General features: G+C 38.5%; 6 protein-coding genes across 7 annotated transcripts; 2 read left to right on the top strand and 4 right to left on the bottom strand.

Moving 5' to 3' along the window:
• Positions 1 to 2,235: 2,235 nt before the first annotated feature.
• Positions 2,236 to 7,348, bottom strand: psma6a (proteasome 20S subunit alpha 6a). Of its 2 annotated transcripts, XM_037695058.1 has the most exons (7): positions 7,175 to 7,348; positions 5,773 to 5,867; positions 5,584 to 5,665; positions 5,301 to 5,456; positions 4,964 to 5,142; positions 3,567 to 3,661; positions 2,236 to 3,410 (listed from the first exon to the last, which is right to left on the bottom strand). In XM_037695058.1, the coding sequence occupies exons 1-7, from the start codon at positions 7,248 to 7,250 to the stop codon at positions 3,353 to 3,355; spliced, it is 741 nt and encodes a 246-aa protein (XP_037550986.1). In that variant the 5' UTR covers positions 7,251 to 7,348; the 3' UTR covers positions 2,236 to 3,352. The 2 variants fall into 2 exon arrangements, with proteins under 2 accessions (XP_037550986.1, XP_037550987.1); XM_037695059.1 differs by lacking the exon at positions 5,773 to 5,867 and having other exon boundaries at positions 7,175 to 7,183.
• Positions 7,349 to 7,521: 173 nt separating this feature from the next.
• On the bottom strand, positions 7,522 to 21,501 carry LOC119427885 (protein only RNase P catalytic subunit). Its single transcript, XM_037695546.1, has 10 exons — positions 21,148 to 21,501; positions 20,797 to 20,935; positions 20,339 to 20,573; positions 19,972 to 20,261; positions 19,675 to 19,722; positions 19,457 to 19,589; positions 10,998 to 11,108; positions 8,629 to 8,777; positions 8,317 to 8,515; positions 7,522 to 7,650 (listed from the first exon to the last, which is right to left on the bottom strand). Exons 1-10 carry the CDS (start codon positions 21,485 to 21,487, stop codon positions 7,522 to 7,524), a joined length of 1,773 nt encoding a protein of 590 aa, XP_037551474.1. The 5' UTR covers positions 21,488 to 21,501.
• Positions 21,502 to 22,324: 823 nt separating this feature from the next.
• On the top strand, positions 22,325 to 25,656 carry ppp2r3c (protein phosphatase 2, regulatory subunit B'', gamma). The gene is made up of 13 exons (XM_037695569.1): positions 22,325 to 22,493; positions 22,632 to 22,756; positions 22,957 to 23,061; positions 23,149 to 23,261; positions 23,471 to 23,568; positions 23,704 to 23,774; positions 23,866 to 23,998; positions 24,363 to 24,418; positions 24,551 to 24,626; positions 24,708 to 24,844; positions 25,025 to 25,162; positions 25,267 to 25,326; positions 25,431 to 25,656. Exons 1-13 carry the CDS (start codon positions 22,427 to 22,429, stop codon positions 25,623 to 25,625), a joined length of 1,374 nt encoding a protein of 457 aa, XP_037551497.1. The 5' UTR covers positions 22,325 to 22,426; the 3' UTR covers positions 25,626 to 25,656.
• Positions 25,657 to 27,365: 1,709 nt separating this feature from the next.
• fam177a1 (family with sequence similarity 177 member A1) lies at positions 27,366 to 29,063 on the bottom strand. Its single transcript, XM_037694689.1, has 5 exons — positions 28,944 to 29,063; positions 28,542 to 28,727; positions 27,941 to 28,007; positions 27,771 to 27,868; positions 27,366 to 27,673 (listed from the first exon to the last, which is right to left on the bottom strand). Exons 1-5 carry the CDS (start codon positions 28,956 to 28,958, stop codon positions 27,467 to 27,469), a joined length of 573 nt encoding a protein of 190 aa, XP_037550617.1. The 5' UTR covers positions 28,959 to 29,063; the 3' UTR covers positions 27,366 to 27,466.
• Positions 29,064 to 31,033: 1,970 nt separating this feature from the next.
• Positions 31,034 to 51,882, top strand: ttc7b (tetratricopeptide repeat domain 7B). The gene is made up of 21 exons (XM_037695163.1): positions 31,034 to 31,228; positions 33,930 to 34,084; positions 34,178 to 34,253; positions 34,765 to 34,857; positions 35,205 to 35,368; positions 36,591 to 36,712; positions 37,317 to 37,395; positions 38,754 to 38,929; positions 39,075 to 39,138; positions 39,219 to 39,356; positions 39,433 to 39,621; positions 39,773 to 39,890; positions 41,018 to 41,075; positions 41,166 to 41,238; positions 41,358 to 41,518; positions 41,597 to 41,713; positions 42,059 to 42,156; positions 47,344 to 47,484; positions 50,314 to 50,516; positions 51,093 to 51,166; positions 51,635 to 51,882. The coding sequence occupies exons 1-21, from the start codon at positions 31,108 to 31,110 to the stop codon at positions 51,780 to 51,782; spliced, it is 2,568 nt and encodes an 855-aa protein (XP_037551091.1). The 5' UTR covers positions 31,034 to 31,107; the 3' UTR covers positions 51,783 to 51,882.
• Positions 51,883 to 54,710: 2,828 nt separating this feature from the next.
• On the bottom strand, positions 54,711 to 59,959 carry LOC119427283 (calmodulin-1). The gene is made up of 6 exons (XM_037694862.1): positions 59,866 to 59,959; positions 56,304 to 56,334; positions 56,074 to 56,217; positions 55,888 to 55,994; positions 55,489 to 55,624; positions 54,711 to 55,338 (listed from the first exon to the last, which is right to left on the bottom strand). The coding sequence occupies exons 1-6, from the start codon at positions 59,866 to 59,868 to the stop codon at positions 55,310 to 55,312; spliced, it is 450 nt and encodes a 149-aa protein (XP_037550790.1). The 5' UTR covers positions 59,869 to 59,959; the 3' UTR covers positions 54,711 to 55,309.
• Positions 59,960 to 69,992: the final 10,033 nt, after the last annotated feature.

Below are 69,992 nucleotides of genomic sequence, written 5' to 3'. Positions count from 1 at the left end.
AACCTCAGATCTGAAAGCAGCTGCAGTTGTCTACCAGACTGACCCACAAGCACCTTTCATATTCAGAATATTTCTCATAGCGCATTTATCTTTTCAGTTTGGTCGTTTTGATTAAAAGCATGTGAGTGGTAAGATTTGAACCCACAAACCTCAAGGTGCTGGCTGCTGTCTACCAGACTGAACCACCCAAGCAGAACACTTCAATCATAATCTAAGAAGTTTATAAATATCCTCATCACTCACACCATCAGCAAACTTCACTACTTCAATCATTGCAGCCATGTTGTTTGTTAATTTGTCAGAGGTTAGCTCACACTGGGTTACATTTCCTCTTGGGTGAAGTGATCATACTATTCATGTAAAATATTTGATAATGTTCTTACATAAATAATTCTTGAATGTTGTTCATACTGTGTTAATGCCACAGGTTTGTCTCTTGATCCTAGAACTAGGTAAGGTAACAGTAGACCTAGCCCATTACTGGAGCTTTAGGTAATTTAAGCTACTCACAAACACAATTGATGATGACCATATTGCTGTATGCTAGGCCATTGGTAAGAAGGAGTGATTATTGTTATCGTTTCATATTGGCTAGTGACCCCTCCCCCTAAAAAAACAAACAAACAAACAAAAAAAAAACTTAGGCTACACTATGTTTCTTAGACTATGAGTAGGATGCGTGAGAGAAGCAGAGCGTGTTCTGTTCACACAAGGAGAGCTGTTGGTCAGGCTACTTGTTGTTGTGCCATTAACTCTAAAATAGTTGCTGAATCAAGTGTTTACTTGTGTAGGTAAAACTAGACTTTTAACAACCCGTTAAAATATACCAGAATGCAGGAAATGGCATCTACTTTATTCAAAAATTTCTGGGGGAGGACCCCCAGACTCCACACCAGTGTCCCTCCCCACATTACAAACATGACAACAATGACCACCGTGTTGCTAACCATCTTCCAGAGCAGGACCCTCACCCAAGCCACAACTGGACCCTCATCCAGACCAAAGCAGGACTCTTATAAACAACATACTACACATCTCATGTGCAAAAATGTTGTATTTTTCATTTGAAGTTGTCCAAATCACTTATATTAAAAGTAAACTAATGGGAATTGCTGCTGTAATTGGATTCTTTTAATAAGTCATGTAACTTGCTATGATCCCAGATTTTGAACAGGTGTGATACTGGTGTGTAACCACAGCGTGCACATCTGATGTTGCTCACAGTGGTCCTCAGTGCGCTTAAGGAGCTTGTGTGTTTGTCCAGACACATGAAACTATAGAGGGAACATTGTTACCCACATTCCTTTTTTCCTGCCGTCGCGGAGTCTGATTAGACAAAATGAGCTCTTATCATTGCGTTTCATTTCTGACAAACGGATTTGTATTTTCATAAAAGTGGGGGAAAAGCCAATTTGACAGCTCACGTACGAGTGAAAAATGCTGACTAATTGAGCTTTGACTGTTTCTCCAGTGCCACATGCGTGTGTACAACTGAGATAAGACACTTCGGGATTTTTTAAATTTATTTGGAAGTGTCAAATTGGGTTAACTGTTCTGTCATCTTAATCAGGAAGTATTTTAGTTGTTGGCTAAGAAAAAGGATGGGAAATTCCCTGGAACTGAGCATGACCGTTTAACATTCCTGGTCGTCACTACACTCCCTTAAAGACAGGAGTTTCAGCTGAACACCCAACATGAAGCAGAAGATGAGAAAAGAGGAATTCTGCTTAAAATGATCATCCAGAGTCATTCGTTTATGCAAATCTCTGATCGGCACTGCAGAATCATATCTAAAGGCAGGGGAAAATGCCGGACAGACCCGGTAGACCCAAACGTGTAGTGTGGGTTTGCTGAGAACGTCTGACAGAAGAATCCATCAGAGAGATCTTCAACTCACACCTCCAGGAGAGCTTTAACCACATACCAGCTGAGGTGAAGGACCCTTACTCTCTGCTCTTTGAATTGAGAAAGCTCCTCGGATGAGGAGCGAAACGTCTTCTGTTACAAATAAAGTCCAGTTGTTTTTGTATTGAACGTTTTTTTGAATTCATCATAGTTTGTACACAAAAAAGACTAATGAAATGTTTCACCAAACTAAACCAATATATGGGATTTAGACAAATTCTGAATCATGTTATGTTTCCTTCCAACAGCTGACCTGATGTGATGTAATCTAATGTAATGATTTATCTTCTCATAGTGCTGAGAAGAAGCATCTGATCACAAGAACCTAGAAACATTTGGAGACATTTTAATGCCAATTTTAATCAGATCACCCAACATTACAGCTGGTTTCCTCCTTAGCTTTTTTTTGTTTCTTCATGGTATCTTTAAAGATTTTAACAGCTTTCATTGAGATACAAGCAAAAAATATAAAACATGTTGAGCAGAATGAGCTAAGGAAAGCCAACGTTCTCACCTATTTTCATATTTGCACGTCAGCTTTGGCTGCAAGAAGCTAAACAGTGAACTCAAGTGCTTTTTTTCTTTAACCAAAATTGGCAGTCAAATTGATTTTAAAAACACATGCTATCCAAAATAGCTACAATATAAACACACAATCACTGTTGCAGAGATGTATTTGATTTATAAGCCAGGTGTTTAAAGTTTTAAATGAGTGAAAAGCCCCTTTCATACAAGTGGCTCATTTTGTAAATATGATGGTGCTACAAATGAACGAGTCACTGCGGCAACACTCACTCAGATTTTTGAACGTTTCCACTAAGACAGACATAAATTAACGTCAAGTCTGAATATTAGGCAAAATATAAATTAAAAAACCATCAAGACTTCAGAGTAAAATTCAAACGCGTGTTTAATGGAGGTGTAAACAGCAGAGGGGCAGAAGGGAGTAATGAGTGACGTAGACCTGAGCAGAGTTCGACGGAGGTGTGACGCTGTGGAAAAACTTCCACAGCTGACCTGAGTAAAAACAGAAGACCACCGAGTTTAAATCTGAGAGGTTGGGAACTGCAGTGAGCTCTGCTCACTCATCAACTGGTTACACTGAAAGTCGGTAACTGTCTGACACGTCAGCCACAAACTAGTGAGCTGACGTGTCATCTGTACAGATCTGAATGTCCAGGTTCGTTTTAAAGGTCTGCGATGTTCTGCAGCTGGCTCCATTCATGTTGGATCAGTGTAAAAAAAAAAGCAAGTCTGGTTCAGATTACGACCTGGGAATATGGAGAGTGTTAAGTGGCCGTGCAGGCAGTAGACAGACTCCAACCTTCTGCAGTAAAATGTCCATGTCGTTTGGATCTTGTCCCAATCTTTATAATCCTGGTTGAAGTTCAGTGTGACACATGCTTCTGGTTTTACCTTTCATCCTTCTTCTCATCCAACAGTTTTCTCACTCTCTTTCAGACAAAACCACCAGGTGAGCGTCAATCTCAGACTCTGACAGAATCCTGAAACGTAAACACTTTTTTAGATTTCAGTGCAAATTTATTTATTTTTTTAAAGTACCAAACTTTTAACTTCTGAGTTAATCCTGCTTCCATGACAACATCTGGACTGTAAATTTGGAGCTGGAAATCTGTACTTTGTGTTAAAGGAAAACTCACTTAAATGTAGGTTCCTGTGTAGTAACAACTCCCACCTCCAGCTCAGAGGGCTTGAAGTCAATGGACAGAACAGTGGACAGACATGAAATGGCCATCTGGTTTGAGACAAAAGGGATTTATTAAAATGCAAGAAATGGAGCTCTTTAGAACAAATACAGTTTTAAACAATAAAGTTCTCACAGTCTTAAATGTTACAGACAGGTGTAACATATACATTTACAAGGAAAGCATTCTTATTCTGAAATTAAAATAGTTGCAGAATCTGACTTTGTGCTTAATAAGAGGATAATATTAAACTGCATAAACTTTTTTTAAGTACTGGTATACGTAAAGTTTTTCTAAACCTATGGAACTAAAATAACATCAAGATCAAAAGATATCTCACATAATTCATTCCTCAAGTCTAAAACAAGATTAATCTTGATGAATGAACTAGGGGTGCACAGATAAATCAGTCGGCCGATTTATCGGCCCCTATATCCTTAATTTTGGGAAATCGGCCAATACTTGCATGAGAAACTGAATTTACAGATTTTTTTTTTTTGTTTAAACAATTGTCTGAACTTTAATTTATATTTCAGAGCACTAACTCATGGCCAGTTAAAACACGTTTGTATTGTTTCTAGGAGGTTGTTCAAGGGTATGTTTTCAATAAAATAAGGTTGGAAAATTGAAGGTGCATTGTGACCTTATAACACCTGACAGTGTCGCTTATAAAACAAAATCGTTATCGGACAAAATCGGAATTGGCAGGTCAGACATTTTTAAAATCTGTGATCGGCCAGAAAACTGCAATCGGTGCACCCCTGGAATGAATCTTAACATTGTAACAAATAGACGTAAGGATGATAATTATTTTCCCTAACTTTATCACAATTATAGCTCTGAATAAAATAGGAGTACTAGGTTTATAGACCAATAAAAATGGAGTAAAACTTATAGTTCAGTCTATAGATGACCTAATTAATTCACCTTTTTAATAATCAGAGCTCAGCACTAAATTGGAATTTGTTCAATTACTTGGAACTCTTTATTATAACCAAGAAATATTTACCAAGTAAGACAAAGCCAAATTTTATTGAAAAATAATCTAAATCAAAAATAGAATCAACATAAAATTAATAAACATCAATGTAACACAAATAACTAAGAATTTAGAGAATTGCTTGATTAGGTAATTACTTAGTGATGGTTTATCAATCGGAGATAAAGCAAGAATTATTCCTTGGATGATCTGAGGTAAAGCAGTGAATGTACTTATCTAAAACCAAAAGGTTGTCGTTGAACCGGAGAATTTAATTTGGCTTAAACCAGCGCAGGGAATAATCAATTCAATATGAAGACATTTGACAATACACACACTCATACACACACAGTAGTATTTGTGCATGTCCTGCCTCTATTGTTTGCTCGAAGGTCCAGTCCAGTTTCTTCTTGATTTTCTTCTCAAGAAAACTAGTGGCCTCGGTCTGTTTGACTCCAGCTGCTGTGGCCTTAAAGCCGCAGTAGTAACCGGCTGGATCACATTTATACAGCTGTGGGCCCAGCTCCTCGTCCACTCCAACCACAATCATACCTGCACAAAACATACAATCTTTAATATTTTACATGTGCTTCTCAATCAAGTTTAGATGGTTAAAAAAAACATGTTTTTTCCCCCAAGCTCCGAGTGAAACAAAGACAGGCGTGAAATTTAAAAGGTAAAATCCCGTAGCATTTCTGGATGTGACTCACAGCAGCCGAGTGGCCTCATCTCGGCATTTTGTGTGTAGACTTGGGAGATGTCGGCCATGCGTTTGCACAGCATGTCTACAGGGATCTCGTAGCCGTACTTGTACATCCAGTTTGCTGCTTCGTAGCGAGCTCTCTGCACTTGAGACCTGCTGTCAGCTGGACGAATGAAGGACAAAAAAAGTCCCGTAAAATGTCAAAACACTTCCAAATGTTTGTGGCTTATTTTATTACTTTTTTGCCAGTTAAACTTTTCAGCTATCGACGAGGCTGAAACATTGTTCACCTGTCATGCCGGTCATAACGCAGCCGATGTTGTCTGTGATTCTGAACATATTTGTGACGGTCGTGGCATCCAACAGTTTGTCCTGACAAACACAAATGTAAACACGTTGCTTAGACAAACAAACAGCAATGCAAATAGCAGCTGAAAAACTCCATAGAGGAACAGAAACACATTTGTGTTGTTACTGACGGGAATTTTTTTCTGAGTGACCACCACGACACAGTCCTTCCCACGAATCGCTACAGAAGTCTGTCCTCCCTGGTTGATGGCTTTGAAGGCATACTCTGAATGTACACAATAAAAATAATCTCATGAGCAATTACTATTTACTTCATTTTAATAATGGGGATGAAAGTTTTTATTTAATGCCAGCTAAGTAGCTGTGTCTCGTGAAAATAAAAACAACGTACAAGATTCCTTATCTCTGCATGCTTTTCTTGCAGAAAGAAGCTGCCAATGTACAAGTTCCTTTCTCTCCAGCTTCTTTAGAAAGACGTCGTTTTAAGGTTTGTTAGGCTGTTTTTACGTTTTGCTTGGGAGTTTTCAAGATTTCTTAGGCAGTTTTTAGGTTAGGTTAATTAAAGCTAGTACACAGAGCTTAGGGCACGCGGCACAGTGGCTCAGTTGGTAGAGCTGTTGCCTCTCAACGAGAAGATCACCAGATCTAATTCCGGTCGGGGGCCATTCTGGGTGGAGTTTGCATGTTCTCTTCGTGCATGAGTGGGTTTTCTCCGGGTACTCTGGTTTTCTCTCACAGACTAAAAACATGCATGTTAGACTGATTGGTAACTCTAAATTGTCCCTAGGTGTGAGTGAGAGTGTGAATGATTATTTGTATTGTTTTTCTCAATGTATCACAGACTTGCAACCTGGTTGTATCCTGCCTCTCACACAGTTACTGCTGGATATGGGCACCAGTGACCCGAAAAGGAAAAAGCAGGTAAAGATAATGGATGAATGGAAATTGAGCTTAGGTGTCAATAGTTAAGTATTGGACCTGTGACCCATTCAATGTGCCCATCACCCACTGTGCCAGCTCCTGCATAGAAAATAGGTGGATGGATATTTGGATTGAAATCAATCTGATTATTTATGGTTTGTATAAAATGGGATATTTTTTAATCTGAATTACTGCTATAATTAAACTAAAATGGGTTAGCTAGACACTGAGCACTGGTTCATTCATAGCATTTAAGGTTTTTTTTATATGATAATTAAATAAATCATAGATCATTAAGTAACAACCTAAACAATTAATTTGTAAAATACAAAAACTGGGCTGAAAAATGAGCTAATGTAAAAAAAAAAAAAAAACACCTTAAATACCTTCTGAAAGCTTGGGGAGTTTGAAAAAATTAAGCTCTTAAGACATTGCCTCGTTTTTAAAGTTAAAAATTATGCAGATTAAAATTGTAGCAAATTATGATCACTTTAAGATGCGGTATAACTAACACCAAGCAGTGAAAACTAATATAACTTGAAGTTAATTACATTTTATGAAGAAATATTTTTCTTGGCATAAGCGTTGGCTGCTAGCAGCCTGTTAGCATAGCAGTGATGACAGAGCAAGTTTCTTTCTTTTATTTCTCACCGACTTGGTAGAGTCTTCCCTCCGGGGAGAAGATGGTGATGTGCCGGTCAAAGCCTGCACTAGACCCCCGAGACATGACCGCAAAGATAAAGAAGTTGGGAAAAAGAGGGGAAAATGAAACTAAACTGAAAAGAAAAAACAAAACATGGGCAGCATCGGCCACCGGAAGATTAAACTTCCACTTCCGGGTCAAATTTGCCGGGTTGTATTGTAGTTTTTCACTCGTGTTTTGAACTACAAGCGTCATTTATTGAAAAACACAGACACCACATGCGTTTTAAACAGTTTTATTTACAGGTCCACATTGATGTATATATGATTTGCATTGTTTAATTCACAAAAACTCTTTAGTGTTTTTTTGTGAGACACAACCACCGTTGTGGCACTTCATAGGAGCTCCTGTCCTCTGTGCCGTCGTAGGGAATGTGCCAAGAATCTCCTGTAGTCTGGATAATGGTGTCATAGCTGGGAATACGCTGTTTAAAACACACATTTATTTAGTTTGTTAGTTTGTGAGGAAGTTCTCATTTTGTAGAGACAAAGAAAATGAGTTATAACACCAAACTACTTCAATTAAAGGTTAAATATGATGGCTTTGATACCTTCTTCAAAATCAATTAAATGAAATTGTTGTAATTAAAGGGAAGTTCAGGCTTGTTAATAGTAAGGTTCTGTTGCATTGTAATGAGTGGTCAGTATCTAACCTGCAGTCAACAGCCATAATCTCAGGAGATTCAGGCATAAATTCGTATGAATGAGCTAACATCTAGAAAAATTGGGCCAACTCTAGGGCAGATTTAAGCCCCCTGAACCAACTCAAACCTGAAAAATGTCCCTGTAGCTTATGTAAACACAATTTTATAAACCTTTATACCACATAACATTTGCTTCACATAAAAATACAAAGAGAATGGTATTACTGTATTACATTCCTTCAAAGAATTTTTGTCTTAGGTTACTTTTCGATTTTAACTACCCTTTGGCTACTTTTAGCAATCATTTGGCGACTTTTAACTTTTTGCTAGCATTTAGCTTATTTTAGATTTTAGCTCGTGTTTTGCTTCAAGTATCTTTAACAAGCCAGTTTTAGCTTCTTTTTTTTTATTTTTTTTTACATTTGTTGTAACTGTCAATCTCCTCACCAGAAATCGGACCCTCCTGCCTTCAGAGATGATCCCATGTACAACCATCTGATGGCCTCTCTGCCACTTGAAGAAGAGGCGTTTGGAGGCCCTGTCTGGCAGGCAGGCCTTGTGGTCCCTCATCAGGTCCAAGCTCACAAATCGACTGTGGTTCCCGGAATGCAAAGTGGCATAAAGCAAGAAAGGGTCGTCCTCAGAGCTGGTAAGACAGGCAGGTGAGAGATTTGTTAAGACAAATCATCAATAAATGCATTTTTACATGAAAATAACTCAATCAACTCCATTTGGAAGAAAATATTTAGAGATTCTCACATGTTATCAGTAAAGAAGCAATGAGCTTTCTGCTGGATGAGGCTCATGTTGTGTTTTTTCCAGAACATGGAGGGCCTGAGCATGTGTTTCCTCCCCAGAACCAGAACATTCAGGCCCTGACACTCGAGCTCAGACACCACCGCCAATAACTGAAACACACAAAAATGTACGTCAGCACATTCATTTGTACATACTTCTGGAAACAGCATATATATATATATATATATATATATATATATATATATATATATACATACATACATATTTAATAAGCTGTTTAGGAAGCGTCACACACAATCAGAATATACGATGCAAAAAGTAGCTCTTATGTTAGTAAATCAAGCTTTAAGTCAACTTTTTACACACTTTGCATTTGCTAATGCTTCCCAGTTTAACACATAGAACAAGTAGGTTTAAACGAAGCTTGGTTCTTCAGACTTGTAACATTTTTCCAAATAAAGTAGAAAAATCCTGTACAACTTTACTAAAGTACTGAAACATTGTTCAGAAATGAGCTGTGATGAATTTTTTTTAGGTCACTCATACCCGAAAGTTTAACAGAGCAAGTAAGTGCATGTGTAAATAATTAAACATTTACAAGTGTGGTTGTAGTGATTCTTTAGGCTACTTTGAAGGCTGTAAATGTAATATTTTATTTGGAGCTGTGCAGGCACTGAGCCTATTGGATCTGATTAAAACCACTGTGCATTTTTATATAAACTGTAATGAGACTTTATATACACTTTTCCTTCATGATTTACCATAATGACTGGGAATTCCCTGATTTCTCCCATGTTGCCACAATAGGATTGAAACATGTGGTTTTAGGTGGAGAGAATGAATAAAAATTAAATGGTTTTCCAGTTTATTTGGTGCATAGATTCATGTTCTGAGAAAGAAAAAAAAAAAAAAGAAAATCTGGCAACTAGATGGGTCAAAATCTGAATTTGTTGTAAACTTTGATTGTAAAATGGTAAAAGAATTGGCCAAATTAATGCAAATGAAAACTGATAAGTGGAAAGGATCTGTTTTTTAATAGGTATGAAGTCTAAATTTTAAAAAGACAATGTCGTTAAGACAAAAAGGTTTGTTCTCAGACAGCGTCAGAACTTGTTGTTACGAGTTTCTGTTCTTGTTTGGAGGATTGTTGCCGGTTCTGTTCTGAGGGATTCTTGGTGCTGTCCTACACTCACTGTTAAATGTCTATGTGCATTTTTGAGAGTTATTCATAACACATACTCTTGAGTGTCAGATTGCATATAATTTTTGTTTTCAAGGTTTGATTAAAATGGATACAGCACTGTTGTTTCTCAACATAAGACACTGCTGAAGGAATGTGGGTGATAATCAATGCTTCAAAAAAAAAAACGCTAGGCCTTTAGTTTCATTCTGGCCTTGTCCTCAAAACCCATTCGGCTTGTTCGGAAGGTAAATTTGCTAACTTTAAATTCTGAATTTTGCAGCGCAAATGCAGGACGTAAACTACTCGTGACTCGTCCATAAAGGTTATATTTATGCAAGAGTGGCTGCATAATTAAAATGTGCAGAAGCTGCAAAAATCAATGCAAAGTCTAGCATATGGTGAGTTTGACTTGCTTTTATGACAATCCTTCGAGGAGTTCAGTGGGAAGGTCGCTGTCGATTGTTACGACAAGAAGCCAGAATCCATCTAAAGCTTAAAAAATCACCAATTGCAATTAAAAAAGTGGAACTAAAATCTGCTAACTACGGTTTAAGATGTTTGCATGGTGCTTAAACTTGTAGTAAAGAAATTAAAACACTTAATTTGCTTAAAAGGTTTCATCATCATCATCTGACCTTCTGTAGACGAGCTCAGAGATGCGCCGCTCTTTTTACTGAGGGTGCTGAAACGTCTGCCAGACATTCTGCAGAATTCACCTGATGTTTGCAGGTATCGGCAGCACGGCTCATCTGTGATTTAATTCATGCGGGCATTTGAATAAAAAGTCCTGGTGTTGATGTAAATTTCTACGCCTTTAATTCTCATGATCCCACACACACACACTAACCTGAGCAGATGAGGCGATAGAGAACTAGTCTGTACTTTCCTGCCTCGCTGCTGAATAATGTGAGAGAAAGACATGCAGGCAGACCGATGTGGGCAGGCAGACAAGTAGGTTAGGTGATGCTAAAATTAGGCGTTGACCAGTTATAAAAGCATCTCTTACACACATCTAACATTTAGACGGATACACACTCTGCAGGATTGTGCAAAGTGAAACTGGCAGAAAACCCCTAGCATTGATAGGAACAAACCACTAAAATCTCTCAAACTGAGTGCAGAAGCACATACTGAACAGATTGTGTAACGTTTTAACCAAGTGTGCATCTGTACGCGTTGTTCTCACCGTCTCCGACAGCATCCTTTTCTGCTTGTTGATATTTGCGACATTCAGACCGTCTACGACCACATCGAAAGCTGGCTTCTTGCTAACAAACACCTTGAAGCGCTCCAACTCCTGAATACAAACACAGAGAGAATGATGCAAAAAAGAAAAACATCTGCTAACAAAAGTTAAAAAAAAAAAAAAAAAAAAAGAGTAGACAAAAGGATAACAATGGGCTTGTTAGACAAAATGTTTGATAATGTGCCACAATGTTTTTATTTACATACTGCTGGATGGTGTTATTATTTTTTGACAACAAAATCAGTAAAATGAAGCGATATTAAAGATTTCCTGGAAATGTATGAGAATACACCAAATTTAACCAGTTGTACTACCAATTATTACTTTATGAAAGTAAGCTCAGCTACATTCACACCACATTTTAGCACAGGGCTATTCAACTGGCGGTCCGGGGGCCAAATCAGGCCCACGGGTGAGCTCAATTTGGTCCACCAATGGATTCATATAGATTTTAAATGGTAAAACAGCCTTACTTAATGATAATAACTGCTGGATGTACAGCCCCTGAGCTCTTGGCTTTCAGTAACTGTGGCCCCACTAGCAATTGTGTTGAATAGCCCTGTTTTAGTACAATATTTGTAAAATTAATTGAACTATTGACATTTCTGTGTTTTCTGAAGTTAGTTATGGTGGTCATATAGAATCAAGCCACTTTTGTATTGGAGAGCCCACCCACAGAGCGGGGAAGCAAGAAAGCCTCCACTGCAGTGGTAAATCACCTACACCTGAGAAGAACTGAGGAGAGCCGAGTGGAGTCACACTTACCAAATCATAGAACCCGGGTTATGACAGAAACCTAAAATTACCTAGCTGAGTTTTTTTGTAGTATTGTTTTCAAATAAAACCTTGAAAAAAACTTTCTAGTCAGTAAATTAACAACAAAAATTTCTCATTTTGGCTAATTGACAGAAAAATGTGAAAAAAAAAAAAAAAAGAGCGACAGCAACAACAAGGGGGATTTGTTACATCTTGCAGTCAAACGGATCTGAACTCCACCTATGAGCTTTTGATGCCTGATGGTGGGCTTGTTTTCTTACTGATTGATTACAAACCTGCATGTAAAAATTAAAATAAAATTTAAAAAAAAAATCAACCTGGACTTTCTTTTTGCTTAATGCTTGTAAATCAAATCAAAATGAGCCAAATTTCTCTTGAACCACTGAACAGATTAAAAATATATATTTAGTACACATCTGACTAATGTTTGGAGTCAATCCAATCCAAGATGGCTGTCACAGCTAATTAGCATTAGCCAAAATAAAAATAGCTAAAACTCAGTCTGTTCTCCAGTTACTGAGCTAAACATTGGTGTGGTAGTAGCTGAGTTATTAGACACAAGAGAGCATGAAATGACCTTAAATAAAACTCAATATGCATTGTTTCAAGTTTACCTGCACAACTCAAAACTATTGCTTCTTTGTACATTTTTGTCATTCATAGTATTTTTTGTGAGAAGTCATCATCAGCTATTGTTACAAAAAGACACGTGATTTGTTTAAACTTTTCTGCAGGAAATAAGGAAAGTTTCATCTGCGAGAGGGGAAAATACTTCAAACCCACTTGGGAGTAAAGTTCTTGTCGGTGTCTTCAGTCATGTGCCGCAGCTACGAACCATAACAGGAAAGTTTTTATGCTGCAGCTCAGAATAGACCTCCAGCTAGAGGACATTGTTGCTGCTTTCACTTTTAAATAGAGGCGATATGGAAATAGGCTGCTGTGAATTCCCCTGGACTTGAAACTTGAAACTGTTTGCACGACATCATTAACGCTCAATAGTAATGTGACCCTGAAAATGCAAAACGGACTGCAATATTCCACCTCTGACAGAAAAATATGAATAAATAAATAAATGCAAGACTGACTGCCTAAATACATCAATTTTAAATTATGCAACAGCGAGTTATTTACTTCTGGGTACTTCTGTTTTAAGATTAAAAAAGACAAATCAGATATGTGACTAAGAGCAAAGAAAGAAGACAGAACTGGAGACAAAGTCCAGAGTAATTATCCAGGGACTTTCCAGAGTTGATACTTGAAACCAGCTCATTGTGCTGCTGTGGATAAGAAGACCGTTTAAAAAAAAAAAAAAAAGCACACACCCACATCTGTACGTACCAACAGAAGCTTACAATACCACATAAATAATCACAAGCAATACTTTTCTGTAAAATATACGACAGCATTAAAACTAATAAAGCTGCAAATTTCATTAATTTCAATGTAAACATCTACCAGTATTTAACTCAGTTCTAGTCAATAATTTATTAGTGAAAAAAATGTCCTACTCTTGCATTTGATGAACAAAAATATAAATGTATATTTTTGAGAATAAGTTTGTGCAACAAGTTATGTTGGTGCCACCCTCACATGCAGACAGATGGTAAAATGTACGAAAATATAAAATAATATCAGAAAATACCTCACATTAAATTAATAAGTAGAGAAACTGAATTCTCTGCAAAAATATGAACGCTGACAAAAACGAAGCTATAAAACTGAAATATTAGGGTGAAAACAAGCAGAACAAAATTCAAAATGAGCAAAAAAAGCTAAAAGCTAAGTTACATTACAGTAAAGCTTAAATTAACAAAACAGATACTACAATGGGGTAAACAGGAGCTTAAAGTACCAAAAAAGATGCTAAAAGTAGCAAAATGGTGGCTCAAATCTAAATAACAAAATGATGAGTAAAAGCAGCAGAAAAAAAAAGTAAAAGTACTTGAACAGATAAAACCAGAACAGTAACTCAAAGCGTTAAGCTACAAGACTAGCTAAAGATAGCAAAACAGTAGCTACAGCTAAAATTTGCAAAACAGGTGTTAAAACCAAAACAGTGGCTAAAGATAGCAAAAGAGCAGCTAAAGACCAGAATGGCAACTAGCTAAATTGAGCAAAGCAATAGTTAAAAGTAGCAGGACCATAAGGAAGCTACTAGTAACAAAAGGCTAGCCAAATGCTCAAATATGCAGTACAGATGACAAAACAAGCAAAACAGTGGATAAATTGTCGCTAAAAGTTAAGAAGCAGTACATTAAAGAAGTAAAATTGTAACTAAAAGCAGCAGAATGAATAAAATGATTAAAACGTTTTAAACTAGTCAGATTTTTTTTTAGCAGCTGTGTTTTTTTTTAATACATTTTAAAATTATTATATATATAAAAAAAGCTTCAGCTCCTTGAATGTTCAGTTTTTGGCATTTCTCCTTCAGCAACTCTCAGCTTGTAAATGCTTTTCGTAGCCTGTTAGGAACTTTTCACATCTTTCTTTGGAGATTTTTGGCTCTCTGTGTGAGTAAAATAATCTAGTTTGACATTTTTATAAGCCTGGCTCATTTACAGTCAATGCACACACAAAAACTTCATCTTGTAGCAATAAAAGTAGTTCCTATTGGACTTTCAGGTGATGTGCAGGTATGATGAGAGAGAAATTGTTGTTTTTCTAAAACTTTAAATTTTAACATACAACTGGCCGTAACTCAAGCTCAAAACTTGTGTGTTTGCCTCGTGTGAATCAGGAAGGTGTTTGCTTTGCTCATTTATGTTAAAGGAAAACAAACCTTTTGTTTTCACTCTCTAGATCCACAATTTGCATTTAAAAATATCTGGTTGGTTCAGATGGTCATTTTCTAGGAAAGTTTATATTCACTTTTCCTATTAAGCATTTTTGTTAATCACTATATATCAAAAAATACATCATCCTTTCCAGATGTAATCTACAACTGCAGTTATCACTAAAAACAGACAGAGACGCTGCTCTTCTTCCAGTGCTATTCCTGCATCAGCTGCTTTGCTGTCACCCGTTTGCCTTTAAGACTACTGTATTTTTCGGCCTATAAGTTGCAGTTTTTTTGCATAATTTACATGACCTGCGACTTATAGGCCGAAGCAACATATTTATGGATTTTTGCCCGTATTTATAAACCAATTTTTGGCTGAGATATGACCCTCTTCATTCACTCTGACTGAAAAAAAAAGAATAGTACCATTTTCAGCCACTTGATGGCAGCAGAGTAGTAGTAGCTGTATGGCATGCCGTTGTATTATGTAATAGGTAAACTTGGCTATAATGACAATTTCAAAAACGTTCAAGACCAAAACAACTGGACTTTATTTATTATACTTTATTGTTTTTTTTCTTTAACTGTTTTGAATTTTCCATGTCCTGGATGACTGAGAATCTTCACCAGCTATTAATGATACAATCAGCTTGCCATGGTCTCCCCACCTTCGTTCTGCTCGCTGCTTGGAACTGTCAAACCAGCTGCACCACCCCCGGCAAAATGCAGCTAATCTGACCATTAGAGTGCATTTATTAAGCAAACGTTAGACTGAGACACACTTTTGCTATTCGCTGGTGAAGATTCTCAAATGGGGCCAGAGGGGCCTCATCTGTGAACTAAATTAACAAAGACCTTAATAAACCACTACTGTGAGGGGTGATAGGTCAATCTGCATATGTATGTGTGTATTTTATCTCAGCTTTATAACCTGAACCCCACACGATCTGCTCTTTAAAAGCTTCTCGGAAGAGAAGCGAAACGTCTTCTGTTACAAATAAAGTCCAGTTGTTTGTGTCTTGAACTTTTTTGAATTCACCTTTGCTATAATTTCAAGCAAACAAATAATCATTCAGGTGCTTTTCTTGTTAAATTTCGAATGAACGAGCAGCGTTCCTCCTTCCTGATTTCCTCCCTCTGCGCGTATCCGGAGCACCTCAGCAGCTAAACTATTTTTGAAATTCAGCTGATTTGACCATTAAAGTGCATTTTTTAAGGAATAGTTCAATTGAGACGCACCTTTGCTATAATTTCAAGCAAACAAATAATTGTTTTTAGGTGTTTTTCTTGTTAAATTTGCACAGCGACTCATCGCGTGCACGCATTTACTTCCGCGCATTGGCTTTTGAAATGCAGCTGATTTGACTGTCAAAGTGCATTTATTAAACAAACGTTAGATTGAGACACACATTTACTATAATTTCGAGCAAACAAATAATTGTTTTTAAGTGTTAATCTTGTTAAATTCTTGTTAAAGTCCGCCCGTGCATGCTCCCGTGGCCACCATTTGGCAGCCCATCAATTTTTGGCACAACACCGGCCCACGTTTCCGGGTTGTCAGCGGTGACGCGTAACAAACGCGACGCATCAGCAGTGACGCATAATAGATGCGACGTATACAGCGAAGTGACATATTTATGTTTTTTTCCACTTTATTAGACAAATATGGACTAATGCAACTTATAGGGCAGTGCTATGTATATGGCGGAAAATACGGTAAATGCCTTAAATGAAGAATTGACTCCTTCAAGTCGACCTGGTCCAGATTTACATTGCACCTCACATGCTGGAAATCCCCTTAATATATCAATCTAGCCATAAAACTATCTGGTGAGATAGTTTGAAAGATTTGAGGGGAAAAACATGCAAAAACTTGCTCTCTGGTCATGAATTAAACATGGCATATTTTTCACGTTGGCTCTTATGGCCAAGTTTCTGTAACTGCACTTACAGAAAATATAAATGATAAATTGAGATTAAGAACTATCCACACAGATTTAGAGGCTACTGAATGTAGCTCTATCTCTGTTACGTTTGTACTGAAACCCTGCCATGACGTGTAGCTGCCTCTCAAACAAGTAGCGTGAGTCTCAGCTGATTTTTTTTAGCAGAATGACTCACACTGATGCATACTGAGCTTTCACACACTATTTGCTATGACTGCATGTACCGGCTTCAGAGAAAAAAAAGAAATAATGTAAATTATCTAATTTTCATTTTGTGAAAAATGTATCTAAAGTTTGTGGTAAATATCTGTTTAAGCATTTCCACTGAATAAGAATGAAAAACAGAAATAATCACTTCCACTGTAGAGGTTTAGACAATATTAATGTCTTTCTCCTCATCGTCCCTGAAATTAAATTTGTCTCATTTACAACTACAAAAAAGAAAAAAAGCTGATACCTCTTCATGAAAAAATAAATATGACTATGGTACTTATGAAATTATGTGAATAAAACATACAAATACATAACCTTTTTATACTTGAGCTTTTAGGCAAATTAAGATAAAACTAGAAATGCACCGATTTGATACCAGTATCGGTATCGGTACCGATATTTAAAAAATAAAATAAAATAAACTTCTGGATCAGGTATCGGTGACAATGTGACCGATCCACGACTGGGCAGATGTATTCACTCTAATTCTATGCTGTGTGCTCTGAGTGACGTCATGTGCTAGCGTACTGACTGAGCAAATTAAAGTTGTGTTGTTTTTACGTTTGACCAAGCTTGTGAAGCGCTTGGTGTGTTTAAGTGTGCTGTTATGGTGCAGAAGTTTCAATAAATTTGAAATTCAGTACATTAATGTCTGCGTTTAACAAAACAAATGTTTTAAATTAATACAGCACAGGGTTTGTAAGCTCAATCATCCAGGTAGACAACAAAAATGTCTAAATCATGTCATCTGAACCTGTTTCAGAAACTGGTCCAATGACATGATTTAGCCATTTTTATTAATTCAGCACAGATTTTCTGTATCGGATCGGAAGTGAAAAAAGTGGATCGGTGCATCCCTAGAGAAAACATAAGGCAGGTTGCTAATTTAGTTGATGCTAAACTAATTGGCAATCGTAATGGTGCAAAACTCCCCAAAACACCAAAAAATGTTTGTAATCCAGCTGTATCCAGAATCTTCACCAGCATAATCCAGCTGTATATTATTTTCCCTAAGCATATATGATATGATTTAATGAATTTCTCAACTTTAAAATTAAAGTTGAAAACAAATTTGATTGCCTGAGCAAGTGTGATGGCTACACTTTCCAGGTACCGTATTTTTCGCTGTATAAGTTGCATCTTTTTGCATAAATTTACAAGTCCTAAGACTTATACACCAAAGCGACTTATATGTTGTTTTCCCCATATTTATAACCCAATTTTTGGCTGAGATCTGACGATTTCACTCATTCTGACATGGAAAATATTGAACACTATCATTTCCAGCTGCTAGAGGGCGCTCAAGCTCGACCTATATGGCAAGCCAAGTGTCTCATTAATAGGTAAAAGTGGCTATTATATATTTAGACTGATGCAAATTATATGGTGGTGCAACATGTACAGCGGCAAGTACGGTAATAGCCTAATCCCATTAAAAAACAGAATCTAACACCTTTGAAAATAAAGAGATTAGGATGAAACTTGTTGTGTTTCTGAGATTCGTTTGAAAATATCAGTCTCACTCCAGCCCAGCCCAGGATTAATCAGTTTAATCAGTTGGGATTATGAACCCAATCAATGGCTGAACTGTTTTAGGTGTTATTTTTCTCTAAAATCCCTCCCTCAAAAGCATGTCAGATCAGACAATAATTCTGTTAAATTAATCTAATAGGTGATAAGAGGTCAAAAAGCTCAAAGCCCGTTTGAGATGAACTCCAGTCTGGTGGATTGTGAAGTGAACCAACGATGCCACCTAGCAGGCACTAATAAAAAACAGCTAGAAAGCTAATGTTGCTAAAAGGAAATTGGCTTTTACTTTGCGTTAAGAAGAAAGTGTTTACATCATACCACATGGACAAATTAAATTAAAATGTTGGGGTTAATTACTTCCAATCAAAACAATTCTGGGACTAACGTAACTATTTTCTATTTGAAAACATTAGATTAAAATATTAAAAACTTGTGAAGTTTAGGAAAGTGTAATAATCATATCCAGTGTTCAAGTATCAGGCTAGCATAAATCAGATCAGATATCAGAAATTGATCAGTTTTAATAGTAAAATTATTTTGATAGCAGGACAGCAGTACAATAAAATGACTTAAAATGTTTAGGGTTTTTTATTTACCGGTGAACGTGGAAGAAAATCTATGAAGTCAAAAAACCTTTGGAGCTTGAGGTTTTTCCCTTCATTTAATGACTTATATTTCATTTAATGACTTATATTTCATTTAATGACTTATATTTCATTTAATGACTTATATTTCATTTAATGACTTATATTTGTAGTTTTTGCAAACAGTCACAGGGATTTGTGCTACCTGAGCCAAACTTTACCAACAAATATTTTTCTTTAAAAAAATACTTTCTTGATCAACAAATCTTTACTTTCGGCAGGCCTTCTCAAAAAATACTGAAACATATTTTTTTTTTTTTTTTTTTTTAACAAACTTTCAGTCCTTGTTGCTTATTTATGCATTTATGTAGAAAGACATATCTATTTTAATCTGGATTGATCAACATGGTAACAAATATTTAAAAATATATATGGGGACAGAGCATTTTAATAAATGTATTTTGTAAAAAGCCTTGCACAAAACAGATCAGGTTATTTTATCCTCATTAGTAATAAGTTTAATCTCAAAAACCTTTAAGGGGTTGTGTTTGTGTATATGTGTGTACATACCTCTGGTGTGGTCTTTTTGAAAACATCTCGCCCCTGAATGACGTCAGCCATTACTCTGTCTTTTAAATTTTTATATTCTTCAGCACTCAGCTGGATGGACTCCAGATCTGATCCACAATGCCTACACATTCCACTAAATACACATGCATACTTGTAAAACAAAAAATAAATATATAATGGAAAGTATTTATAAAAAAAAAACTTGCAAGTTTGATTACTTCAGGGTGACGGTGGTCCAGCCTCCTGTCCAGTTCTGTCCTGAGAGACTGAAAACAGGAAGGATGGAGCAAAAAAAAAGAAGTAGAGATAAAAACATAGTAGAACGTTAGTCAGACAATTGAGGCACAGTTGCTGGCAAAGTTTAAGACTATATCTTAGTTTTAACAGCAGCATTTTTTAGGTCTTACACAACTGCATATAAAAATAATTTGCTTGTATAAATAAATTCCAGTATGTTGCTTTATTTTAATATGACATGCATCCATCTGAATATTTGCATCTTTAAGATCTCTCGCCTTTCAAACCAGGTCTTGATTTTGCTGGCAACGTTGTGCTGGGGGTAGATCTGGTTGTCCCTCATGTACAGCAGAACACCCTGCAGCCGCTCTTGATGTTCAGTCTCATGCATGACGTTTTCCTCATTAGGTGTTTTTGTGCTTGCAAACAGAGCCTCCCAGGTGTCCTGATGTGGAGTCAGTCCCTTTTCAATTAATTCATCATAAAGAGCCCAGGCAGTGGTCATGTCACCATGCTGAAGTGCTCCTGTGATGACGTCGCTATAGTTGCGTTGTGACGGGGTTATAACCTTTTGACAATAATAAAAATTTAATTAAGGTGTAGAAAATATGAAGTATATTTTTTTTAACCAGCAGATAGTTTAACCTTCTTGAGCTCTTGCAGGACACTGAGAGCCTCTTTCCACTGTGCCGTCTTGCTGAATGACTTGATAAAAAGGGTGGAAGCTCCTGTTTCCAGTGAGGGGAAACTTCCACGCATGATTTTGTAGACATCAAACACCTCATCGTTGCGGGCTCTATTCACACACAGATGCAGATAGCGTAACAGCAGCTTGTAGGGCAGAGTGCCTGTTTCCACTGCAACAAAAGTCAGCAGGGACCTGTGACACAAAGTAACTTGTTTCAATTTGGGAGTCAAACAACAGCTTTTTATTAGGATGTTCCCATATCATTTCATTTTTTGCTAAATTTTCTTTGTGACTGTATTTTTTAGACTCAATCCTGACATTAAAATACAAATGAACTGCATTTTATTCTGCATTCTGAAAACTTGTCCACTTAACAAGTATCACAATAAATGTCAAACACTCATGCTTTTCTTACTTTACAATGTCCAGTTCTGTCCCAGAGTTTAAAAATGAAAGCATCATTTGGGTTTCAAAATCCTTAGAATTTCCCAGAGACTCCTTCAGCTTCTTCCACTCAGCAGGAGAAAGTGACCCTTCAGGAACCTGCAGATTTCCTGTAAAAAAAAAAAAAAAAGTAAAAAAGAAAAAGGTCTGAACTTTAACCTTTTCTTTATCACCAGTTATAATTTGTATGTACATATTGAAGATTAACGATTAATTTGATTGCTTGCAGCTTAATTGTGTATTTTGGCTTAGCTTTTTTACATTTCAAAGACTTTACTCTCAAAAAATACAAATATTTTAATAAACTTTATTGTTTCTTTACTTGGCACACGAGCAGGCTCCTCTTCATCCACAGAGGCTAGTGATTCCCTCCTTTTGGACTTCTCTGCTGTCCTCTTTGCTGTTCCGGCAGCAAACACAGATTTGGGAAAGGAAGGCATCTTCCTCATAGTTGTATTTCTACTGCTTCCATCCTTCATGCCCTGAGAAATGTTGCTATTTCTAAACCCAGCTTGTCCATCAGCCTGCTCACGGTTACTTCTGTCCATCTGTCTGCTGCTCAGGTTTTGCTTGAATTCTCTTGTGCAAAAACAGCGTGCTGAGGAAAGCAGCTGTGGTGACTTTAAACATATTCTGACTTTTAGTATAAATGTAGAGCCCATTTTAGGAGGTTTAACGTTTATTTCATTGGGAAATTATGCAACCTATTGACGTCTAAACCTCTCATTCACATTAGTATAGAACACTGACAAATATTTTACTTAAATATCATGTATAAGTCAATAGAATAATCACAAAAATTATTATTGAAATGAATAAATATCAATATGAATGAATTTGTTTGCTAAATGCCGCTGACGAACCCACACTTAGCTGTTAAATCTTTCATTAAAATTAAAACTAAATATCAAACTCTTGTTGGATCTGAAGTCTAGAGTTATAGTTTTATATTAAATATTTTATCTTACCAAAGTTTAAATAGCTAAACCGAGTGAATAACTTAGCATGCCAGTAGAAAAGTCGCACACTGTTGTCGTCATGAACAGCGGAAAAGTTCGTTTTTTGATGCTGCTTTCGTGTATATCGGAAGTAGAGATAAGTTAATTTATAGCTTTGTTTTAATTTAAAAAACTGATAATTTTGTAACAAAACTCCTTTTAAGATTTAAAATTTACATTAAATATATTATTAATTCTTCTTAAATAATTTTATTATTGCTTAAAATGTCTACTTCTAATATTGAATATAGAAATTCCGAGTAGTTAGATGTACGTGAAAGCAGCGTAAATATTTTCAAAATAAATATAAAAAGTTAATTGAATTTTAATATTCACATAAGCCTACAAGCAATGCATAATTTGATGTAAATATTTAAACTTTGTGCTATTTAAATTTTATTAAGCAATCTTGGATTTTTACAGTACACGTTTTCAACTTGCAATCCAGAGTTTGACGTTTTATTTTGAAAACTAAACCATTTCACCGGAAAAGGCTTTGTTGTTCACAATTACGTTGTAGTTAAGTTTGTTACACAAAACCAGTTGGTTTTTTTTTTTTTAGATATAATGATTTAAACGTTGTGTTATTTTTTCCCAGCTAATATGGCTAAAGAGCAGCACTCCCAGTGGGCGGATATTTTGAAGAGGAGAATAGCGAACGTCAAAAACGGTAAATAATTAAAATTACCCTTAGCTTGTTAGGCTAGCTAACGCTTTTGGGATTGAAACAAGAAGTGTTTTATAACATTAAGTGGTTTTGACTCAGTTATTTTAAAGCAATTAATTAATGTATGTGTTATTTGAGAAGACGAGAGGAGCGACGAGGAGAAGAAATCAGAAGAAACAGATTTATTCACCAAATATTACACGGAGTGGAGAGGAGGGGTCGAGACAGGCGAATCCTACAAGTCCATCCCAAGGTTTTATTATAAGGTAGCTTTTATAAAAAAAAAAATCCAGAATTGTAACTTTTGGACCATTAAGGGGTACCTAAAGATGTACTATGTACTATAGTACTATTTACTTGTCATTGTAAGGTTTGTCAGAAGCAGATGAAAAATGTATTGACTGTAGACTTGTGTGTCTGAATTGTTTGGTTGTAAAACATCTGTGATGATGATGATGCTACACAGCTGCCAGCAGATGATGAGGTACTTCTTCAGAAGCTGAGGGAAGAATCCAGAGCTGTTTTCCTCCAGAGGAAGAGCAGAGAGCTGTTGGATAATGAGGAACTACAGGTAGAACGTGCTCAACATAGCACACATGGTCTGTGCTTCTTTACACTATGGGCTTCTTCTACTTCTGCTCTATTTGTGTCTTTGCAGAATCTGTGGTTTCTGCTTGATAAAAATCAAGTGCCTCCGGTGAGTGGCGATGAGGCCATGATCAACTATGAAGCCTACCTGCAGGTGGGGGAAAAGGCAGGACCCAAGTGCAGGTAGGTAGCAGAATCCATATTTGACCTGTATTTTATCAGGCGAAATGTTTGAGAACCTGTTCTCATTTACAACTGTGATTAACATATGGGATTAAAAGTACATATTCAGATGAGAAGAGTTGCATTAAAAGAGTCTTCACACAAGCTTCCTGCAACAGATGTCAGAAGCAGATTTAACAGCTAATATATTGTGAATTTATTTCTTTCAGAAAGTTCTTTACAGCCAGAGTTTACACCAAGCTGCTGAACAACGACCCGTATGGCCGAATTTCTATCATGCAGTTCTTTAACTACGTCATGAGAAAAGGTTTGGAGACACGTTTAACTTTCCTTTTCAAATTTTATCAGAAAGAACAAAAAAAAAATGTGTAGTGAACTTTGTGAGTCAAACAATAGATGAAGATAAGATCATTAATAAATGATTATCTCTGTTCTTGTTTAGTTTGGCTGCACCAGACCCGAATAGGCCTGAGTCTGTATGATGTAGCTGGTCAAGGCTACCTCAGAGAGTCGGTAAGAGTCAAACGCTCATTTCAGTTCAAGTGATAAAATATAATTATATATTTTTATGCTTTAGTGTTGTGATATTTATTGGTCTGTGTAGGATCTGGAGAACTACATCCTGGAGCTGATTCCAACTCTGCCTCAGCTGGACGGACTTGAAAAGTCCTTCTATTCTTTCTACGTCTGCACTGCTGTCCGCAAGTTTTTCTTCTTCCTCGACCCGCTCCGAACTGGTGAGACTTTTAACTGAAGACCTTTAAGTTCAGAGGACTTTACAGTCCATACATGATCACAGAAAGAACGTAATAACTGCATGCCTGCATTTGTTATAAATCTTTTGTTTTTTCTGTGAGCATCCAAGTGACTAATGTATCAATAACACAAATCACCGTCCCATCAGTAACCTTTCTTTTTTAATGTAAACGTAAATCTGTCCACAATTAGAGGATAAAAGTGACTAATGTATCAATAACACAAATCACCGTCCCATCAGTAACCTTTCTTTTTTAATGTAAACGTAAATCTGTCCACAATTAGAGGATAAAAGTTGGTTATTTGTGGCTCTAAACTCAACAATGTTTTTTTTTTTTTTAACAGGAAAAATTAAAATTCAAGATATCTTGGCCTGCAGTTTTTTAGATGACCTATTGGAGGTAGGACATTTTTACTTAGTGGTTCTTCAAGTTTCCATTTTTTATTTTTGCAACAGAACAAATTTGTATTTGATTTATTTGTCCTGAAGCAATCTGTATTTAATCCTTTTCCTCCACGTGACATGTTTGCAGTTGAGAGATGAGGAGCTGTCTAAAGAAAGTCAGGAGTCCAACTGGTTCTCGGCTCCGTCATCTCTCAGAGTCTATGGTGAGAAAACCTGCTGGATCTTTGAGTTTATTGTTTTGACCTTAATAATTTGGCTTTTCATTTTAATCTGGATCTTACCAGGCCAGTATCTAAATCTGGACAAAGATCACAACGGCATGTTGAGCAAAGACGAGCTGTCGCGTTACGGCACGGCAACTCTTACTTCTGTCTTTCTGGACCGAGTGTTTCAGGAGTGCCTCACATACGATGGAGAAATGGTACGAGAGTCATGGCAGATGTTTCCTGTCAGTACGAACATACAGAGTGCTTATTTTAACTACTCCAGTAATAAGATTAACCTTCAGAGAGAACGTTTGATGACATTTCTTTTTTGGATGATGATTACCTCATTTATCTTAAATATTTGCCTCAAGCATTCTTTCTTCCTTTTTTTCCAGGACTATAAGACGTACCTGGACTTTGTGTTGGCCCTGGAAAACAGGAAGGAGCCGGCAGCGTTGCAGTATATTTTTAAACTTCTGGACATGGAGAATCAAGGATACCTCAACGTCTTTTCTCTCAACTACTTCTTCAGGGTATCACCTGACCCTTAAACATGGTTTTATTAGTCGCTGCGCTGCACATTCTAAGATGGACCACCTGTCAGTGCTTCAGGACGGTTTGTGTCTATGTCCAACAGGACATTCAGGAGCAGATGAAGCTGCACAGTCAGGAGCCTGTCTCTTTCCAGGACGTCAAAGTAAAAACACCCTCACCATCTCTACTTCTTATCCACCTCTTTATATTACAAGGACAACATGTGTTGTGCATTTCCTGATTATTTTCATCACCGTCTCCCTTCAGGATGAGATTTTTGACATGGTGAAGCCTAAAGACCCCTACAAGATCACACTCCAGGATTTGGTGAACAGCTGCCAGGGCGACACCGTGGTCAGCATCTTGATCGACCTCAACGGCTTCTGGACCTACGAGAACAGGGAGGTGCTGGTCGCCAACGAAAACGACGGCAGCAACACAGCTGAGCTCGACATCACTTGAAGAGCAACGGTTAAAACGTTAAGAGACTTTTGGGGGTTTTATTTACAAAACTTTAATGTAAAAATTGTAATTTTTCTGTAAAGGACTTTATTTTTGCCTTTCCTGAACGTAAAACCCTGTAATAAATTTAGCTTAATGTCATCATTCATAATGATTTATTATAAAATGTTTTCTTATATGAATTACAATGTTGCTTTAGTCAATTATTTTTGATGTTTTTTCTTATAAATGAAGAAGTTTGAGATTATTAAAAACTCAAGCTAAAGAAACATGAATTTTTTTTGTGTGTGTAAAATTTTCCAATAAATAAAATAAAATTAGACTCACACAAGACTATGACAAGTCATGAGTAAAATAATAAAAACACAATATTTTTTTCAGTATTTAAAATTTATTAAAGTTGAAAATATAAATACATGTAGAAAAGTTTTCAGTTAAAATAAAACTCTTGCATATTTTGACCGTCACACATAAGAAGTCGTTAAATAATCGTCCAATTATTATTACAACAAATATTTGGACTTGTTTGGTAAAATCATGGAAGATTAAAACCAGTCGCAACAAATCAGATTAAAATAATTCACAGGATTAAGAGAACACGGCCACTTAAAGGATGGGCGTGAGATTCTAGCAATTAAATCACAAAAACATTTAATACCAATAAAATAATGTTTGTTTTTTTTAAAGCACAATGGATATTTTTCAGTATTAAATGTAAAACTCAGTATTAAGTTTCCCTTTTTCAATGTCTTTAAACAGATAACTCCAAATCTGATCCATTTGACTAAAAATCTGAACAGAAACTGTATCTTTAAAAACAGAAATATAAAAGCAAAACTGGGATTTTGTGTCTAAAAACCTGCTACAAAACCAAGTATCAGTAATTTATACCAAATGTGACATTTAAACAGTTTGACAGAATAAAGCTTGTAATCAAGTCAGCCCTTAAGTTTTGTACTTTCAACTTTAGATTTTTCCATTTGAGTTCACGTTTAATGAGAAATTATCTTGTACTTTCCCATCGGTACCTAGAGGCGTAGCTTTTTATCTGAACATTTTACTGAAATCATAAATGTGTCAAATGGAAACATCTCCAACTGAATTTTTTGTTTTAAAATGCCGAGAGATGCAACACCACACTACAGTTTATTTGATAAAGATTTAACCGAGTCAAAGCCTTTCAGGTCCATCATTCATCGGACTTCATTAAATTCTTTAAGGCTTCATGTGTTGCTACATTTCAGAAAAGACGGAGCAGAAAGGCAGGTGGAGTAAACGACTGAGCAAAACCTACGGTTTTATTTTGCATATCAGTACTGTACATAAAAATAATAATAATAAAATCAGCTACATCCGCTAGGGAAATCTGCCAGGTTCCTTTGGCACAACGAAAACATCCAACATTGCTGCAGATTAAGGACTTCCTATCCGGGCGGCATCAACAGGTTCTCCACCCCTAAAACCACAAACCCAAAGGTCCTGTTTCCAACATCCTAATGACGTTCAAATCTGTCAATATTGTTGATTAGATCAGACCACCTCACCACATTTAGACATGTTTTATCTTTTTGTAAGTAATAAAAAAAAACAGATGTCCAAGGCATCGATCCAGTCTCAACTCAAGCTAGTTTATAGCAAGTTAAGCTTATTCATCATCTGAACACAGCAACGTTTAACATATGAAAAGCCAAAAACAAATCTATATTCACATGTAAGGCTTGTGCAAACACATCCAGTTTTGTTATTTTACTCCTTAATGTCTTAAATAAATTTTACAATCATAACTGTGGAAAAATATTAGTGTAGCTGAGTTAGCTAAGGTTTGAGGACTGTGTCAGTTCTCAGGACGGGAGAGGAGAGGGGACTCTGTTTGGGTCCAGGTCACAGAGAGAAGGTTCGCTCTCGACCTCAAAGCTAAAGTTAACGAAGGAGGCTCCTGACACCTCGGGTTGCTCCTTCACTGTAGCTGCAGAATCTTCCTGCTCTCCTCTCTGCTGCGCTGCAAACTTACGCTCCGCATCCTTTGCAAGACGGTCTTCCTCCTCCTCCTGCAGTATGACATATGCATTCAGTGCTATTCCGCTCTATATGCAAGGGTTACGTTTTTGCTTGAACCTCTGTGCAAACATAACAAAGGTGCCATACCTCTTTCTTTATGCGGTAGTACTCGTCAATAGCATATTGGTACTTGGGACTGGTGATGCCAAACAGAGAGGCCAGCTTCTCTCCCATGTAGTCGCACACTGCAGGAAACCCGTTTCAATCAACATCCATTTCAGAAAGTGAGGAGTTGTAAAAATCCAACATTAGACTACCTGAAATAGTGGAGGTGGTCATTCTCCACATTTGGAACCAGAAGTAAGGACCCCAGGTCAGTTTGGACTAGAGATCACGTTAAGTGAAACAAGAAAAAAAAATGTAATGACTTTGTAAACAATCTGATAAGATGCTAACTTTCCATTAAACTCCATAAACTGCTCAGGAAAACAAAATTCTCAAATCAGATTTTGCTAATTTTGGCTCAACATGGTTAAATGTTTTCAAATAGAAATATCCTAATTCCTAACCAAGTGAAATGACCTGAATGCTTCTGAGAGAGCTGGTCATATTTACTGGACGCCAAAAAAACACTTCACACAATCCAAGGGTTATAAACAATTATAAACTCATTATGAAATCGAAGAAAATAAACTGAAGAGATGCATCTGGCATTTGTAAATGATATATATTATTAGCTAAGGTTTTGAATACTGTAATACATTATTTCTGATTATGTCTTAACAACTCATTGGAGTTTTCAAACAAAAATAAGGAAATCTTGGAAAATCCTGCATGACAGCTTAGAAGACCGATTCTAAACTATATAAACAAATTCACAGCAAGAATCCTTATGTCCTCCGTTTCATCTCTACATACCGGATCAACTGTGACGACACGTTTTTTCAGGTGTTCTTCCTCCTCTTCCTCCTCTTCATCAGTGCTGTATTCTTCCATGGTGTCTCCGTTGGCAAAATGGATGGTCCTGCGGGGGATCTTCACCTTCTTTCGGTTGATGTCCACAATCTCCACAGTCTCAAAGTGGGTCGCCTCTCCTCCTGAACTCTAACAAAACGAAAACAGACTGTTCAATTTGAAAACAGTTTATTTATGTCAGATACGGCAGTAAATTAAATCAAACGTAATGACAAACACACCTCCCTCACTTTGTTAACTTAAGTTTGAACTACTAGCTTCGCAGCTAGGGAAGTAACGCTAACGAGCTACAAAGGTTTTATTTTAAGGTTAGCATGTGCTGAAACAGTATTAATTTATACTAACCTTTTCAGTTTCCATAATGTACCCAAAAGAAATGCTTGCATTAGTCAATACAACAAAAAGTTTAACATTTAGTTTCTCCCTGACTCGCCTCTCGCCTACTCGTCAGAACAACCTTTATTTGTTTCCGGTTTGTAATTTTCACAATAAAGTCAAGTACTAAAGTTTCTTCTTCTTTGGTTTTCTTAGGTGGTTGGCAAACAATAATGTGGTGCATTACCGCCACCAGCTGGTAAGAAATGTGAACTGCAATGCGCTTAAAAAAACTTTCAAACAAGTTTTAGATACGTTTTAAAGCCTGACTTTGAATTCTACAGAAATTCAATTATATCAAATCTTACTTGTATTTTGGTGAGCTTGTTAATCAACAGACAAAAAGACTAAATAGGATCAATCATCCGGGTAAATATATCACAAAAATTTTAAATCATGACATCTGGACAGGTTTTTTTGTTTTTCTTTTTTTTGGAAAGAAAACGTTTCATCTGAAGGACTTCATCAGTCTGGGGCCTGCCAGTAGTATCTGTTGTATTAAGTAGCAGTGTTTCAAACCAGTCTGCTTTTGAGTTCCCAGGCATCCCTGCAACCTGCTTTTTGAAATTACCACCCAACTTGTCTCTCCTCCTCGTTCATTTATTCCCTTCCTCTCCCCTGTCATTCATGGACATGGACCATGTCCTTCACAATAACGCTTTCTTCTTCTGGCAAGTTCAAAGTTCAAGGTGACTTTATTGTCTTTCGTATCACATGTGGTGCATGAGGTGGAACAAAACTGTGTACTCAAGGTCCCAGTTACACCCAAAAAGCGATAATGTAAAGTATAAAAATAAGAAACAGTATACAAGGATCTAAGATATACGCTAAACAATAATATAATATAATTTGATGTATTGAACAGCAGCCTGAACATGAGTGTTTTGAGCAGATGGGTATGAATACAGCCGCTTGTCAGAGTCAGAGTTTCTTTATTGTCATTCGCACCTCATGTGGTACATGTGGTGGAGCGAAATTATGTACACAGGGTCCCAGTTATATCCAACAATAAAATGTATAAGAAAAACAGTAATAACATCTAAGATATGAACTAAGAAAAACATCAACTAAATATACACTAAGCACTCATAACATAAAACATTGAACATCAGCACAAACATGAACATGAGTCTGTGAGCACATGTGCACGCATGAACACATCAACATTGAAACAGATCAGCAGCAACATGAAACAGATCAGCAGCAACATGATATGGTTTTTCACAGTGATTATTCTAGTTAGAGATTCATGAGTCTAACAGCCTCAGGGTAGAAGCTGTTCCTCAGTCTAGTGGTTCTACACTTAATGCTCCTTAACCTCCTTCCTGAGGGGAGTGGGGCAAAAAGTGTGTGTGCTGGGTGAGTGGGGTCCTTCATGATGCAGGTGGCCCTCTTCCTGCATCTGGAGGTGTAGATGTCTGTGATGGTGGGGAGACTGATTCCGACAGATTTCTGTGCAGCCTTCTCCACTCTCTGCAAAGCTTTTCTTTCTGCAGCTGTGCAGCCTCCATGCCACACGTTGATGCTGGAGCTCAGGATGCTCTCCACTGCTCACCTGTAGAAGGAGGTGAGGACTGAGCTTCACAGACCAGCTCACCTCAGCCGCCTGAGGAAGTAGATTCTGTGATGTGCTTTCTTGATCAGACTGGTAGTGTTGTATGGTATTTATTGAACACAAACAAAATAAGAATCAAAAAGTAACCCCCACCAAAACACAATTTTCAAACATCTACAAATACATTGTATAATAAATAAAAAATAATGGACATTAATAAAGAAATAATAGTAATTTAAGTTGGCAGAAACGATGCAAAAATACAGTCTGTAAGTTCACTTCCGAGCCACTAGATGTCGCTGTTGACTAGCGTAAGAGCTGATCTCTCTCAAAAAAAAGATCTATATATATATATTATAATTATATATATATAATTACATTTTTAGTAGAACAATATGGAAAGTCAACAAATGTAACGAGTGAAAAAAGATGTATTTAACTCACTTGCGACCTCCAGGTTTGTTGCAACAATACTCACCGGAAGTCGCGTCTCGTACGTGTCAACTTGACGATTGTTCTCGCTGAAGGCAGCTTCGGGTGTTTTGGTCCAGTCCATTCCAGTCTACCTCAGTCACGAAAATGACAGCGAGGAAGTCTGGATCACGACTGGAAACCGAGATAGAGCGGTGCCGCTCAGAGAGCCAGTGGGACAAGATACCGGAGCTGGTTCGGCAGCTGTCGGCGAAGCTAATATCAAACGGTAGGAAGCAGTTTGTGGATCCGATTTAGGAGGCCTTTCCCCGGCCTGGGTCTTCCGGACTTCCTGATATCTGCATCAGATGATGGGAGTTTTCAGCACAATGTTTTCAGCTTTGTACTCAGTTAATTAACGAAACAAAAGTTAGAAAGAAACGTAGTTTCACTAATAATTGTCATGGTTTTCGGGGAGTGTATATTTCATTTCATGCATTTCAGGATGTTGTGACCTGATCTGGGTCACTGTGTGTGCAAAGTCAGCTAATAATATTATTATTATTCAGATGAAATACCAGCAAATATAGCCACAGTGAAATAAAATAAACGATTAGCTTCACTGTTTTATTATTATTATTTTTTTTAATCATTCATTCACTAAATTGATCAATATTGAATGCTAGCAGATAACACAACACAGTCCGGTTTTTACTAAAGTTAATCAATATTTATTGAACTTTCATTATAGCCGATGTTTCCATAAAAATGCAAGCTTTCGTTATGTATTTTAATAATTTCTTCAGGAATCCAAATTGTTTGCCGAAACTCAAAAATGACGTTTTGTGCACGAAATTCTACATGCTAACTTTAAACAGGGTTAGACTGATAGTGAAGCCTCAGTCTTTAGGGGTTGTTTGTTAATTCTATGTACATACAGTATCCCTGTAGTTTAACTATAAATTAATATTAATAATTAATTTAAAAACGTAGTCATGATTTATTATCTTGTAGTCACTAAAATAGAAATCTAGTGTGAAGAATTTGTTCTACTTTTTGTGTCTGACAGACTCTTATTAAGGTAAATGTATTTCATAACTAAGTTATTAGCAGCTTCACAGACCAAACTAAATCTGCTAAGACCATGCTTTTGTGGTAAATACAATTTTTTTATATTATTTTTATAGTTGAGTCTGTGGAGGGGAGCATCAAAGTAAAATAAATACAAATAAAATTATTCAGAGTAGTTTTAAGGTTTAACTAGAGAAAAAATAGGACATTATTATAACTAATTATTATTATTTATATACTAAGTATAGTTTGGAAATGTCTTGGAGAGACGGCAGTGAGGTTTTTGACTCAAATATTCAATGACATATTTGTGGGTGAGAAAATGCCTGAGGAATGGAGAAGAAGTGTGCTGGTGCTCATTTTTAAGAACAAGGGTGATGTACAGAGTTGTAGCAACTACAGGGAATTGAGTTCTTGAGCCACACGATGAAGATCTGGGAGAGAGTTGTGGAAGCAAGACTTTTAGGTGAGAGGTGGCAATTTGTGAGCAGCACTTTGGTTTCATGCAGAGAAAGGGCACCACAGAGGCCATCTTTGCTTTGAGAATGCTGATGGAGAAGTACAGAGAGGGTCAGAAATAACTCCATTGTGTCTTGGTGGATTTAGAAAAAGCATATGACAGAGTGCCAAAGGAGGAAGTGTGGTATTGCATGAGGAAATTTGGAGTGGCAGAGAAGTGTGTTAGACTGCAGGACATGTATAAGGACTGCAGGACAGTGGTGAGATGTGCTGTAGGAGTGACGGATAGCTTCAAGGTGGAGGTGGGAGTGCATCAAGGATCGGCTCTGAGCCCCTTCTTGTTTGCTCTGGTGATGGACAGAGTAACGGATGAGGTCAGGCAGGAATCCCCGTGGACTATGATGTTTGCAGATGACATTGTGATCTGTGGTGAGAACAGGGCACAGGTGGAAGAGAACTTGGAGAGGCGGAGGTATGCACTTGAAATAAGAGCAATGAAAGTCAGCTGTAGTAAGACAGAGTACATGTGTGTGAATGAGAGGGAGGCTGGTGGAACAGTGAGGCTTCAAGGAGCAGAGATAAAGTTAGAGAGACCAGACTGAGATGGTCTGGACATGTCCAGAGGAGGGACAGTGGTTATACTGGTAGAAGGATGTTAGAAATGCAGCTGCCAGGAAAAAGACAAAGAGGAGATATATGGATGCAGTTAGAGAGGACATGGAGTGAGGACATAGGATGCAGAGGACAGAGTCAGATGGATGAGGATGATTCGCTGTGGTGACCCCTGTAGAGAGAAAAGAAAAGATTATAACTAAATATATTATGTATTTTACCTTTTAATGGAAGCTTTGCAACATTACAGTTTTGGTTTCTTAACTGTGTGCATCACTCTTCTACTATAGAACTACTTTTGATATTGTTGGGTGTAACTGGGACCCTGTGTACATAATTTTGTTCCACCTCCTGTACCACATGGGATGAGAACAACAATAAAATTGACTTGAACTTGAAATAAATTTGACCCGCTGGTGCTTTGGTCAGTAACTGGATTATGGGTCACGTTTATCTGAGCACACACTTCTACAATCACAGTTGTGTAATTTGTACCTAATTCTTGATGGTATGTTTGCAAGAAAAGTGGTGTTTCCCAGTTTATATAATTACTTGCTGAAATTCAGATATGATTTAATAATTCTGTTGGAAATTAGTCTAAGCAGAGTGGCTCTTGAAGAGACACATTTTCACTTAAAATGCCATAATTGTTGATCGTGGGTAATTTTAGTTGGCTTTTTTTTATTGTTGTTGTTGTTGATTTGATCTCAGACTGACCTAAGAATCATATTTAATGACTATTAACTTTCTATTTTTAATTAATTACTTGTATTCAAATATAACGGTTGGGCTAAAATAGACACGACTGATGAGCGCTGTACAAACGTTCTTTATTTGTGTGCGTGAAGATGACTTAGGCGAGCTACTGTTGGGGGAATGCAAGCTCCAGACGTACTTGAAGGAGAATCCAATCAAACCGGGTTCGAGTCCCAGAGGTCCCCGTCCCAAACTGGTGGAGGTCAGAAAACATCTCATTGCTGCTCTGGACAGAGGAAACCTCAAGGTAACCCTGAAACCAGGAAAAAAAAAAAAACTAGCAGACTTGGAGCCTTTATTATGTGTAAAATCTAAAGCACCAAATCTAACTTCTCCCCAGGCCGATTACCTCCAGGAGGCCAGTCTGCTGATGGCCAAACTCTGCTATGTGGAAGGAGAATATAAAGATGCTTTAGGTAATCTTCACTGAGTTTTTTAAACCTTAGTACCTTCTCACTGTCTGATTTTTGTCCCCAAAACACAAACGTTCAATCGATTTGTTTATACATCAATAATCATCAGACTTTTTGCTGCTTTTTTCACATATCTTTATTCCAGTACTAGTAGGTGGTTCAGGCACCTGATTAGGACGCCTCCCTTTTATAGTTTTTTTCTGGTACTTCCTACAGAGAAGACCCAGAATTTACTGAAGGAATATGTTGGTCTGGGAACGCCTCAGATTCCTCTAGAACGAGCTGGGGTTGGAGAGCAATGTCTGGGTTTCTCTCCTGGACCTGTTGCCTCTGCGAGCCGACTGCGGATAAGCGGCAGAAGACGGAGATAGTAGTTTGAAATGTTAGAGAACTGATGATCAAGACTACTTTAAAAAATACTAAAATTTGAACTCATTAAAAGCAAAATAGAAATAAAAAGTGTTTCTACTCCTGCACACAGCTGCAACTGAAAGGAAAACCGGTATTTTTCCAGGTCACTACAACAAGGTGAATCTGGATGACTTGCAGCTGGTTGGAGCTCCTGTGTACAGGTTGTCCATCATTGCAGAGGCTTATTCAACCAAAGGTACATAACAACACACTAAAAACTGCATCTTTTGTGTCTTACAACCTTTAAATTAATATGTGATGTCTCAAATCCAGTTTTCACTCATCTGTAGTACCCGTTCTGTCCACTTGGTGGCAGAAGAGTGTCACAGCTGATCATCAGCAGGAATTTTTCTGAACTGAATTAATTCTAAATTGTAACATTTTAGGTCTTATTAACATTGTGAGGCTTAAATTAATTTGATTTTGTCAGCTTCAAGCGGTGATAATAACCCCAGTGTCCAAACGTGTTAGATTAATATCAGACTATTACAATCAACTCATGGCTTCTGTCTTGATCAATATATTTTTCTCACCAACCCCCAGGCTTGTGTCTAGAGAAGGTCCCGGCTGCCTCTCCGTCTCTGTCCAATAAGAACACGGGGTCTCCGGCATCTAATCGGAGCGTAACAGATCGAGATCAGGAAATCATCACCTGCTATGAAAAGTCTGGAGACATTGCTTTGCTCTACCTGCAGGAAGCTGAGAAGGTTTGTGCTTGAGGGTGTGAAACTGAGGAACTTGGCTCACGGATGCTCACTAAATATCTTGTTAGTGCCTGGAAGCATTGTGCTGTCCTGGTGGGAGTGTGATAAATAGTCTGTTAATGTGATTCTGGTCACCAGAGCCAACAAACAAACATTTCTTCTTCTGTACTTAAGGAGCAGTGATACAACAAAAGTGGAGACAAATCAAAAGTTTCCTGCTTTAAGTATTATTATGTTACATGCATTACCTAAAATAATTAGAGACTAGATACTACGTCAGAGGAGGGAATAGCAATGCAATTATAGAAACAGAAATTAACAAAATATTTCAAACTAAATAAGTTGTTTGTTTGATTTTTGCAAAAATGCAGCATGCATAATTCTGCTGAAATTTACTGAAGAAGCTAAAAGTATCAAAACACTACGCAAAAGCTAAAAAAAAAAAACAGTGTAGTTAAAATCTAAAATTAACAAAACACTAACGTAAAAACAAACAAAAAAAATGTAAATCTAGCAAAATCCTAGATAAAAGCTGCAAAGGTGCAGCTAAGCCTTTAAGTAGCCAAAAGCTGGTTAGATACTAAAATCAAAACAAAAAATCTAATCAAAACTGTCACTAAAAAGCTGAAAATAGTATAAAAAGACAAACAGAGCAAATCCACTGAAGCATATTTAAAAAAAGAATAATGTTTTCAATGATTTGAATGTGTCTTACTGTATTTCTATGTGGAAAATATCAGAAAATAAAGTGAAAGTTTCATAAACCAAAAGTCGTTGCTCCCATTTCCTGAATGAGATGAAGGTTTTGATACATGAACTGCATAAATAACACACTGTTAAATTGCAAAAACACACGCAGGAAAACAAGTGAATGCTTAATCAGAAGCTGAGGGAAAGTATCTGCATCCTTTTATGTTCACCAGTTCAGGTTCAGGTGTTTTAATGTAAATATATTGAATTATAAAGGCTTTACTCAAAGCTTTTAATGTAGAAAATGTCTAAAATTGTGACCAAAACTTATAGAGCTGTCATTATATTATTTAAAATCTAGTTTGTAAAAATAAGACTGCAGGCACTTTTCTTTGTTGCTGCATTAACACATTACCTGGACTGTTCGCTTTATTTCTTACAAAAGTGGTGTTTGCTTTGTTTTTTGGCAAATAATTACGCAGAACTGTCTCTCTTTTCTGTTCACATTTTTATTTATTTATTTTTATCTCTGTAGGCGTTATCAGCAGGGATTCAGAACCGCAGCCCAAAGCCCGGACCAACAACACAAGACATGGAGCTGGGCTACTTCCTGGAGACCGGCCTACAGAGGGCACACGTCATCCACTTCAAGAACGGGTAAATAACCAAATAAACAAGTGGCGTATTCATGTGCCTTTACGTCAGATCCCAAAACACAACAAATAAACAAAACAGGCAACTAAGGAAAGAAACGTAAATCGCTCTGTTCTGGATCATCGTTTTCCCAGCAGGACTGAGAGACCCTTTGTGGACGCTTTCCTCCCACTTTGCAGTTGTGGTGTTACAAAGCTGCTTACGGGTGGATGGAGTGTGAACGCAGTTAATTAATACGCACATTTCAGCTCGAAGTGTTTCCCTCACTTGTGTGGTTTTAAGATCATTCGGATTAGCTTCAGTGTTAGAGCAGCTGTTAAAAACTGGATAAAATTAGTGAAATACATTAAATCTGCCTCTGTAGCTCGATTGTTGTTCTTATGCAGCATCTAAAATCAGGATAAGATGTAGCTCAGTACAGCAAGTAACACAAGTTCGAAGTTTAAAAAGAAACATTTATTACGTTCCTGAAGCATCAAAGATCTGAGACTTTTGAACGTTTACAGTGATTTTACAGAGATTTCAGACTCTGCACTTTGATTTTAACCTGACTGCACTGTTTGAATACTTCCTTTTTTTTTTCTTCTGTGTCTCTTTTCTGCCGTAGAAACCTGACGCAAGGCGTGGGCAGGTTTCGAGAGATTCTTCGGGCCGTTGAGACCAGAACCACCCAGAACCTTCGCATGGTGAGGAGGATGTCTATCGGAGTGTTTGATATTTATGCCTTCTGTAAGAGTGATTGTATATTTTTTTTAATAACTCAGCAGATGAGGCTTTTTAAATTTTCGCTTGGCTTTAACCATCTGTTGTAGATTTCTTCTAAATGACTGGATTAATTCAAACTAAAAGATGTGACTATCTCCTCTTGATTCATACAACACCATCGTTGCATTACTGTTTAAACTAAATGATCTTGTGTTGAGAACTAATAGTGATGCATAGGCCTGTCACAATAACATATTTTGCTGGGTGATTAATTGTTTCAGAAATTATTGTGATAAACGATAATATTGTTTGAAATTTGACAATAATCAGCAATTATTGTCAAATTTAAGAACCACCGGATGGTAGTATAAGACTGTTTGAACCGAAGGATGGATAGTAAGGGAGGGAGCAGCGTGTCTCTTTAAGAAAAAATGGGAGGGAGGCCCCTTGATGTGACACGGGCTGTCTCTTGGTTCTCAAAATGGCTGACGCTCGGTGCGGTTTGAGCTCTTTAGCATAGCATTTTTCACACAAAGCTTTTAATAAAAAATCAGTAAACAAGTTCTCAGCTTCTTTTTGCAGAGAAAAACAACTTTTTAGACGAAGGCAGGGGTTTCAACCGTGAATTTTGGAGCTTTAACAAGACGGAACTTTTTCCCGAGGTCGGCCTGTTGGCTTAGCTCGTAGCTTAGCTTCTCAGCTTAGCTGCTTTTAACGATCCAAAAACGCAATTTTGGCTCATTAATATGGATTTTAAAGTGAAAAGAGAAAGGGAGGGGTCAGTGAAGAGCGCCGGAGTTGAGCCTTTTGTCATCCAGTGTCTTCAGTAGAAAGAGAGAGACGAAGAAACAATAAAGCTGATAAATGAAAATGAGGTATATGATTTTCATTTATCATGCGATTAATTGATTTATTGTTTATTGCGACAGGCCTAGTGATGCACCAAATTTGGCCAAACCTTGAAAACGGCACAATATTGCGAGACGTCACGCTTGGAGTTTGTCTCATGAATGACTCTCGGCTAAAACCACATCAAACTTTAGCCTAATATCTGTCAAATTGACTGTTATAGCCATGTTTGTGTTGGCTACTGTCAATTAGTTGTTGTGGCCATATTGACTCCTTTTTGCAAGTTTCATTAAAATAAATATTTTGGTTACTGGCCGACATGGGTAATAATGAGGGATGGCTCAAGACTTTTGAACAGCACTGAAATGGCACATTTAGTTTGTACTTAATGGCAAAATATCTATATCTGCATGTATATTTAAAGTAAACAGACTGCTGCTGTGTTGGTTTAAAGAACGTCTTCAGTAATTCGGTGCTTTTGTGTTTGTAGACCATAGCGCGCCAGCTGGCAGAGATCCTGCTCAGAGGAATGTGTGAACAGAGTTACTGGTCTCCTCTGGAGGATCCACCAACGGTGTCACCTCTGGATAATCCCACACAGCAACGACACACTTACAGCAAGAGCTACAAACTGAGCCGACGCCCGCGAGTGTACTCGGGAGAAAAGTAAGTGACCATGGAGACGCAAAATTAGATTAAAATAAGGTTCTGGTGTCTTTTTTTTTTTTTTTTACTAGCAGCACATTTTTACTTTCTGTCCCACTCATTAATGTCTAACTGGGCTTTTTTTTTTTTTCCTGCTGTGTTTCAGTTTGTTTTGCCCTCAGGAGAACACAGAGGAAGCGTTGCTGCTGCTGCTCATCAGTGAGTCCATGGTAAGAAACCGTGAAATCGCAGATTATGAGGCTCATGCAGCTTTTACTTCTACATCTGCGCTTGTTCGTCCTTCTTTCAGGCTAATCGTGATGCGGTCCTGAGCAGGATTCCTGAGCACAACAATGATCGGATCATCAGCCTGCAGTCTGCCTCCGTGGTGTACGACCTGCTGACGATAGCTCTGGGCAGGAGGGGGCAGTATGAGATGCTGTCTGAGGTAAACAGCCCTCTCCATCTTAGTGTTTTTTATAAAGATTGGTGATAAAAACAGGAAAATGTCCCCTCTCCCTCAGTGTTTGGAGAGAGCCATGAAGTTTGCCTTCGAGGAGTTCCATTTGTGGTACCAGCTCGCCTTGTCGCTAATGGCAGCCGGCAAATCAGCTCGGGCCGTCAAAGTCCTCAAGGAGTGCATCCGCCTGAAGCCTGAAGACCCAACCATCCCGCTGCTGGCTGTCAAACTGTGTATCGGACCTCTGCACTGGGTCAGAACCACACACAACTCGTTAACCTCAACAGAAACGAGGGCTGATTGAATCTGTAGCTCTCTGTTAAACACACACATCATTTTGTCTTTTAACGTGTTTAAACGAACAGCTTTTTATCTTTCCACATTTTCCTGTTCTCAAATTTCAGTTGGACGAAGGAGAAAACTTTGCAAAGTTGGTGATCGACATGGGAGAGAAGGCGGCTGAATTCAGAGCCAAAGGCTACCTGGCCATCGGTTTGGTTTACAGCCTCAAAGCCACCGACGGTCAGTCATACACAATGAGACGCTCGCTCGGATGTTTCGATAACACAGAACATTTACACAAGTTCTCTGCCTAAATTAAAATATTTTAAGATACACTTTTGTTACCGCGCTTATTTGAAAACGTCAAATTAAAATTTCTTCTGCATTATTTTGCAGAATAGATGATGAGCTTCATTTTTTTGCCGCCCTGCCTGACAAGGAGCAGAGTTAATTCAGCTCCACTATATAATTTAAATTTTCCTTTAAGCATCTCCTTAATGATCTTTCCAGAATGTTTACATATTTTAATATCGAATAAACATTTGAGAAGCGGTCAAAATTAACTGGTTATCAGTTTTATGTTGTTTTTGTTCATATAACCCAATGTTGATCATCTTTAATGAAACCATAAAGTAAATATAAAATCAGGCCAATGGTTTAAAGTTATACAGTTCAGATTTTAACAATATTTCTTATTTATTATTGCTTTATTATATACTTTATTACATACTTTAATTAATTAATTACTATTTATTACTTTATATACTTTATATTATTTATTTTTATTATTAATAATATTTAACAAGATTTTAATAATATTATTATAGTGGCAGCACGACGGCTCAGTGGTTAGCACTGTTGCGTCACAGCAAGAAGGTCCTGGGTTCAATCCCCGGTTGGATCTGGGGTCTTATTGTGTGGAGTTTGCATGTTCTTCTCGGGCTTGCGTGGGTTCTCTCCGGGTACTCCGGTTTCTTCCCACAGACCAAAAACATGCATGTTAGTCTGCCTTCAGGCCTCTCCTGTGATCTCCGTGGGATTTGCCTGGTTAAATAAAGGTTAATAAATAAATAATTTCTAATTTTTATTTGCATTTGCTTTGGCTTTAAGTAAGAATTTTACGTTGAGGTTTTACTTCATTTTGTAATTTTACGGTGCTGTTCTGGTGCTTTTACCTTGAAGACGGATATTTCAGAAAACGTGTCTGAAAAAAGTTCATATCTCAAATTATCTTATAGTTGTTCATTGTGTCGTCGTTGTTGTTTACAAACTGCATATCCATTTCTGTTCCGCCCTGTGTGTTAAAACGTGCTCTCATGGTTGTTTGCTCGTATCTGAAGGTTCATTTCTGTTTGTTCATGTTTCAGCATCGTTGCGGAGCATGCAGGAGGAGTACCAGAGGAAAGCTTTGGGAGCCTTCCAGAGGTTCGGATTGGATGTGTTCATTCACGACCTGTGATCTTTAAAGTTCTGTCTAAAGTTCATGAAACTTGTGTTTCCTCTTCTCGTCTGCAGAGCTCATAGTCTGACTCCCACTGACCATCTCGCTGCTTTCTATCTGGCTCTGCAGCTTGCTGTTTCCAGACAGGTAACGCAACAAAATATTAAACTCAAGACGTCTAGGAGTTGCTTCTCTTTGATGGGGCACGCTGTGTTTTATCCCAGCTTTAGTGAAAACCTGTAGTTTGCATGTGTGTTTGTGTGTAGATCCCCGAGGCGTTAGGTTATGTCCGACAGGCGCTGCAGCTCCAAGGAGACGACGTCCACTCCCTCCACCTGCTGGCCCTGCTTCTCTCTGCTCAGAAACATTACCACGACGCCCTGAACATCATCGAGATGGCTCTGTCCGAGTATCCAGAGAACTTCAAGTGAGGCACACAGGATTTTACATCTCTATTTAACCGAATAAGCGGCAGATGATCTCACCATATGCGTGTGTTGTGTAGCCTGCTGTACACCAAGGTGAAGCTGGAGGCGATGTGTAGAGGACCAGAAGAAGCTCTGCTCACCTGTAAACACATGCTGCAGATCTGGAAAAGCTTTTACAACCTAACAAACCCCAGGTGCGCTCAGGTGCTCTCCAAACACAAATTCAGCTCCATTTTCACAAACACCAACTCAGATTTCAGCGTTAGCAGCAGTTCGGGCTTCTTAAGTCGTAAAGACCTCTAAATTAACGGACTGTGTGTAAATCTTTCCTGAATTCATCCGTGACTATTTTATTTATAATGTACATATGTGGGTGGGATGTAATGTTCTACACATCTCTTCAAATAACTTTTTCCTCCTTAACAAAGGGATCACTGAGCGACTAAAGGCTCAACCTGTTTTAGTTCGACTTGTTTAGCGAGTCACACCAGAGCTTTTTGTTCTGTGTGCGTTACGTCGGCGTGTTGTGTTTGTGGCAGTGATTCGGGGCGTGGCAGCAGCCTGCTGGACAGAGCCATCGCAGACAGACGGCAGCTCAACGCCATGACTCTGCCGGACTTCAGTGACCCCGAGACCGGTAGGAAATCAAAAACTGGATCACAAAACCCCAAACGACCCCTGAATCATTCGCAAATATTCTCTACACACACGTCTGCTCTATTTTTTTTCCCTCATTTCTTGATTAATTTGACTTTTTTTTTTTTCTGTTTTACTTCCTGTTTTAGTCTCAGGCTCCTCCTCCTCTCTCTCTGGTTTCGAACCGGTCTCCCCCACCTCCCCATCTGCCATGTCCTCCCCTTCATCTCCCTCCTTTACTTTCCAACCTCCTACTATTCCCTCTCCAACCTGGAACACTTCTTCCCTCCCTTCTCCTGCCCCGCCTCCTCCTCTTCCTCCTCCACCCATCAAGACCAGGACTCAGACATTTTGCAACCACGTCGTTCTGCGTCAGCCCCCCAACCGTAATCTGCCTTTGTGCACTCTCAGTCTGTAGCATGGTGTGGAGAGTGACGTGGAACCGCTTCGGGGGGTGGGGGTGGATTTGCATGTTTAACGTTGTATTTCGAGTTAATCCCGGCCGTACGTTCAATTATTTCATGTCCGTCATTAGATGTAAACCTGTTGAATTAGTCGTTAAAGAAAAATTTGACCATACAAATTCATTAAAATGATTAACATTTACTGTATTCAGGTGTAAAATCTATAAACTGTTTCTGAACTCCGTAAAATATTTAGTCTCTTTATCATCGGATTTCTTAGCACCTTATTAGTATGAAGTGGAAGCTCCTTTGTGTGATCGAATCAAAAAGTGCTCTGTTGTTGAAATTTATTATTTTTGTTGCAACATATTTGATCCTTTTTGCCACAAGATGGTAATTCACTTGTAATTTGTCTTCTTTAAACAACATTGCGGTAAAATTAAAAGGTTTTACCGCAATGCTGATTTTAGACAAAAATACTTTATATTTTTCCTCTGTGTTGAATAATCTGACTGTTAAACTGTGCAACAATACAAACATCACGTTTTATGTAACCTAATTAATTTTGTCAAAATGTTCCTTTTTTTTAGCTCTTTATTTACTGTCTTGGGTCATATTCATAAACTAATCACCTGCAGTGTTTTGTTAAGGTGTGCCACTTCTATTTATTGTCACTGACCTGCATAAAGAGGTTTTTGAAGCAAGTTTGATCTGTTTTAGCTGATCCAATCATCCCTTCAGGATTTGAGTTTGTTGCTTCAGTCGGAGCTCAGATTTACCGAACCGCTCGGTTTGTTCAGGTAGTTTTTATCCTTACAATATTTCAGCTAATGACACGTTCAGAATGGTTTACTGTAAATCAGATCTGCAGGTGATGAAGGACCCTTGAACTTTGAACCTTTAAACATCCAACTTTCTGCTAGCAGGAAACACTGGATCAATCATCCACTCTTGGCTCGTGATTAGTCTCGTTCGTTAGGTTAAAATCTGTAGTGTAATTACAACAGAGTGCAATAAAGACGTTGCGTTAATATTACACTAAACCCTCTGTTGCTAAGTAATGTAATAACAAAGGGTCTGATTGTGAAGCAGCTGCACGTTTGATGCAACGGTAGGAAGCTTAGCCACCTAATCAGACTGCTTAAAGCTGAAGGTTTGAGCCTTTTAACAAACAACGTTTTCATTTCTCGCCCATTTCTATCTCAGAGATTACACAACACCGAGCAACAGTCTGATTAGTAATAAGTCTGCAACTAATCAGGTGCTTTGGAGAAGCGGTTTGTGACATTTTGTCCGAGAATAAATCTAGAATTGGCTCAACTTTTGTTCACCTGAAGTGTGTTAGCATCTCTCGACACACACCTCTGTGCTCTTTACGTCTGTTGAGCTCTTGTTCAGTTTTCTTCTTGTAAACCTCTGAGTACGGTTGTAAATGTACGCTTCCCTGTTTTCCTGAGTTTAGCCTACACCCCCTCAACTAGTTTCAGTGATCTAAAGGGGGATTGAGCAAATCAGAATTCTTCTTGCAAGTTTCTAAATTTGTCATCAAGCTTTCACAGTAACCGTCCGTCCCACTCTTCATCGTCCAACCTACACTTCTGCTCTGTTCTTGGTGTCAACAATCCTTCAAGCTGTTTCTGAAGGATCCTCGTTCATGATGGGAGTTTCAAATGTTCCCATCTGCCGAACTCGTGATTTGATAGAAGAAATAATTTGAACCGCAGATGGTTTAACTCTTTACACTGAAGTTTTGATGTTACAGCGGCGCAGTGAAGACTCCCAAAGATCCACCTTTTTACTCAAATAAATATTTTTATTTTATGGCCAAGCTTTGAACCTTCTGTCACTAAGTCCAAAACAATAAAAGCAGTGATTTCCAAACTTTTTAGCTCCTGAACCATCAAACTTTGGTAAATTGCTGTTAAAATAAATAAATAAATTCTAATGGCACCATTAAAAATGCACAACGATCACATCCACAATGCTATTTTATTACATTTGCAACTACTTGTTTTATTCTTTGTGATAAATATGATGAAAATTTATCATAAACTGATTTTTAAAATCTAAATTAATATCTGCAGATTATTTTAGGAACACAAACTGGTGTTGGGTGATCCACAAACACAAACTCTGAGAGCTGGTAAACTCACTAAACTAATTGGAAAATGGCAAAGAAGAACTTGTTATAGTTTAACAGAATAAAACTTTAATATTGAATATGTAATAAAAACATGTTTACGACTGTTTAAGTCTAACATCCAGAGTCCGTCCAGCGTTGAGTTTACAGATTTTCATAAAAAATAGTTGCTGTCGTGTTTCCTCCTTTACCTTCACGTGTTTCCTGTTTTTCTAACCGCTCCAAATATTTATTTTCCTGTGAAATTTTTCATTTCAGACTTATTTAGTTTTTTATTTATTTAGTCGTTTTGTTCCAACGTCCGTTTGTGTTTTCATCTCCTCTGAAAATGTTTGCATTGACCGGTAAATATGAGATGATTCCTCCAAACATTTAATGAAGTCCGTCTTCAGCTTGGCAGCATTTTTATGTTTATTTTTCATCTAAAAGTATAAACAGTTTTCCTCTTGTCGGTTAAAATAATGTGCGAAAATCTAAAATAGAAGTCAGATTTTTTATTGTAGTTGTGAACTAACAAAGCAGCAGAGAAATGCTATCCTCTTTACGTTCGTTAAGGTTTATGTGTAACTTCACCTGCTTAGAGAACATTTATTTATTTATAAGGCTGTGTGTTATGATGTGGGTTAAAGAGTTTCTGTAAATAATTTTATGATTTTTCATTTTTAAAAGTGGGTTTCTTCTGTTTTTCCTCTTTCAGTCGTTAACAGTCATCTTTTTTCCCATCCTTCCGTTTTTATTTTTTCTTTCCAAGGCGGCCTTCAGGACGCTAACACTCTTGGTTTTTCCTCCATATTTTCTGTTTGTAAGTAGCCATCTAACCTCCTTCTTCCATCCACCCCTCTTCGTTCATTGCTTACCTCACTTTTACCTCATTTTTCCTCAAGCAGTTCATGGATAAATGTTTTTTTTTCTGCTTTACCACAACATTTGCAGCCACTTTCAGGAAGGAAACGGGGATAAAGTGGACGTTCTTTGCGTTTTGTCACTTTGAAATGCACAAAGTCACCTAAAAGATGAGCGTTTGAAGTGTTCCAGAAGTTGTGCAGATTGTTTTTTTAATACAATATAAAAGGAAGTTCAGCACAGTGTTAAGAAAAATATATTTTCCGGGAGTTTTCCTTTAAAAGCTGTCAAATGATTGAAGGAAAACAAGAAGCAGCTTCCTGGTTGTGAATCTCTGACATGTGACTTTAATTCTCACAAATATTATCTTTGAACACAACACTGATCAATAGTTATCTTTGAAAGTGTCACGATAGTCTGATGATAAACCACAGAGGAGGAGAACAAATTATGGCTCCTAGGATGAATTTATCTCTTAAGATCGTTTTATTCGATCAAAATAATACCGTCTCTATGTTGCTTTCATTTTTATTGACTTTTAGTAAATAAATAAGCTGCAAATATAAACTTAGTTCTGGAGCTGAGGGGAAAAGCATGCACTCAATTTTTAAGTGAAATCAGTTTTAAAAAGGTGTAAAATTGAATTAGTCACCCCTTTTTTTTGGTATATGAAGCAAAAATTAATTCATGTCAGTCATTTTACAAATCTACTGCTAAAGGACTGAATCTGCATTTTTAAAACAGTTTTGGCAAGTTGGTTGTATTTTTTTAGACCTAATCCCCAACTATCGTTCTTGATGACCCCAACCCATAGATCCTCTCATTATACAAATATACATAATAATCATGTCTTTAAATTAGAAAACTGCTCTCTAATATTCACAATCTAAACAAACATATGAATAAAATGACAGAACAATGTTTTAAAACATCGTTTTTACTAAAGGTAAAATTCAGATTTTCTTTAAAGAAGAAAACGAGGTCAAGCAGAAAACGGATTCTTAGATTTATTATGAACGTAAACCTGCCCTTATTTTGTTTTATCTTGAGAATCTTTTAAAATTTAACCATTTACTACATAAATGCAAACTGATCACCAGCTGGTGCACTACAACTTTTTATTTAATTTTATTCTAAATTAGAAAATATTAGAAAACCACCATTGTATTGCATTAAAGAACACCTAAATTTAAACAACAAACAGCTTTTCTGTAAAACCTACTGCTGCTGCTGCTGTCTCCACCCAAAACGGGCTTTAAGTGTTTGCGTCGACCAAATGAGACGTCCTTGTATCGTTTCCCCAAACCCTCTAATCAGAAACACTTTCTTCCTTTTTATTCTTGCTCCCATAGACATCCTGAGCTCTTTATTTTTATAATCTTCTTTGACTTTTACATGTAGGTAACTAAATCCAAACTAAAAAAAGGAGAAAAAGTAGAGAGGGAAAGTATTTAAGCAGCTCTAAACTTGGATGTAGCTCAAAACAGGATGTCTGACTAAACTAATCATTTGACTTTGTTTGGGCTCCATAATAATCAGACAAGATGTCCAAGTTCTGTTAGCCACTTTTGCATGAGTGTTTTGACCTGGTTGATCCAGCACGTTAACAGTGTTTATTGCTGTGAGATGCCTTTCACTGCAGCCTAACGCCACACACTTTGTTTTTATTAAAGTTATGGTGTTCATTGAGCTTTGCTGCCGGCTTTAACCCTCATAAAACACGTCTGTTTAACACCGCTGCAGAAAATCGGACGATCTGGGCGACAGCACAAGCGTAACGGTGTGATTTTTCATCCTGCAGGTTCTGTTCACGCCACATCCATCGCAGCCAGTCGAGTGGAGCAGGCTCTGTCGGAGGTCGCCTCCTCCCTGCAGAGCAGCGCCCCTAAACACGGACCCCTGCACCCCTGGATGACGCTGGCTCAGATCTGGCTTCACGCAGGTGAAAAAAGCAATGTATAATCAGACCGCTTTATTGTCAATGCACTGAAGCACAACGAAATTACATTTCGGTACAGCCCGTCTGAGAAAAACATAAACAAACAGACGTGGGGAGACGGAGGTGTCTGAGGCTGCTGCCTCAAGGGAGGCGCTGCCTCTTTTCATTTAGATAAGGAAAAGAGAAACAAGGGAAGAGGAGGTGTAAAAAAAAAAAAAGTTCTTATCTCTTGCACTATGTCCTCGACAGGACACAGTGTGAAAATTGCAACAAAAGAAAAAAACACCCTCCGCACAGAAACATCAACATACTGATGACATCATAATACGTTTATGCATGAGGAAGGCTGACGAAGGCGATGAGTTGTCCGTGGACTTCCAGATAGTTCCATAGTCCTGATTAGAGATGGTGCAGTGTCTATCAGCCGGCTCAGCTCTGATACAGGTCCACAGATGTCCTCGGGAAGGGAGCAGGTAGGGGAGGGAGCAGAGCTTCTTGTTCACATAACATCCAAGAGAGTTTGAGATAGTTGGCCAATTTAAGGCCAACACGAGGGAGCCAGACGCAAATAACAACAGTAATTTGGGGTCAGGCCGACTGTTTGATTCCTGTCTGCCTTATACAGTAGTTCTACTGGTACGTCTCAATGGCGACTCCAAACAGCCAAATTTTGTGGTCAGCATCGCCGGGCCGAGCTTGTAGCTTCTCCAAGGTTGATTCCTTCCCGCCAGCGAGTTTCAGGAACCACAAGTGGCCTGCGATTCTCAGAAATCACTTCCAGCTTAAGGCTCAGCTCACACAGCATTTGAGTCTGAGTGTATAAGCATCTTATCTGAGAGTTTGACGCGTTAATATCACATTTTATGACGCATCTTAACTGTCTTCTGGTTGTTTGAATAAAACATCCTCATATTTGAGTTTTATTCAAAAATAATTAGCGTCCCATTGTTGCCATGTCTCTGCCTCAGGTCCTGCAGCTGCCTGATATTTTATAAACGTCGTTGTGTGCTGCAGTTCGTCTGGCTTTACAAACCTGAAGGTCAAAACTCTTCAGCTTCCAAGAAAAAGAATGTTGCAGAAAAATGTTTAAATATTTGTCATTTATATTTCGAACACTGTTTTGACCTTCGAATATTTGAAATTAGAAAAATGGGAGAGGAAAAAATGTATTTTCAATATTTTAGATGCTTGGTTTTAGCTGTATACACATCTTTTTATTGCATTATAATACAAAACATTCAGCTAAAAGTACTTGTACACTTCATATTTAAGGTTCAGTGAAGTCAGGTGAAGAAAACTGAATTTTCTACTAAAATCTATAAATGTGAAATATTTTCCCCGACAGGATTCATGAATGTTAAAACTAACACAGAGTCTTTATCTAGTGACAGTTTGATAATTATTTAAGATTACTTGAAAATTTCTCAATATGAGCATCTCTCTTATGGACAAACAAACCCCAAAGAAGATTACAACACCTCAAGTTAGAGTAAAATGGTGGAATAAACCATGCAAGAGACTATAATGTTTTTTTTTTTTTTTCTTGTCTTGTGTGTGTCTGTTAGCAAAATATCTATTCTGGATGGATTTTAACTAAACTTTTAGAGAGTGATCATGGGATGTAGAGCTACAACTGATTAACTGAAAGTTAACCCAATTCAAGATGGCTTCCACATATAAGCAAACAGAAAATGGCTACAACTCCACTAATTTGACAGATAAGCTAAAATGTGTACGGTAGTAGCTGAGGGTCCTCCTGAACTCATACTTCAAGCTCACGTGTGATCTCACAATATTGGGAACATCAGATCCTGTGTTTCCTGAGAGCACTCTGGTTAGATATACGCGTATTATATTTCCCTCTCAGCTCTGTGGAGCCGTGGTTCTTCTTTCTGCATCAGCAGCGGACGAACGTAAACGGAGCGGAGAGAGCGCATAAACAGATGCAAGGCAGCGCACGTAAACACACACGGACAGAGGACGTTTGTGCTGCAGTTTATCTGCGCAGCTGCTTCCTCTCGTCGGGCGGTCATTTCCAGCTTGGCGACACAGCTAATGTAATCAGCAAATTAAAGAGGACAAACAGAGGGAGAGCTCATTTCCTCTGCCTCCTTTGTGGACTCAGAAACAATGAAAGCTTTAGATGGGTTAGTTAGAAAACGCTCATCTGGTTGACCCTGATTTGTTTGTTTTAATTCTGTCTCTGTTTTGTGGACAAAAATGTCCAGGATATGGTGGAGCATGTGTTTGTGGAGCGTCAGTCCACTTGCTTTTGTAGAAAATGAGGGCTGAGTTTTACGAGACCTTTCATCCACCACCTGTCACGATGGAGTTTTAAATAAAGGTCATCTCATGATGCTAAAAGACAAAGTTACAGTCGTTCTGGTCATGAGATGTGTTAGCGCTCATAGCATGTGTTGAGGATGACTCTCAGCTACTACCACACCATTTGACCGAATTATAGCCACTTTTGTGTTGGCTAGTTTGGATTAGCTGTAGCGACCCATTTTTAAGTCCATTTTTTCCAAAGGCTAATGAGTTGTAGATTAATGATTACTTTAAAAGTTTCATTAAAATCATCCAGTGGTTTGATATTTTGCTAACACAGACCAGTGCAGACGAAAAAAACTGGCGCTTGGTTACCGTATATTTTGGACTATAAGGCACACCTGATTATAAGCCTCACTGTTCATTTTTGAGAAAATTAGATTTTAAGTGCGCCTTATAGTCTGAAAAATACGGTAAATGAATATGCCATTGCACATTTTGCTAAAACCAAAGCATATATTTTAGTTTTCCCTAATTATTTGTTGTGTTTCGCCCATCCGACAGCCGAGGTGTACATCGGCATGTCGAAGCCCACCGAGGCCACGGCGTGCACGCAGGAAGCAGCCAACCTGTTCCCCACATCCCACAACGTTCTGTACATGAGGGGGCAGATCGCCGAGCTGAAGGGCAACATGGATGAAGCCAAACGTTGGTACGAAGAGGCCCTGTCCATCAACCCCACCCACGTCAAGACCATGCAGAGGCTGGTGAGACGACAAACACACATTCACTGTCCTCCTGAGGCTTTGCACGTTTTGTATAATTACCCAGAATCCTCTGGGACGGTTTATAACCTCTCTGAGATGAAGCGATCCACTGTCTCTAATTTGATACTCGCAGCTTCTGATTACGGTGTTGACGCCTGGATGCTGCCGGCAAACAAATCCAGACTAGAAAAAAATTCCTGGAGGAATTCCAGTGGGATTCCTGAAGCCTCTCGTTCCCTGCAATTGTTCTCGAGCTGAATTTTTTGAAAAACACTAGCTGTACTTATGATCAAATGTCTGTTAGCTGAGAGTTTCAAGCCGCATTTCGTTTACCAACATGATCTGATTGCAAATTCTTTCAAAGAAACAGGAACTTGTTTATGTTGCGTTTTAGAGAAAACGCACACTACGGAAGCTTTTCATATTTTTAAGACCCAATTACTTGAATTTGTGCCTGAAGGTCAGCTGGTGATATTGTAATGGTTGGAATTGTGCAGGAAGGTGAAAATATTTGTAAAGTTGCCATGAAAAGATCATTTGAGTCATTCATTAAAACATGTTTGTGGGTCTGTGCAGGGTCTGATTCTGCACCAGCTGCAGCGCTACAGTCTGTCTGAGAAAGTCCTGAGGGACGCCGTGCAGGTCAACAGGTGGGCGGCTGAATCTCTCTTTACCTTTTACTAACATATGCTGCTCATTCAGCTTTAGGTGTTTTTTAACTTTACGCATCTTCCGTCCTTTGTGTTCAGTTTTACCAGATTTTTTTATTTCACACAGCACATCCTGTGAACTAATAGCTTTTATTGACTCATAAGGAGCCTAAAAATATGTTTGGTTGTCTTGTGTCGACACAACGCTGGCTCATCTCGTCAGTTTAGGAAACTTTTACTCATGAACGGCTGAGTAGCTAAACAAACATTTCTCTGAAAATGGTCACATACGAGGACTAAAACTGAGTGGAAAAGCTGCTAACGTCCAAAGAAAAGTGTAAAGAAGTTCAGAAAACAGTTTATAGGTTTCTTTCAAATTGACATGAGCCGTTTCCTCTCATCCGAACAGATGTTAGATTTGCTCTTCTTGTTTTTGCTGGTTCTAAACGTCTCCTCTCCTCCTGTCAGCACGGCTCACGACGTGTGGAACAGTCTGGGCGAAGTGCTGCAGGCTCAGGGAAACGCCGCCGCCGCCACCGAGTGCTTCCTCACTGCCTTGGAGCTGGAGGCCAGCAGCCCCATCCTGCCTTTCACCATCATCCCCAGAGCACTATGAGACGCTCACACACACACCTGCACACAGACGGGTGTGCAGCCATTTCTCTCCCTGTAAATACTGCACATACTGTGTGTGTTGGAACGTTTCAGTCTGTGCATGCCCCTCCGTGTTCGTGTGCCAACATGTTTCCTGTGTGCGTTTGTGTAAATACGATTGTCATTACTCAAAAGGTTTTGTTTACATCTTTAATCCAAAGACGCACACATAAAGGTTTTGACAAAAGCAGATTATTGGCAGGAAAAACGAGTTTCATTTCCTTCGATGAGCCAAATGTCTCGGTTACTGAAACACGATTCTTTGTTGCTGTTCTGTTACTGTACGTCTGACTGAGAACTCACCGGAACGTCGACAGATCCGATCGCTCAGTCAGTAAATGCCAAAATTCTGGGTGCGTTCACACAGATAGTCAGATTTATTTAATAACTTTAATGGCGCTCACTACAAGCTATGAAATCGAACCTAAACAGTAGTTGCTCTGAGCTACATCAAATGGTGCTGCTTGGGTTTACTCCAGATATATGGTTTTTAAAATGCAGGTATGCACTTAATATAAACAAAATACTTTTATATGGGTACTTTACCGAATAAATCTAAGCTTAAATATGTTCCATTGCATCAAAATTGTCTGACTTCTAAATCTCAAACCACTCTACTGAAAACATTGTCAGGTAAATGAGCACATAGTAGTTTGCAGCCGTTTACATATTTTTAATGACCATCTATATGAAAATGATTTCTGTCATTGGGCTTTGTGCCCATTAGAGTGAGTACCTGCAGCCTGTTTTTGTCTTAATAAACTTAACTTTCTTCAGTATTGAAATAATCTGAGTGGATTGAGCAAGTCCACAACTCTGTAATTGCATATTAACTGGAACGTTTGTGACGAGTGGAAGAAATCTTGTTGCATACTTTTCTTTAAATCAAATTTTCTGTGTAAACGCATCCAAATGTTTCTTTGCATCTTTTTTTTTTGTTTGTTTTGTTAACAGGTTATGAAAAGGAGTCGCAGTTGTATATTTGATTGCTCCTCGTGCGTTTATTCTTTGAGTAAATTATAAATCTATTGTCTGGACAGCGATGCTGTGGGAGGAATGACAGGATGGCCGGGTTCAGTTTGATCAGTCTTTGTTGCTGTAAATCATGACTGAAACCAGAACATTAAAAAATAAACTGATATTTTAAGTCCTCTGAAGGTGAGGTGAACCTGTGTGGTATTTCCTGTGGGCCGTGACCCTCGGGGCCGGCGGTGTGGGTTACGCTCTCAGATGTGTCACTGGTCAGGTGTCAACCTTTGTTCTGGAGGTTTATGGCTCCGACAGGTTTCGGACTGGAGCCCCCACCTGTACAGAGGTCTCTGCTGGGTGCTCAGGTATCCTTTCACAGGTAATATATCTCTGGTCAGCACCAGGACTCAAACTGGTTTTACTGACAGGAATAAAACTTCCAGTTCTCACAGCATTTTGTGCCAAAGTGTTTTTAGGACAAAATGCTTTTGTTTCACCTAAAAGGAAAATTATTTTTTGACCATATTGTTTAAAAAAATATTAAACCCAGCCTTTAAGAGAAAGGATTGAAACTTAACACCTCTTTTAATCAGCTGACTTTAACTTGGCTCCTTGCCTTGGTACCAAGTTTTGCATTTGACCCTTTTTGAAGTAAAGCTTCAAGAGGCAATTCATTAAAAAAGGTGCATCACATAGATTCACTCTTTAATGCTTAAACCTCTGCATTTCTAAATAACTTGACTTTTTTTCCATCTATACCCTCCTTTTACATTGGAATATCACATTTTCAGTTAAATTAATGTAAATTATTTTTTTTCCCTTCCGGAGCTTTGTAATAAATCCCCTGTAAATTCAGAAAAAATAAAAATATTTTGTTGGTCCTAAATATCTTTTCCAACTCTAGTTTAAGAAAAATTTCTGACATAGATAATCTATATGAACACACTTCAGACTGTTACATAACTGAGTGCGAGATGCATCCTGACACCTCCCACACTCCATCCTCGCCCTCATCCTGTCCTGGTTCTGGTCTCAGATCTTTTCTCATGAAGTACAAATATACAGAATCACTCGTGAATCGTTTATTTCAGGCAGGGGGGTTTAAGTTAAAGCACTGGATCTCCAGCCCTTCCCTTTCAGAGTCTAAAACTGTCAAAACACCCACGGTTTTCTGCTGCCCATTTCTCCTCCAACCATCCCGACCAGGCTTCTGTTGCCTAGCAACGTCTCATCCGCAGACATTCTTGGCGATCTGGAGGGTTCCTCACAAACTCCCCCAGAAAACAGATGGATTAATTGCACAATCACATCTAGAGTTTGTTGAGTTTCTGAAACCGTACATCTTCAGGTTTTTTTCTTAATTAAGCATTGAACAGGCTTATACACACACGTCATCAACCCCTCCCCACAAAGAGAAAACAAAAATCAGCTTAGTTCATGACATTTTATTGGAAAAACAAAATGTAAAGACTAGCATGTACAACTTGGAATGCAGATCAACTGAACTGGACCGGGCCGGGCCTTGCTGCATCCACACGCGCACAGGCAAACTCACACAAACACAAGGTAGAAATGCTGCAAAGGTCCGACCCCATCCTCCCTTAAACTGAACCTCACACCCCCGTAGAGTCATACATGCACAGCCTTTGAGGCAATATACTGGACAGGATTTAAGTTTTTTTTTTTTTTTTTTAAATCGTCTGTCAAAGTTTAAATTAATACGCATACTGGTATGTGTGTGGGTTTGATACGGATATTGCCTCAGAAACTGTACCTGTATATAATCACCTTTAAAGCCCACCAGAACCGACCAGTTGTCTAAGACGTAACTGCTGCCAAAGGGGCTCTTCGCCCTCAAAAAAGGTAAACACACAAAGGATTAAAGTGATTAACCTGACATGCCAAAAAACACAATCTAAAATCAGCTCTTTATTCCGTTTTTAATAAAAATATCAGTCATCGCCGACTTTGTTTTGGTGAGCGAACATCCCACTGGTTTGCTCCCTCCCGCCGTCGCACTGGGCCACCCTCTTCAAAACGGTCAAAAAAAAAAAAGAAAAAAAAAAAAAGAGAAAGCCTTTCGTCACCGGGATCTTAACAAAAACTCGTTAACGTTGCATGCATAAGGAAGTGGGGGGGGGGGGGAATAAACGGAACACAAACTCAAAGGCTGTTGACCGGCCCAAATATTCACATCATGACTTCAGGCAGGTGGAACCAGAGGAGCAGTGGCCAAATCAGCCGTCTGCGCAGACGCTGCTCGTCTAACAAGTTGAGATCTGATTGGGCAGCTCTGCACCGATGGGGGAGGAGAGGGGATACAAGCCAGAACATGCAGATTAATTCTTTTTTTTTCCTCTCTTCTTTTTGTCTTTTACCTTTTTTGAGCTTGTTAATATGGACAAATTTTCAGTTTTCCAACATTCAGTTTAAATTGTCTATACAGAACAGCATGAATAAATGTAGATTTTTGCAATAAGAGGTAAGTGAAACATTTGACTGATTCAGTGTGAGCTCAGTTCATTTGGCGGTCATCATCTGAACAAACTCTGTAAGGGGGAAGAAAAAAAATAAATCAGAAGTGCTTACAAATTTATAAAAAACTCAAACAATTTGATTTGTTCCTAGTTTTGGTATAACTAGCTGTATATGTTTAGATTTGTACTAATGTGGCGTCTCTGGAGGCAGATTTCAGGTACCTTCATAGTTAACTTGTCCATCTCCGTCTATGTCAGCTTCTCTGATCATTTCGTCTACTTCTTCATCTGTCAGTTTCTCCCCCAGGTTTGTCATTACGTGACGCAGCTCAGCCGCGCTGATGTATCCGTTACCGTCCTGACCAAAACACGAGCATCAGGCGAGTTTATAATAAATTAATAAATACACCTCCCCCTCAAACAAGAAGACATGGGGAACACTGCGGTCACCTTCCTAAAAAGTAGGCGTTGCTACAGATGGCGAGTACATTCCTACATGAACTGCTTTACTGTTCTATTTTATGCGTTACAATCAACCAAGATGCCACAAGGCCGTTACAGCTGACAAAAGTATTTGATTTTTTTTTTTTTTTTTTAAACCATCACATCATTCAAACATACCTTATCAAAGACTCTGAATGCCTCCCTGATCTCCTCCTCGCTGTCCGTGTCCTTCATCTTCCTCGCCATCATTGTCAGGAACTCAGGGAAGTCAATGGTCCCGTTGCCTTGAGGAGGCAATTCCAAAAGGTGAATGTTTGTTCAAATTAAACCAATCTATCCCCATTTCTACGAGCTGTATCCTACCATCAGCATCCACCTCATTTATCATGTCCTGGAGTTCAGCTTCAGTTGGGTTCTGACCCAGCGACCTCATGACTGTGCCCAGCTCCTTGGTGGTAATGGTACCATCTCCATCTTTATCGAACAGGGAGAAGGCCTCCTTGAACTCTGCAACACAAACACGGGGTGAACAAGACAAAACAAAAACACCGACAGGAAAACAGACTAAAGTTGTTACATTTTTATCAACTTACCAGCAATCTGCTCTTCTGTTAGTTGGTCGGCCTAAACACAAATGGACAAAAGATAAATACTTTCAAACCATATCAAGTTTAATGTTCCAACAAAACTGAGGGTTCAGTTTCCTTTAGTCTCGTTTAATTTGATATTTGAAAGCATACTTTAAGACATGTTAAGAACGTGGTGACAACAGTTTATCTACTTTAACACTGTTCAACCACAAACGAGGCGAACTAAACCTTGAGATTCTTTTGTTATTTGTGTACAACCTTAAAATCTTCAAAGTGGATATCTGTGAGGTCTGCCACCAGTTTTAAAGCCTTTGGTTCCGTTTTTTTGGCCACTCTGCCTCCAACTCCTCTTCCATCTAGCTTCAGCGCTCCTGCTCCTCTGCCCTGCTTTAGATCCAGACCTCTTCCAACAAAACCACCACCTGCTCCTGTTTTCAAGCTGAGCCCATCCAGTGCTCCACGGACCATGACCAAGCCTTCAGCCAGACATTCTGCTTGTTTGCCGTTCTGTACACCCAGTTTCTTAACTTCTGCCAGCTCTGTTTTGGTTTGTTGCAGGCAGTTCCTCAGGTCTTGCATCTCTCGGACCAGGTTGTCCATGCGACTGGACGAGGTGTCCATCAAAAACTGCAGGAAGGCTCTGTAGTTTCTTTCCTGCTGCTGGATCAGCTCCCAGAAGTAATGCTCCTGATCATCCAACAGGTCATAGACCGTCGACAGGCTCACCATGTCATCCTCTGCCGGGTACATGGCCAGTTTGTTGGGCAGCATGAGATGGGAACAATGGCAGGAAGGACAACCATTGTGGGTTACCGTGGGCGGGAAGGGATGATAAAAATATTGGCCAGACATCTTCCAAGTCTTACTCGATTGACAAGAATTACCAAAAAAAATAGAATGCAGAATAGAATCACGTTTAATCTGAATAGTCACAATTATAGAGATTAAAAACAAATAAATAAAAATTGAGTCGAGAAGCTCTGCAGATTGTTAAATGGACGAGGTGACTGGATAATTGCCAGACTTGTCTTTCAAGATGACAGGGGTTCTCAAGAGTCCCAGCAGATTGGACCGACCTGACGCGTCTCATCCATGAGATGGATGACAAGTCGATGGAACAGATGGTCCTTCTGTTGACATTGCCACGATCGCTCATCTATCCACCAGTCTCTTAAAAACCCTGACAGTCTTTCTCCCACGACCAGTTCCTCCTCCTCTGCACCTGACACTGAGATCCCCGTCTGTCCTTCCATATCACTAAGTGGACACCTACTGTCGAGACTGAACGGCGCATTAAATGATGAAGTGTCCACCTCCTGCAGTAGCTCAATAGATGAAAAGCATTTTCTGTGTGTGCAGAAGGCAGGAGGTCAGGCTGGGAGGTAGGCAGTCATGTCAGGAAATTAATTTGAAATGTGTGAAAGTAACAGTGTCCAGACCGGGGAGGGGGGGGGGGGGGGGGGGGTCACAGAGGTTCTGCATGAGTACATATATGTGCTAATCTGCAGCCTGTCAGCTCACATCTACAGTTGCAGCTCCTGGAGAGGATCGGGTCTCCAGTCGTCCTACCTCCTACACAGCATCATGGGTCACATCAAATGGATGGAAACCCTCAGACAGTTCTAGCGTCAGTGAGCGAGAAACCAATTACTGCTGAAGTTCACGAAAAGGCCAAATATTGTTGATTTAAAGTTAGCCACTTAACCCTCACAGGGAAAAATAACTAACCGGTGTAATCACAAAAACCATCTCAGTCAAAAAGCATGAGCGCACATTCCAAGCAGATGTTCAGATAAGACAAGCCCAAAACAGTCTTGACATTGTTTAACAAGTAGTGACATTTTTTTATTCCAGATTGTTTATGCAACATAATTACACAGAACTTTTCCCCCCTTAAGTTTTAATGCAGGTTTACAGAAAACAGCCAACTTTGTTGTGCATTTTGACTATAAATTAATTTTGATCTGCTCACCAGGTAAAACTGTTGAAAAAATAAAGTTAAACCTCACAACCCATCACATTTAACAGACCTCACTCCTACTGGGAATTAAAAGTGGTTCCCAAATCTTTTAGCTTCTTCTCATTTGGTGAGCTTGGCTCGACTGAACTAGTGACATTACAGCACAGAAATCCATTTGAATTAATTAATAGGTGAAAAATCAACTTGGTACAACAAGGCAGTGCAGATGAGACATGGTCACAGCAGATACGATGGACAGCAAAGATCTGCGAGTGGCCTGGTGATGTTATTAGGTTGCCAACCCTTCTAAAAAAACTGGTCCATAATGATTTCAAGATAACCTTCAACCAAAAAAAATCATCATGTTGAAGCAGATAGCGCAAACCAAGAATGGAGCGTGTACAAATCCCAAAACTTGACTGATAATTCTTACAGCTTGGCTGACAAGTCTTTCAGCTTTAAACAAATGCAAATGAATCCCTGAAAGACAACGCATCCTGCTTGCAAAAACGCAAATTAAATTTCTGGTTAACACCTTTACAGTGGAGTTAAATACAAGAAGTTTCTAATTTAGATTACATAGGCATATCATTTACCACCTGATTCGGCATAAAAGGTAAATTATAACAACTCTGGCTGTTATAAAGTCAAACATTCCATTTGGATTAAAGATTACTCAATTATTAGTAACATTATGACACAATAGAGATGATTTCTCAATGTTAGATGAACGGAAAACATTAAGGATCATGCTAAACAAATTCAAAGCCAGGTAATTTATAACAAAGACATGATGTGCTTTGTGTAGGATGGATCCTTAGTCTATTTATTGTGGATTAATAGCCACAGAAAGACGATAAACACCTATTATTCTTTGTTAAGGAGCTGATTAAATCAAACCAGACTTGAGTAAAGTCTCGCAGGGAGTGGCAACCCCAAACATTTCCACTGGTCTATCAAACCCAGCCTGATAGTAACTTCTTGACTTGTTAAGATTATATTTATTGCAGTTAAGGTGAAGGTTTACGAGCCTTGTTATTGTACGCCATGGTATCCATTAACTATTACAGCATTTTCCGGTACATGACGGAGACTTTGACCAACTGCGATAAAGACTTCACAGACAAAAATGTTTTTTAAATGAACATTTAAGCTTTTTTTTTTTTTAGCTTAAGATACAGTTATATATATATACAGCATTCCTGAAGCCAACTATCGCTACATCTTAAAAAAAAAAAAAAAAAAACTGTTCTGGTGAACCATTCATTCAGGGTGTATGTTAGCCGGGAAGCTAACAGCGGAACAGACACAACTTCCTGCAGAAAGGCGAGATTTTACCGCATTAACCACACGCAGTTGTAACCCCACAACCAGGAGCCTGTCATCCGCAACGCGACGGTTAGCGCTCCGCAACGTCCCGCAGTTTGCCCGCAAACTGAGCGGATTTGAATTCAGCCCGCCCGCTTCTGCTGTCAATTCTGCGGTCAATGGAGGTACCGATTTGGTTCCTAAAACGGTCCTCCAGAGCAAACTTAAAACTCTCAGTTTGGCTGTCAGTCGCGACAACATAATTTTGATACAATACCTGCACATAAAGATACTCACCATGTTTGTGTGAGCTGGAACGACTAGCCTGCCCGCAATACAGCAGAAAGGAAATGGACGGTTGCCACTGAACAGAGCGCGCTGAAGGCGGGTAAGAGAGGCGAACTACCGCCCCACTGCTCACTGTATCCATCCGCACTGCGTGGGGCAGTCGATTCTCTACAGTCGATTACTTTAGTATTAAAGTATTCTGAATTTATTTGATTTATTAAATATTATAAATTGACAAAGTCCCTCTTAGGCTGATAATATGTTAAACACATGCTGGTTTCTAACGGTGACATAAGAGCCCTTCAGATTGTTTAATGTGTCAGAAGTTTATTTGTCAAATAAAAATAACTTTACTTCTCTGTTTAACACTTGGTCAGAAATGAGATACTAAATGCAAAATTATAATGCATTTAAAGGAAATGCAGGACCATTATTGTTTTACATTCATTTTTTAATAAATATTACATCAAGAAGACATGCAATTACACATGCTGAACACTTAAGTTGATTTCTATCGTTCTAATTCACCCTGAAAGTCCTCCCAGAAGCAAACAGGTTCAATTTAAACTGAATTACAATTCAGTAAAGTATTTAAATACAAATAGATATAAAATACAGTATAATCTAATTCAGCTGGATACTGTTAGTACAAGTGACTTGTAAATAAATAAGAATGTTATTATAGAGAAACCATAAATTTGCATCAAATACTCACACTTGAATTCTGTACAGTATATTGTAATACTATGCACAAAACCTAGTATGCAATTTTAAATGAGATCGTATTAAGTGTGCTTGTTAAAACATAAGCAAAGAGATAAAGCCTTGTGTTATAGCGATTATGATAAAAAAAAAAAAAAACCAGTATTTATTATTTTAAGCCGTTTGTTTGATCGTAAGTGGCCACAATGCATACACGACCACACTGAGTGTGACGGACTAGTTTGTGTTACGTGCAGTTTTATGAGGGCGGAAGGATACGTTCTATATTCTAACCAACAGAGGTGTGTAGGGTTTTTTTTTTTTTAGCTAAGTTTTTAAAAGGCGTGTTCTGATTGGATAGAGCAGACCCGCAATGTTCCTCCATTGTCTCGAGGCCGCTGATTGGCTCGAGTGAATCTGCAATGCGCCAAACCACGGCGCGGCAATGAGGACAGAGAGGGAGCGTCAACGTTCCATGTTGAGGGTGTGAAAGGGCAGGTGACAACGCACAGGTGATCTACAGGTGCGCCAGTACGAAAATAATAATTACATTGAAAATAAACAAGAAAAAAGTAATTTATTTAAATAACAGAGCATAAAGCGTGATCACTGTCACTGGTTTTACAATAGAGTTGTTGAAGTTAAGAGATTTAATAATAAAATCAATTATAGAATAGGGCATAATCATCAGCTGATTTATATATATATATATATATATATATATATATATATATATATAATTTCACTATTTAATTATTTCATAATAGAAAGTTGATTAACTAAACATTAAATCAAAAGGCAGTATAATGCTATATTCCATTTACTTATTTATTTTATTATTATTGGACCTGGGTGATCTCATCAAGAATTACAGCCCTATATTTAAAAAAAAAAAGTGAGGGTCTAAGCTTGAGAATGACAAACATTATACAAAGGGATTTCCAGGCACAGAGGAAAAATATAACTTTCAAAGTAAAATATTAAGGTTGTAAGACTAAGGATTATTATTACATGTTATAAAACTTTGATTAAAAGGTAGATTAGGAAAATCATATACTAATTTAGTTAACAGAAACTCTAGAAAAAAGTGTCTTTATAGACTATTTTTTTTACAAAAACCGCACAGCAAGCGTCACTTTTGTTCTGCACTGCAGTGTGTACTCATTCTGACTTTATTTTGCAAGAATGGGTCATTCATTTATGATCTGGCATGATGATGTGCATATGAAGAAATGAACCAGTTCTGAACCATTTCATTAGTAGTTCATTCACAGCTTCGAGTCAGTGACATCTAGTGGCAAAACAGGACAGAGCAAAACAATAAAGTTGATAATTATGTGATGATGTAACTGTGGTTTTGTGTAATCTATGTAATATTTGTAAAGACTGATTGATTTGTCAGAGGATTCTATAAATGTATGTAGTTGGGGATACAGAGAGCCTGCAGCACTCAAACCATAAATGTTTATATGTGTACATTTTATTGACAAAATTAAGCATTAAAACACCGGATCATCAAATCAGTTCAGTACAATATGTACAAATAACAGTGATTTGTAGATCACTGCAACTTCACCGTTCATCTCGAAGCTTTATGTGCACAGTGATCTCTTAGCTTGGCTTGTTGCAAGCACAGCAAGCTCAAGTTCTTAAATTAGGCGTTCAGTCTTCTAGCAGTATATCCAGCTCCTCTAAAGGCAGTCTCAGTCGAAGCTCTTTCTCCGTCATCAGGTCCACGAACTCCTGCAGATGCTCAGGAAACAGCTTCGCCGCATCCATGTACAAACCCTGATCCGCACATGAGCACGTACACAGGCCAAGTTTACATTGACACATAAACACACAGGAAAAAAAGGGGGAATTTAAAAATTAAAGATCCTCTGCTGCTGGGGCAATACAACTTTAATGAGGGAGTCTCACCTTGGCCCAGGGGATGTTCTGCAAGGCCTTATAGAAGATCCCTCTTGCTTTATCCACTTTACCTTCAGACACCTACAAATTCACAAAACAGTACATAAATCCACATTTATAAATATGTCACTGCATAAGTTTGAGTAAAAAATGGGGATTTTTGTCAACTATGAAAAAGCACATGAATAAGAAACAAAAACACACTTTATTTATTAAAAAAAAAAAAAAAAGTTTGGTTAACGTCCCTCCATAAAAGCCACCAGAGTAACCAGAGGATATTTTTGATGGACTTAGCATCTCACCAGGAAGTAGATGTACATCCTCCACAGTAAAGAACAGTGAGCGCCCGTCTCTGTTGCTATGGCGCTCTCGAACAGACCTCGGATTCGGTTACTGAGGCCGTTTTCTGGCAGTACAGGCAAGGGCTTATCAAAGCAGCAAGATCTAAAAATAACGTGGAAAATACTTGCGTTATTTGGACTAAACTGTTGCACAAAACTCCCCTTAAAACAACCTTAACACTCAAAATAAAAAGGAGTAAATAAAGAGGTAAATTGTTGACATCTGGTTATGTTTTTCTTGTCTTAAGCAGCTAATTGATGTTATTACTTGTGCTTTTTACCTCTGAGCAGCGTCCACCAGCTGCTTCCTCTGTTGTTCAGCAACAATAGCGAACAGACGGGGTATAACGCTGCTGCTGTCTCTGGTTACAGCATGAAAAAAACGCCGAGCCCGGCCGGCGCTATGGTAACGGTTCTCCACCTGAAACGCAGACCACATGTCCGTAATCCACAACTCATTCAGTCACTCGTGAATGGCTGATTTTATTTGAACCCTGTGAGGATCAGGAGCAGACCTGAACATAAATGCTCCACAGGAGGGCGCTGTTGGGCCAGGCGGCGAGGGCAGAGGTGAGCATCTGTCTCAGGGTGGCCAGAGGAAACACTCTGGTGCTGTTGTGGAACCTCAGCAGCACCACCTGCTGCAACGATAAAGCCTCACGCTCAGAGGACAACTGATGGACGTGACTCCTGTTTGTGTGGCTCGAACCAGCTGCAGAGGGGCTCGCGTCGATGTTGCCAGGTTTAACAGTCTCATTCAGCTGCCTTTCAGGTGTTAGCTTGTGGTGCAGTTCCTCCATCTGCTCCCTCGCCTGGCTGTAGACAGCCGAAGCCGCCTGGATGCTCACTGTAAGGTACTGGAACAGGGCGTAGCAGCCGACCAGACCTCTCATCCTCAACTTCTCCTCCTGGCTTCCTAGTGACAGGATTAAAAACAAGTCAAACATTCAAGAGTTGAGTTTCTAGTGTCTCTCTTTCTGAATACTTTGAACAACAAGTACAATACTCCATTCTCTAAGCTATTTAATAATTATAATCTGAGTTTAAGAGCAGTTTTTATCTGTTAGGGTAGGAGTGAACGAAATATTTAAGCACAAAAGGCAGCTAAACTTGAGGAATGAACCAGTGTTGCTGTACACATGGCCATTTACAATTCCATCATTCTGAAAATGTGTCTATGACTGTATCGTCACTACTTTACAATAAACATACCCTTATAAATGGCTTATAAACAGTTAATAATGCAGTTGTTAATCAATTTGTAAACATATAATCACCCCTTATTAAGCAGGTTTTGCAAAATTAGTTAAAAAGGACATTAAATCTTTCCAAAAAGTAAGTCTGTTTCCATGTAGTTTCTTATGACATAAATACTAATTAATACTTTATAAACTGTTTACAACCTCATTAATACCTTATTTTTAAAGCATTAATTAAACATTTCAAGACAGAATGTTCTTAAAATCCCATCTTAACCAGGATAACGATGCACATAACTGTACATAAGTGATCAAAAAAAGCAGTTATGATTTTTTTTTTTTTTTTTTTGCCAATAGATCTTTCAGTGTTGCACAGCAGAACTTCAAAGCTGTGTACTGATATAAATTTAGAAAAATATTTGTATTTTAAATCCTTCTACATTGATCTCCGAATCATTAAAGATCTGTTTGGGGGAAAAAAGTAAAGATTCAGTATAAAACATTTGTTGCAGTGGGCCTAAAGTCCTTCATTGTATAAGCCAAATGCATTCTTTGAAATATAAAAAATGTTTAGAAAGTGAACCTTTTTTGTCAAATTCAAGACTCTCGACGTTCTGGTGCAGAGCTGACAAGCTGTCAGTCAGAGCCTGTTCATACCATCTCCTGGCTTTCAGGATGGAAACTGGGGAGATGGACTGGGAGGATGAGGTGGAGGATGTTCCCTCTGCGAGCTGGACCAGAACACAGACAGCCGGTGACGAAGTTACATCAGGGAGTCGCCCTGCACGCTCTTTCATGCCGTCTTCCACTTCCAGCTGGGCCCACAGGAGGCAAAGTTCACACAGAGTGGGGCTACTCAGCCCTTTGGCTCCCCCCATCGCAGTGGCTGTGGAGAACACCTTACGAGCCTCATCCAGGTTCCCCAGCATCCACTCCAGGTGTGCGTACTCCTGCCACAACGCCAGTGCTGAGCGATTATCGGGTTCTTTAAGCAGCCTCTTAGCAACTCGCTTGCTGCTCTTACCCTGAGAGCGAATGCGCTTTTTATTGCTGCTACGCAAGCAGCGCAACACCTGATGAACAGATAAATACAAAGGAAATAAATGTAAAGGTTAGGAGCCATTCTTTGAATTTCAATTTAAATTAAGAGTCCAGCTCCTTAGAAGTAATAATATAAAAATAAGAATGGTGGCTCAGGACTTTCACACACTGCTGTTATAGTCCAACCTTGAGTTTCTCGTACTGGATCCAGCTGAGTGACAGAACGGCACGGTGGTGAGGAGGAAGGACAGGCTGCATCATATTGAACACATTCGTGAGAAACTTCTCACCCTGCCTCCCAAGCCCCAACCACTTCCTGGTTCCTTGGAGAGTGGTCATGTGACCTATGGAGTTAATCCCAGGATCAGGTAGAATGTAGGACGTCAGAGGATGCTGGACGTCATTACCTGTTAAGCACATCTGTTATTACTTTCATTAAACACATGAACACAAAAACATCTGCTCTGGTCTTGTAAATTTACCCTGAGTGAGCAGAGAAAGGTTCTCCAGGAGAAGGCTAGGCTGACACGGGGCAGAAGAGAACACAAAATGTACGGGAAGGCCCAGAAAGGAGAAGAAATTGAGAAGAAGTCGGAGCTGAAGCTCTGGTGAAGACAGGCAGATTAGGGACGGACCAATGTCATCAAACAGCACCTGGAGGTCATGAGAGAGGAAGGCAGGGATGTTAAACTGAAGACCTTCTGAGATTTAAACTCAAACTTCCTCAGACGTTTGGAAAGCTGCACCTGTCTGTCCGGGTCCTCACAGTCCTCCTCGGACTGACCCTTGGCTTTGTCAGGTCTCCAGGGCAGCCAGTGAGAAGCTTCCCGAGACGACTCCACGTCCAGCCACACCACAGCTCTGGGCAAGCTCCCATCCTTCACCTCCTCCTCTTCTTCCTCCTCATCCTCCTCCTCCTCTGTGGAGAAACAAAACAAAAACAAGCTTGTTTTGCTGCTTTTGATTAAACGAGTATTCTGCCCTATCAATTTAAAGATTGGCTCCCTGAATTAACTTTCGTTATTTTACCGACACAAACTATGTCATGCATCATACGTGATTTGTTGTAATTTTAGAGTTACTAAAAGTCTGTGACTGAGTTTTACCTGCACTGGGTTGAATCCACCCTCCTCGCTCTTGTTGGATCATCCAGGATTTCCAGCCTTTAGCTCCCACCTCCCCGACTCTTGCCTCCCCACTGTCCCAGAATGGCTCAAAGAACTCCACCTGTCCACACGGAAACAAAAACGGGTTCAGCTTGCAATTCTAATAAGAATTATTAAAAAACAACTACCGGTAAATAAAAATTTCTCTCCCAAAAAAAAAAAAAATAAATAAATTATTTTGGGGAAATAGTTTAAATGATTTTTACAAGCTGATAAAAATATAAATAATAACTTCAACTTTAGGTAAGAATTTCTGCTTATGTTTACAGATGCTCAGACATCTTTATAAAACTGAGACTGCACAAAAAAACCCAGACAATATCCAGATTCAACATGTTCACATTCAAAAAGCAACATTTGAATGCAAACAAAATCATTATTGGTTTAGAATTATTCTTGCAGAAAAAGGATGATTTTTCCCCTATTAATAAGAAAATAAATAATATATCCAAATGTCAGATTTAAAGGAAAAAAATACTCAAAATATATGTATTTGTTGTTGAGTATTATAAAGTTATGAAAAAAATACAGGTTCAATTTAAACACTGCGTCAATAACAATGTGAAAAAAAACATCTGTTCATCATTTCTGCTGGTGGTAGCTTTGAAGAATATTGTAAATTAAATTGAGTCAACAAGAAGGAGAATAACAGTTAGTCGGTTCCTGTATTCCTATATTAAATCACTAAAACTCAGGAGTACATGAGCCTATTTGTGTACCTGCTGCTTGGTGGACAGATTTTTTACACTGTCAGGTTTGAAAAAGGTAAAGTCGATCATGGCCTGAAACAGAGAAATCGCTTTCTCAGAATGGCCTGACTGCCGCAGGAAATGACACTGCTGGGTGAAGATTTCTGGATCAAAAAGAAAAAAAAAAGACAAGTTTTCATCTCTTACTCAATCATGTTTATCAAGTCAATGAAAAACTTTGAGAAAACTAAATAAATAAGAAGATAAATAAAATCTTTTACCCAACATATCGTCTTCAATTCCTGGCGGAGCTGAATGAGACAACATGTTGCCATCTCGCACGACACTGAGCGTGCTCAGACACTTTCCGTACGCAGAGTTCACTTTTGTCACAGTAAAGGAGCTGAAGTAGCTCTGAGTGAAGAGCAGATACTTCCTCCATAAAGGAGCACTGTTTGGGTGGAGGAACACCTGAAATAAAATAGATGAAGGTCACTTCTTATTAACTGTGTTAGAAGGTTTGTAGGTTCAACCATCCAGGTAGCAACAAAAAAAGGTTAAATCATTTCATCTGGACCAGTTTCTTTAAGGGAGAAACGTTTTGTCTTCCATCCGGAGGACTTCATCAGTCTGCGGCCTGCCAACCAGATCTGTCCCATAGGTAGCCTTCATTGCTGTGTTTCAAGCCAACCTCCTGTTGCTTTTAACACATGCAAAATGACCCGTCAACTCAAAACAATCAATCATCATGTATAACAATCAAATATTTTAGGCCAGATGGCTGACTTGAAGCAGAAGCAGCCTGAGGACACCAAGGCCAAAATGGTTCAGAACAAAGGTTTGATTGAGCCTACAAATCTTTTTTCATTGTTAACATACTGTAATACAAACACAACTCAAAAAACATTCAATACAAACACAATCATCAAGTTTAAAATACTTTTTTTAAGGAAACCTACAAGTTTCTTCCATTCTTTAGCGAGAGCTGAAGGTTCCCAGAGCTCCTGGCAGATCTTGAGCCTCTCAAGCTGCAGAGCAATGCAGGTGGGATTGGTGGCCACAGCTCGCTCGGCTATGCTCAGCTTTTTCTCCAGGATGGCTCTGTAGGAGGACTTATGCCGCTCTGCTGAATCACTGCCCTGCTGCTCCCCCTCACCTCCAAACACCACTGCACTAACTTCATCCTGCAGGAGATGATGAGTTTAAACACTGGTTAATGAAACAAATTCTTGACTCTTGCGATTGGATCATAATAAAAGGACTGAAGTCTCTAAAACCCATGAATCACCTGGTAGTGTATAAACTGTATCCACAGCTGTGTGTCTGCCGGCTGCTCTCGGAGCCGCTTATTAAACTCCTCGGTCCTCCCGACTACATGCGCAGAATTTCCTTCTGTCTCCAAGTCCACCTTCTGATTGTCCTGCAGTCCTTTCCCCTGCAGCCAGAGCGCCGTGGACGAGTCATACACACCGAGGGGATTTACTGACGACGTCTGTACTCTCTCACCTAAATTCCAAGGTTAAATATTAGAAACTAGTCATAACAAAAAGACTATAAGACATAGCTCTATTTGCAAAAGCACATATAGTCTGCCACCTTTTATGTTAGAATTTCAGAAAAAAATAATTTTGTGTTGAGAAATGACGAAAGGCAATTTACTTCAACTACACCAACCTATCAGTAAGATGACATCACTTTTTTCCTGTCTTGATAAAAACTGCTACATTAATTCTTTGAATCAGTTCATTCAACTATATGCTTGTTTATATTTTAAGCCATAATGTTTACTGTTAATAAACTTAATCCAGTACCTGACTCTTGTCCTTTGTTGTCCTTATCAACATCGCCAAGTGGAAGGAAAGAGGTAGTCTTGAAGGCATCATTACCATCAGGAGGTTTTACAGGAACCGGAGGCTCAGATCTCAGCAGATGTCGGCTGGCTGTGGAATAATATCTGTCTGCTGATTTCTTACTGTCCCCTCCCTTACGTTTCTTTTTTGTTTCTGAATCATCCCAGCTGACACTTTGCCGCTGAGAGTCCAAACCCAAAGAGGAGATGCCTTTCCTCTTATACCTACAACACAAACAAAACTTGCAGTCAAAATTCCTGTCAGGTTCTACGTTTTGTTTGCATAAACAAAGATCTGTAAAATATATATTAATAATAAAGGTTTGTGGTGCACAACTGTGATGATTATGGAAACACTATTAAAAGTTTACATGTATTAACTGTGAGGAGCATGTGCTACCTGGCTATGTCTGCTCTGTACAGAGACTTGTAAGTCCAGTTGGCCAGGTCTGGTTTACAGTCCACACAGAACGGATGATCTGTGGGCGACTGTAAATCATCCAACCAGGAGAAGCGACTGCCCAGTGAAGTAGCCTGCTGCCTGCATGGACATGCACACAAACACACATAAAACCAGTAAACACACAGGAAACAACAAAGAATTGTAAACGCCTGTGAGGTCAAAGTGTTTGTCCTCACCTAACCTCCTCTTCTTCCTTTTTAAGATCACTCGGATAAACGGTGTCAGAGTCAGACCCATTGCTGCTCGAATAGCCCCCACTCTTCTTCTTGTGCTTTTTCTTCTTCTTCTTCCTCCTTTTTTCACTCTTCTTTTTCTTTTTAGATGGAACATCACATCCTCTTCTTTCTTCCTCATCAGCAGAGCTAACATCCCTTTCGACACTAAGGTGTATAAAAGTAATTTTTTTTTAATCAATAAAATGAAAAAAAAAAGTTAATTTAGGGACACTGACTTTCAACTCCATATTTTGACTACTTACAAGTGTTCAAATAAGTATTTTTATTTAATTACTGTTTGCAGAATTTAATAAAATGTGTAGAAGTAAAACTTAGAAATGCATTTGACTATAGGCTCATATGCAAATGAAGCAGAATAAAAGTAAAATAACTTAGTGTTGTTACTGCGTGAAGAAGAAACATTTTATACCATGGCTTCTCAGTGGTCTTCTCTATAAAACGACTGTGAAGAGAGAGCGCATCCCCAGTCTGAAAGCTCTTATTATTCAGCCAATCTAATTCTGGAAGAAAAAGAAAGAAGAAAATGTGTTGCAATAAAT

This window comes from Nematolebias whitei, chromosome 21, assembly GCF_014905685.2.
Source record: "Nematolebias whitei isolate Nwh7 chromosome 21, NemWhi1, whole genome shotgun sequence".
Taxonomy (NCBI): domain Eukaryota; kingdom Metazoa; phylum Chordata; class Actinopteri; order Cyprinodontiformes; family Rivulidae; genus Nematolebias; species Nematolebias whitei.
Note: the sequence above shows the minus strand (reverse complement) of the source record. Positions and strands in the feature narration are given on the sequence as shown.

Bases quoted from the DNA above. Each gene is read 5' to 3' on its own strand.
- psma6a (XM_037695058.1), bottom strand. From the start codon at position 7,250: ATGTCTCGGGGGTCTAGTGCAGGCTTTGACCGGCACATCACCATCTTC. The intron at 3,662-4,963 runs GCAGGACATGCA...GTCTCAAACCAG, and splicing joins CCTTCGAGCAAACAATAGAG to ATGGCCATTTCATGTCTGTC. The intron at 3,411-3,566 runs GTGAGTTTTCCT...TTTACGTTTCAG, and splicing joins ACACAGGAACCTACATTTAA to GATTCTGTCAGAGTCTGAGA.
- LOC119427885 (XM_037695546.1), bottom strand. From the start codon at position 21,487: ATGGGCTCTACATTTATACTAAAAGTCAGAATATGTTTAAAGTCACCA. The intron at 20,262-20,338 runs GTTAAACTATCT...TATTGTCAAAAG, and splicing joins TCCTGCAAGAGCTCAAGAAG to GTTATAACCCCGTCACAACG. The intron at 7,651-8,316 runs GTGAGGAGATTG...TGTTTTAAACAG, and splicing joins GCAGGAGGGTCCGATTTCTG to CGTATTCCCAGCTATGACAC.
- ppp2r3c (XM_037695569.1), top strand. From the start codon at position 22,427: ATGGCTAAAGAGCAGCACTCCCAGTGGGCGGATATTTTGAAGAGGAGA. The intron at 23,775-23,865 runs GTAAGAGTCAAA...TGGTCTGTGTAG, and splicing joins AAGGCTACCTCAGAGAGTCG to GATCTGGAGAACTACATCCT. The intron at 25,163-25,266 runs GTATCACCTGAC...TATGTCCAACAG, and splicing joins CTCTCAACTACTTCTTCAGG to GACATTCAGGAGCAGATGAA.
- fam177a1 (XM_037694689.1), bottom strand. The intron at 27,869-27,940 runs GTAGTCTAATGT...GGTTTCCTGCAG, and splicing joins GACCACCTCCACTATTTCAG to TGTGCGACTACATGGGAGAG. The intron at 27,674-27,770 runs GTATGGCACCTT...GTCATACTGCAG, and splicing joins ACTACCGCATAAAGAAAGAG to GAGGAGGAGGAAGACCGTCT.
- ttc7b (XM_037695163.1), top strand. From the start codon at position 31,108: ATGACAGCGAGGAAGTCTGGATCACGACTGGAAACCGAGATAGAGCGG. The intron at 34,085-34,177 runs GTAACCCTGAAA...ACTTCTCCCCAG, and splicing joins TGGACAGAGGAAACCTCAAG to GCCGATTACCTCCAGGAGGC. The intron at 41,519-41,596 runs GTGAGGCACACA...TGTGTTGTGTAG, and splicing joins GAGTATCCAGAGAACTTCAA to CCTGCTGTACACCAAGGTGA.
- LOC119427283 (XM_037694862.1), bottom strand. The intron at 56,218-56,303 runs GTAAGTTGATAA...TTTGTGTTGCAG, and splicing joins AACAGAAGAGCAGATTGCTG to AGTTCAAGGAGGCCTTCTCC. The intron at 55,625-55,887 runs GTATGTTTGAAT...TGTTTTGGTCAG, and splicing joins CATTCAGAGTCTTTGATAAG to GACGGTAACGGATACATCAG.